General features: G+C 38.1%; 1 long non-coding RNA gene across 1 annotated transcript; it reads right to left on the reverse strand.

Moving 5' to 3' along the window:
• Nucleotides 1-13800: 13800 nt before the first annotated feature.
• Nucleotides 13801-56569, reverse strand: LOC122803278. The gene is made up of 2 exons (XR_006365089.1): nucleotides 56486-56569; nucleotides 13801-14175 (listed from the first exon to the last, which is right to left on the reverse strand). It is a non-coding gene; the product is annotated as an uncharacterized LOC122803278 (long non-coding RNA).
• Between the last annotated feature and the right edge of the window lie 15520 nt (nucleotides 56570-72089).

Consider the following 72089-nt stretch of genomic DNA (forward strand, 5'->3'; position numbering starts at 1 on the left):
GGGATATACCTTGGCATCAGGCCACATGACAATGGTCTACAGTGTGGCTCAGCTGTGCAGTATCTGGATTGGCCCACACAGGTGGGTATTGTATTTACCATCCAGTCACCTGGGTAACTATTGTGTGTGGCCTTTGCTGTGCAGTGCCTGCTATGTATTTGTTCTTTAGTCCATGACATAGACGCTGTCTGGGATGTGCGCACATCCCACATGCATGTACAGTGATATATGAAACTGTACCTGGGGTATCTGGCCCATGTTGTGTACACAGATTATTATCATCAGATGTGCCAGTCCTGGCCTCATGTGGTGGGAGCTGGTAATGGACAGCAGGTTGACCCTGCACCTACATTGATAGCATGATACAGTTATTCCCTGGTGTCAGTGGCATCTGTCCATAAAGGCATGTGTTTAAGGCATGGTATGTCCTCTGTGGGTCACATTTGATGGCACTACAGGTGTTGCAGGCATCCAGTGGGGAACATAGTGAAGGCACACTGTCTGCATGTACGTGCCAATTGTGCTGATGGACAGGGTGCCATGCCCTCTGTAGTCCACTGCAATCACACCCTGGTTACTATCTGTGGGCAATATGCAGGGTAATACCAACATAGCAGTTGTTGCCTAGGCAAGAGTGTTTGTGTATGAGATATGAGTTGAGACTGTTCCCTGAGTAATACAAGGGTTGCTAACTTTGTTCACCAGGCCTTGATTTCACATGTAGGGGTATGGATTGACACCACAGCCTGTCCGCTATTTCACATCTGTTATCATTGTAAGGTGGACATTGTGACATATAATAGGGCCACTATATATGAAATATGAAAAACCCACTCCAGAATGAGTCGAATTGTTACACACTAACAGCCACCTGCACACAGCATACGAATTACAAACACAGACACACACACACACTTTCATGTCAGGGATTAGAACTCTTATCTAACTAGTTTATTACACTACAGCATTACTCAGTTATAGGACACGCCATGGCAATTACTGGAGTACTCCTTCCCCAAAGGTGTATTTCACTGGGAATGACATCAGTAGGCTTTCCAGAGAAGGTCAATTGAGGTTACTATATCACACTACAGCATTACGCTGCTATAGGATGCAATACAGAGATTACTGGGCTACTCATTTCCCAAAGGTGTATTTCATACTGAATGACATTGGCAGGCTTGCCAAAGTAGGGCATTTGAATTGTAGTGAGTGTGACTAGCCTAAAAAGCATTGCCCCTACACAGGCATCCACACTTGCCGTGTACGGGAATACACCCCTACCAAAGTACTATATCACATTACAGCCTTATGCTGTTATAGGATGCGCCACAGAGATTACTGGGCTACTCTTTTCCCAAAGGTGTATTTCACACTGAATGAGATCAGCAGGCATGCCAAAGTAGGGCATTTGAATTGTAGTGAGTGTGTCTAGCCTAAAAAGCATTGTTCCCTACACAGACAAAAAAATCACACACACTTGCCATGTGTGGAAATAGAACCCCTACCAATTTATTAAATTACACTACAGAATTATGCTATTATAGGACACACCACAGAGAATACTGGGCTATTCTTTTCCCAAAGGTGTATTTCAAAGTGAATAACATCTACAGCCTTGCCAAAGTAGTGTATTTGAATTGTAGTGAGTGTGACTAGCCTAAAAAGCATTGCTCATCTACACAGACACACACAGTTGCCATGTCTGGGATGAGTACTACTACCTAAGCAGTTTATCACACTACAACATTACATAGTTATAGGACACGCCACTGAGATTATTGGGCTACTTCTTTCCCAAAGGTGTATTTCAAAGTGAATGACATCAGCAGCCTTGCCAAAGTAGGGCATTTGATATGTAATGAGTGTGACTAGCCTAAAAAGGAATTTCTCCCTACACAGACAGACACACACACACGAACACACAGTTGCCATGTCTGGGATTAGAACTCATACCTAACTATTTTATCACACTACAGCATTATGCAGTTATAGGATGCGCCACAGAGATTACTGGGCTACTCTTTTCCCAAAGGTGAATTTCAATGTGAATGACATCAGCAGGCTTGTCATAGTAGGGCTATGGGGAGGACAGTGTGCGCGCATGGGCCATGACCCATTCATCTACAGATAGACACACCACACTCAGGCACACGCAGGTTTATATTCTGCAGGTACGTGTATACAACTGCTAGATGACTACTGCCTTGTACAGTCATGTTGCACAGCTAGCACTTGCACCACAGAGTCTGTAATGCTGAGGGATACCAGTGGCTAATTTCTACAGTGAGTGACATTTACACATCATGTATTTGTAGCCATTTGGCTGTGTGCTGGGTGGGACAAGCTTCATGACGGGAGGCTCTTTGTCACTGTCACTCTCTTCCTCACATCTATGTATGTGTACTTTTGGCATATTATAGTGTCTTGGCCTTGGATATATGTGTGTATTCCTATCCAATGTGTGTGCAAAGCATGACTGGTGAATACTGAGGATTGTATGCACTAACATCTATTCCTCAGAAAATGGCACTAATCTCTGGGGACATACACCCCAACCCAGGACCAAGCAACCCAATTCTATCCCAGAAATACAAGTTAGACCTACTTATTATCAGTATAAACACACATAGTGTATCCAACAAACTACATGACTTTCACAAATGTATATCCAACTACTCCCCAGACATACTAACCGTTACAGTGACCTGGCTAAAACCTGCCACACAAAATGTACACATTCTTCCCCCAGGCTATAACATCCTAAGGCAAGATAGAGGTACCAAAAAGGGAGCTGGAGTTGCAATCTTATTTAAAAATATACTCAACCTCCAACCACTAACAACCCCACTTCCCAAATTCCCAAATGCAGCGACATTAGGATGCATTATGTCCCTTAAAAAAAGAGAATTAACATCCTCTGTAGTAATATTCTCCAGGAAATAACTCACCTATAATAGAAGAAATACTACAATGGATCACAATCAACCTACTCCAAGAAACCATTCTGCTAGGCAACCTAAACTTAGACTGGTTAGCCTGCAACTCCAACAACCCCTCAAACCATATTAACTTATTTGGATTCTCACAACTAATCCAAGAACCCACCCGAGTTGACAAAAAATCAAATAGAACCTCCATTCTAGATTGGACACTAGTTAATATCCCCACAGAAAATTATCATGTCGGCTGCTTACCTGATACATTGAGTGACCACTGCCCCACATTCCTCCTTCATAAACAGGCAAAAATACCCAAACCCATGCTATTCAAGGAGACTAGGGATGAGCACAAAGTCAATCCACAAACTCTTAACAGTATGCTCCAGCAACAGCACTGGAACCCACTAAAACTCTACCTTTAGACCAGGCAGTTGATTATTTTAATACTATTTTTAGGAATGTACTAAATATACTAGCTCCCATCAGGAAACTCAGGATTAAAGTTAACTATGCCCCATGGATAAATAAGACAACAAAAGAATTAATAAAAGCCAGAGACAATGCCTGGAAAAACTGGAAAAAGAATAACACTATCCAAGACAGACAGAAATATCATGAACTATGAAATAAGGACAAAACCCAAACAAAAGTAGATAAAAAGAACTACTTCTTAGACATCCAAAACAAGCACTCTAGAAACCCCAAAAAGTTCTGGCAGGCCATCAGTACCCTTCTAAAACTGGGCAAAACCACCACCCCATCTTTCAACAACAATTCTGATAATGATAGCATAGCTTCAGAATTCAACCATCACTTCATAGAATCTATCCTCGCACTATCTGTCCAACTATCCAACAAGAACACTAAAACCACCCCAACTGTAGAACAAAGTAACATACCCACCTTCACACTCTCACCTGTACCAATCTCTTCAGTTAAAAAAGCTGCTCTCTAAACTAAAACCCACCACACTCACAGTAGATGGTTTACTCACAAATTTTCTAAAATTACTTACAGAATCACTAACCTACCCTGTCTCAATTCTTATAAACTGCTCTATACAAGAAACCTACATACCCCATCTATGGAAAGTGTCACATATAATTCCCCATTCACAAAGGCGGAAACTCCTATGAACTATCAAACTACTGGCCAATTGCTATCTTGTCCCCCCTTTCCAAGCTTCTGGAGAAATGTATTCACTCCCACGTAATGCACTTCCTATCCTCACATAACCTCCTATCCCCCACACAGCATGGTTTCCACCCAAACCATAGCACAACCACTGCTCTACTCTCATTTACCAATCAGATTAACCATCTAAGAAACAACAACAAATCTGTCTCAGCCATATTCCTAGATCTATCAAAAGCATTTGATATGGTCTCTCATAACCTACTCTTAGACACTCCATCAACCATATCCTTCACCCCTTCTACTACTTCATGGTTTAGAAGCTATCTCTCTGACAGAAAACAATCAGTTAAATGGCAAAATACTCTATCACCTCTATTACCAACTACTGTAGGAGTCCCTCAAGGAACAATACTGGTTCCTCTACTATTCACCATTTTCACTAACAAACTACATACTTTCACCCTGCATGCATCACTTATATAGTACGCAAATGACTCCACCCTAATCTGCTCAGCCCCATCCATAACCACTCTTCAAAAGCTTACCCAAGAATCCTTTTGCTCCATGGAACAATGGATTACTGATATCCAACTCATTCTAAACCTCAACAAGACCAACTTACTCCTTTTTACCCCAAATAAATCCAAATCCACACCTCCTACCTTCAATATCACCCCCAAAAATGTGACCACAATCTCCCCCTCTCCTCACACTAAGCTGCTCGGGGTTGAAAAAGATAATCTAAACTGTAATGTCCATAGCTCACAAACCATCACAAAGGTACATAAGAAACTAGGAACCCTATACAAACACAAACAGTTCCTGTTGGACCAAGCTAGAATCTCCTTAGCCCAAACCCACCTCTTGTCTACCCTAATGTATGCATTACCAATCCTAATTCATATCAGGGAAACAGACCTAAACAAACTATAATCATGTTACAATAAAATTGCAAAATTCGCTAACAACTCCACTTTTAGAAGTCATCACTGCCTTGCCCTGAAACAGCTACAAGTGGTTAGAACTCCCTCAGCTAATTAGCTATCACCAAATAGTCCACACCTTCAACATAATAAGGAACCCTCAGAAAATCACAGCCCTAGACCAACTTCGAAAACAATATTCTGCAAATCGCCCTCTACGCTCATTCAACAAAACTTTGCTCTGCATAACCAAAGCCAATAACACTGCAGGGAAAAATCTGTTCTCCCACACCATTGCTAGGGAATGGAATAACCTCCCCCAAAATATCTCCTCTGCACCATCCATTTCACTTTTCAAGACATCACTAAAGTCACACTCTTGCAATCATGGCTCTGTCCCTGTATCATATAAAATCTTTTTTGGTCTCCTCCTAACTTGCCACATCTCATCTCCTCACTGCTTACCACAGCTATCCTGTACTACTCAAATACTTTTTATCAGGAACTACTATCCTACAAACTATTCTTCACGCTATGACATATCTCCCGAACAGCATTATTTTCCATTCCTTCATTTTTATGCTTTGTACTACCAATAGGGAATTCATAGTTTTTGCTATCTATATACCAAGCTTGCTCAAACCAAACTAAGGTACAAAAAATCTCCTTGATTGTATATATGCCACTTTATAGAAATGTTCTGTCATTCGTGGATTATGTGTTGTCATATAAAGAGATGGAGCTCTGATTGTATATATGCCTCTGTACAGAAATTTTTTTGTCATTTGTTGTATTTGTGCTGTTATGTTATGGAGCTTTTCTCCTCGGGCCTCCGCTGTAAATGGACCTTGTTCCAGTAGGACTTTCCTGGTAAACAAATGTAAAATAAAATAAATAAAATATAAAATCTGCAACTGTCAGATATGTATGATCCATTGTTGTTGGCAGACATGGGCTTCATTTGTTAGTGTGTGAGCATGCCCAGTATGCTCTTCAGTATTGAATACGTAGATCCATTCCAGGTAGTTTGTACTCCAGTGCAGACCATTGTATTCTGCACCTACAGGTAGCAAAATGTTTCTGCAGGATATCTGTAGATCAGTTGGCAATATGGGGTCAAACTGTGCAAGGGATAGTGTGTACCGTAGGTGATTGTGTCTGTGCTGCTTCTGCTGTGTGGTACTGGTGTTAACAGAGATATTCAGACAAGTGTACTGTTATACATAGTGATGTTTTATGTCCTCATGTACTGTCAGGTGGACATTTTTGCTCACAGTGATGTCCTGCAGAACACAGGGTAAATGCAGCTATGTCCAGTATTGTGGTCAAACGTCTACATATTCATGGAAAGCTATGCCATTATGGGGGGGGGCTGCAAACACTTGCTGCTGGGTCTATGTATCCAGTTTAGCACCTTGGTACAGTGCTGGCAGAGGATCCCATACTTGTACATCTATCCACATGACAGTATGGCCTTATCCTGCTGTGTCAATACCTCACAGCTGTACAGATTCACACAGGTTACTCAGAGGCATGAGTCATAAGTCAGGACATTGCCCCTATTGTGGTGGATGGGCGGGTTTGTAGCCAACCATTTGTGTGTTTGCAGCCAGGGATAGTATGTGCACCTGGCTGTGTGTCGGACCTTGCACATTCCATGCTTCCTATGCTCCCACCCCCCTCTATTATTCTGTCCTCTTCCATACATTATGCATACATTCTCTGATATTTTCCCTATAGTTATCACCTCATCACACCTGTGTTTTGCTGTTGGTCCAAAGTTCATGCAGTGGGACATGGTGGACATGTTACTGTGGTTTGTCCACATGGCCTTGCATATGGCTTATGTGGAGTATTTTATGTTGTTATTTGGGTGTTGATGACATAACATACATTGGCAGTATGGGTGAGACACGGGCCTTTCACAGAGGCCTGTAGGACATTTGGTGGTGATGCAGGCCAGCTGTAGCAGGCCGTTGCATTCTTTCAGTCCTACAGTCTCAGACTGCCATACAGTATATTCCCCTGGGGTGACAGGATAGGTGTGCTAGGTGTTCATGCCAATACTTTCTATCAGTATTGATCAGGTGCTGTGGATGCTGGCAGGGTGCTACTTACAGCTATGGACACACCTGCATGGGACACCTGCACTGCATGCTGCATTCTTTCGCTGTTGCCATACACAGGTGGGGGCTCATATTGTACCCATTCCCAAGAGGAGGGATACGACCAGTTTGTGTGAGCTGGGTGCATGTGTGCTATGGACACTACTTGCATCTGATTCACAGATATGCATGGGACATTCCAGATATGCTGGCCTGTGCAGGGACATCAGGATTGATGTATTGGGGAATGCCTATCACCTTTGTGATCTGCAAGTGTTCGGCCAGACGACATCAGTATTCCCTACTACAAGCCCAGATAATGTGAAGCATACCTGTATGTACAATTCCATGGGTGTATCCATTTCACAGTTACACATTATATACTGTATGTCTGGGGTAATATTCCCTGTGTACTGCTTGTATATGTAGCCCAACAGTCATACCATGTCCATCTTTCAGATGGTGACACATATTACTACCATACATTTACAATGGCTTACTGCTAGAATGTGTTATACTGGGGAAAATTGTCTTTGGCACTGCAGTTGTGAGGACTTGGCCCTGTCATCGGCAGTAGTGGGCAATGGCCACCAGGTCAAACCTCAAAATCCATACATACTGACCACTCTCACACAATATGTAACACACACCAACCTAGCACACACATACCTGCATATTGTACAAATGCTACAATCTATCCTGCTACCTTGGCCACCTCTGGTCATCTGTGCTCCTGTGGTATTATACCTACACATACATGTTACTACATGTCTGCATTGGATTGGATTGGGGGGCACAACAGACTGCTACTACATTTCTAAATAGGATTGGGGAGCACACCTGACTGTTTCTACATTTCTACACAGGACTGGGAGGGCACACCTGACTATTTCAACATTTCTACACAGGATTGGGGGGCACACCTGACTGTTTCTACATTTATACACAGGATTGGGGGGCACACCTGACTGTTTCTACCTTTCTGCATAGGATTGGGGGGCACACCTGACTGTTTCTACATTTCTACACGGGATTGAGGGGGCAAATCTGACTGTTTCTATATTTCTACACAGGGTTGGGGGGGGAAACCTGACTGTTTCTACATTTCTACACAGGATTGGGGAGGGGGCACACCTGCCTGCCTCTACATTTATACACAGGATTGTGGGGGCACACCTGACTGTTTCTACCTCTCTATATAGGATTGGGGGGGGGAGGCACACCTGACTGTTACTACATGTCTGCATAGGATGGGGGGGGCACACCTGACTGCTTCTACATTTCTACACAGGATTGGGGGCATACCTGACAGTTTCTACATGTCTACACAGGATTGGGGGGCCCACCTGACTGTTTCTACATTTCTACATAGGATTGGGGGGGGTCACACATGACACTTGTACACATTTGCTATGACTGTATTGGTATGTCAGGTACTCCATTTCATTCTGTATTCTAACCTATCATGCTGACTAGAGGTATATCAGTGTACTGCAAGTCTTAGGTTTGACTGACCTACATATTAGTTTCTGACTTCCTACCCTTCCTAACTAACATACCACTGCCTGACCTGATGTAGTCTGTCTGTGTAGGCCTGGGGGGTTTACCCATAGGCATCATTCAGAGGCCTTAGCACAGCCTTTGTTTGTGTTTGTCTACACCTGTCCTGCTTGCTGAGACTGTTGTTGGGTATGTGAACCTCCCTGACTGGCATGTGTGTGTCATATGGACACACATGTGGCCCAGCACATTTTCTGCAGTGGGTTTGCCACCAGGTGTAGTACTGGCTACTATGGTGACACCAGTATTTTTTACAGATCTCATGCTGCCTCTATAGGTGTCTACTATCTGCTGACATCCCATTCAGCCACCCGATTCCCTTGCATGCTCACATTAATATCATAGATACAAGTAACAACACATACTACTTCATTCGGCAATTGGTAAGAGGAGTGATTTACCTTGTGGGTGTGCCAGTATTGAGGATGGTGCTGGGGGCTGCCTATGTCGGATGCACATAGTACACTCCCTATACATGGTTGAGCACAAGTAGTGTCATGTTTGGCATCCCTTTTACGGGATGTGCGAGTCAGAGAAAGGTGTCATTCCCTGGGTCCCTACTGTGTCAGTGTATGTGTTATGCGTTGCCTCTTTGCCAAGGCCAGGGTATACTGGGCATGCCTCCATCTGCCTACTGGGGCAGGCTCAGGTTGCTCCTCCTCTGAGTCACTCTGTGCCTGTGCAGGCCTTGGCATTGGTGGGGGGCTGTGTGGCCCTGCCCCATACTGTTCCTGCTGCAGCTGTTTCCACAGGATCATATTGTGTAGCATGGCACATACAATGACAATTTGAGTACATGTAGCTGGTGAGTACTGCAAGGCTCCACCTGATGTGTCCAGGCACTGGATCTGTGACTTGAGCATCCCAAACAGATGCTCTATTATAATTCTGGGTTGTGCATGGGCCTCATTATGACATTCTTGTTTGGGTGTGTGTGTGTATTTCTGATGGGTGTCATCAGCCATGGCTCCAGTGTGTAACCCGCATCCCCCACTAGGTGACCACAAGTGATGTCCCCATTGGCAAATCTCTGGTACAGCTGTGTCAGATGCCAGATGTGGGAATCATGATAGCTTCCAGGTCAGCCAGCACACACACTCATTATAATGCCCTGGGCATTGCACACAACCTGCCAGTTGATGGAGGGGAAGTCCTTGCGGTTGATGTAGACCCTACCCCGATCACCGGGTGGTGCTTTGATGCATATGTGCATGCAGTCTATAGCACCCACTACCTCAGGGTATTCTGCTATTTGGTGGAAGAGACGCATATTGCTGGCCAACACCTCATGGGTGTTGAGGAAATATGCGTGCTCACCGGCATGTGCTGACATGGCATTCAGGAACTGGCGGAATACGCTGGATGCAGATGCCTGTGAGATCCCATTGATATCCCCAGTTGGGCTTTGGGAGGTACCTGTGGCTAGTATTCCTAGGCCTACATATACCTTGGTATCCACTGGGATGGGTTCCCCTCTGTTAGTTCTGTGTCTCAGGTGTGGCCAGCACAGCTCAACAATTTGCTGTAGGAGGTGCCTGTCTACCATATAGGGCTCTACTATCTACAACTCTTGGAGCCCCTGGTAGGTTGCCCTGCATCTGTGCACCCTTCTCTGGCTCCTCACTGTGGGTTGGTCGACGGCATTCTCATCCTCACCACCCTCAGCCTCTTCCACATGTTGATGTCTGATAGCTGCTGCAGCCCCTATCATTTTGTTGTTTTTGTTTGTTTAAAGTTCCCCACTTGTATACAGCGGTGGTGTAAAGTATGTGGGAAAAAAGAGGAAAAAGTGTTTGCGTAGTTTATAGTAATGTTCTGGGCTGGGCTGGTCTGCTGCCTGTGTAATTAGCTGATTCTGATACATTTCACCTGCCAGCTATGCTAGTTGTCCTACATTAACTTCCTACTGCTGTTTTCCCTTCCCATTGACTTCCTGTTTAAGCCTGGGGGCATGCTGCACAACGACATTGCTCAAATGTGCACAGAGCTGCTATTTTTTGGTTTACTTTTTTTTCCTTTAAAACATGGTGAGCGGTGCACACACCCGCTTAGGCAATACAACAAGTGCTAAGCAGCCTCAGACACACCCCCTTGCTTAGCTCTGCTAAGATAAGGGCAAACCTGAGCCACAGGGCTCCAATCCACTTACAGTATATGACTGACACCCCCCCTTTGAGGTCAGCTAACTTTTAGGCTTGCACCAAGGTATTCCTGCTCTTACACTGTTGGGTGCCGACTAGCATGCAGAGGAAATCTAGGATTCAGTATCATTCCCCTCATTTGCATAGGCTTGCCTGCTGATACATAGTTACAGGTCCCACACTGAGCCTTCCCCCTTAGCAACCACTATTCACTGGCCATGTTGTCTTCTGCCTGCCATATAATGTCAAAATAGTGATTTTGGTTATAATGCTTATTTTAGGGATTTTATTTTATTTTTCGTCCGATCCCATTTGTGCACCACTGCCCTATGCTTATACAGCCGAGATTAGCTAAAAAAAAGTTGATTTTTTTTTTATTTTTGCAACTGTTTTACATGCCAATGGCCATATATATGGCCATTAGCATGCTTTCTACATAATATCCACCCTTTATTTGGAGCTGTCATGGCTCCATTTTGTAGTTTGCAGAAACGTATTCGGTTACTGGTCGAGTACATTTCTGCAGATTACACTAGTCCTGCACGGCCGGCATCCAGCTTCCTGGATCACAAATTCACCTCATTTGCATGGTTCTCACCTGTAAATTAAGTGATTTGCATACAGGGGCTGAGTCCATGCAGGACTATTGTAGGAGCGCTCGTGCACGTCCCTACAGCTTATTCCTGGATCTCACGGCAGACATATTGCCTGCTGGAGCTCCTGCACTAGTCCTGCACACTGTAGTGCTTGCTGAAAGCCTTCTTGCACCCCCAATGAGGGGCTGAAGCTCCCAAGCCTCCTTCTAATTATACATACATTAACTCTGAGATTCTGAACCTGTTGACCAAATGTGATCGACTAAACACGTTGACCAAAAGCACTTTAGACAAAGAGCAGCACATCCATATATGTGTACCTATTAGTTTAAAATATTTTAGTATATTTTGCAAGTGTTAAATGGAATAGTCTAACTGGGCATGAGAACTTATTTTCTTTGGAAGCTCAGAGAGAAAATCTCCCCATAGCAGTAACAATATACAGTTGAAGTTTAAATTATTTGAACTAGAAGAGACTTTGCTAATATAGTTATATTAGATAGTCACTGGTGATAGACAATAAAACATGTACATCTTTACAAACATCTAATCAGAGCTGAGGTATAGTACAAATTTCAGGAGTTAATAAGAAATGGAGAAAGTGGAAGTCGGTGGACATGGATAGGGAGACAGAAGTTTACTATGACTATGACTAGATACTGTATTAAATAACTTATCATTCATACACACATAAAGTAAGCTATCACCCTAGCACCATTGAGACAGGCTCATATAACTCTAAGGTCAAAATCCATAAAATTGTGAGTAGTGAGATAAGCTATACTCCAGCAAATCTATGTGGCATTAACTGTGATTATACTTTCAGATATATGACAAATGGGACAAAACAAGTCACAACAAAATTAAATCTGTGGGTAGGAAAGTAATCTACTAGTAGATAATGATTTAGAATTTATTACAACAGCAATTTAGAGAGACTGTGAATTAAAACAATGAGGTTGGAGGAAGAAAGAGAAAGAGTACAGACTGATTAAGAAGTAGTGATTCAAATTTAGGACAAAGGTTAGGTACTAGAAGGATAAAGAGAAAGATGTATAATTAGCTGGATACAAATACAAAGAGGTTTGAAAGGGAGAGCACAATGTATTCAAAGGTAAAAATTTGGTTGGCAGGAATTATTATAAAATGCACAGACATGCAGGAGTAGTGCATTGACAAAGCCATGATAGACTCAGATGCTCATTGAGATATGATTTAAATGATTTGGGCTTATTATTCTGCTTGGGATAGAAGAGTTTTTCAAATTTTAGCAACATAGTTGGAAGTCAGTGTATCACCTGCTGTATTTAGAGATTTAATTATGGCGAGTTGCATTTTATCTCTGCAGCAAAGAGTTCTCTTGGAATCCTAGAGCTGAATCTTATCTTTTAGAACTGGGCTTTTGTCTAGATTATGTATTATACTGTGTAGAAAACAAGCTGCTGACTGAATAACAGTGCAAGCACAACATTCATCAGAAACTCACAACCTAGGACCTTTAGTTACCTGAAGGGAAAACACAAATAATTCAGAAAAATGCTATAGTTAGAAGCTGAAAGGAACTGGAAGAATGCATGTTACCAATGTGAAAATATAATAATTTACATAATCTGATATAGTTTGCATCAACATTAACACAAGTAATTAACCAAAGAAGAGCACTGTTCTTTAAGTGACAAGTTCATAAAGTTATAAATTCAAGCAGAGAATGTGTGTAACAATGTAAAGCTTCTGGGAATGAATTACATTCATCTGTACAGCTTAGTTCTATTATTTATAGAAGAAGAATGAATATGTATGTTTTGGCAAATATCTCTTTTTTCGTTCCCTCTCTCTTTCTCTACATATAAGTATATGCATAATTAGAAAAAGAAGGGGAAGGAAAGAAACAAAAAACTTTGTGAATCAGATTTCATATACAATTATTCATCAGGCAGAAGCTTTTGGAAAGACAAGTCCTAGTCAACATATGGGACAAGAGCATCAAAAGACTGTGTGCTTCAACTACAAGTCTTCTTTTCTGATATGTGTCCCAGGAGGTCTGGATACAGCCGGTGTAGACTTCATGCTAACACATTATCCTAACATGCTGATAATGGGTATACTAAAAATTAATATATAGTACACTGTACACATATTTTCACTTATCTTCACTCTGTGTGTCATCAAAGTTTGTTCCTGCTCTTGAAACAAGTTTATGTACAAATTCCTCTAACTCTGCCCTACATACTGTACTTACTTAGCAGTAGTAAAAGTAATTTACTACACCTGTAAAATATACACACATACAACAGAAACACACCTCACATACATTATCTAAAACATGTTTCCAAAATCCAAATTCAGACATATTTTAAAGAAAAAAAAAGAAATAAAAGGAAAGAAGAAAACATAACTAAAACATGGATGCTGTTTTTATTCATTGCATTGTGAAAAAAAAACTTCAGATATTTCTTTACATACCCTCTTTTTGCTTTTTTTTGTTTAAAGTCCATAGGATTTTCTGTTAAATTTACTTGTAGTGGTAAATTCTTCAAGTTCTGTTGGAGATAGTCTGAGGAAAGCTTTTCTTCTGATATTTTGAGGTGGTCTGACAAAGTAGGTTTCCATTTGATTTTCTTGGCATGTTCTTTGATGTTCTTTGTCAAAGGAGTTTTTTTTTTTTTTATTTAGTTATTTTTTTATTTGGCATTTGGTTATTGGGAAAGTCCATCTGGGTCATGAGGTACTCAATTTCAGCAGAGGCCTGGGGAAACATCTCCAGATACATACTGTTTACAGAATGAAAAAAATAGACAGACATAATAAAGTCATAATGTTCAAGCACAAATATGAAAATAACACATTAGTTTGTCAGACTGAAAACTTAACAGACATAATAAAGTCATAACATTCAAGCACAAAATTTCAAAAACTACACATTATTTTGTCAGAAAAAAACTCAAAAGACATAATAAAGTCTTAGTGTTCCAGCATAAATTATATGAAAAGCCAGATAATATGAAGATGCAGCATTATTTACTTAATAGATGATTATCATAATGATTATTAACATTTTAGAGGTCATGAAATATGGTAGCAGATTATATTAGTGAAAGCATAGGACAGTACGAGTAAAGAAGGGTAGTGGGTGATAAAGGGGATGGTAGGAATAGATGTTTCAAAGGTGTGAGTGTAACCTCAGACGAGTATGTATAGAGGAAGGGATGGTAAGGTAAGTTAGTAGTGGGGATAAAGAGAGTAGAGGGAGAAAAAGATATGAGTACCTCTACCTGGGCTCATACAGGAGCAAATCCAAGCTTTGATGAAGTATTATTTTATAGAGGTTTTGAAGAAATGCAAGTTTGTACCAGTTTTGATAGTTAAAGGAAGGAGTAAAGGCTTAGGCCTGAGGTTTTCTTAGGTTTATAGGTTTTGCAGTGAAGGACAATATTGGTCATTTAATAGTCTGAATGCTAGAATGTAAAGGAGGAAAGTGTCTCTCCTTTCCACTGGAAGCAAGTTATATTTGTTTATTATATCATTATATATTATTATCAGAGAATAATGGTTGTGTAAAGAGCCAAGATGAATGAAATGCAGAATTGTTATTCTCTGCCTATGGTAAGATGTGTATGGTTTGAGAAAAATGTAAGGCTTTGACTGGGAGTGAGTATTCCAGCATTCACTAGTTTGACTGTCATAGCTTCTATAATTAAAATGCATGAAACTCTGAGGTCTACTATAAGCTAAATGGGCATCTTTTTGGGACTGGCATTCAATGTAGGGTACAGTATTTCTGCTACATGACAAATGATGCTTGTTGGGATGGGTCAAAGAAATGAAGAGACTGAAATGATGTATCCTTTTTCTTCCAAAGATCATCAGTGTATACTTTTTGGTACTCAATGTTAACTTGATATTCTGCCTCAAATTCCACAGTAGTGCAAAGCCATTTTGCAATAGTTAGAAAACTCCATCTGTGCTTAGGAAAAATGTTGTCTACATGCAAGATTTTATTTAAGTTTGGCATTTTCCAAGGGAGGCAATCATTTAATAAAGACAAGAGTAGTGGCTTAAGTGCTTATCTTTTTGGAATGCCCTTCATGTTGGGTATGTGGTTTGGATAGATAATATTTTTGATGCTGAATTTCTATTTTGTAGACATTTTCTAAACCACTTACACACTTCATCTGTGAAATGGCTTTTCTTTAGTTTCTATAGTAGAATCGTATGATAAAAACTCTCAAGAGACGATTTGGATCTATAAACATTGCACCTGTTTATTTACTATCATCAACATTGTTGTAGAAGGTATTACTGTATAGATAGTGGAAATATTGCATTTGGGTATAAAGATATATTGCTAATTGATAAGGACAAAAAATAGGTGATGTCAAATATTTGTTTATAGATATTTTTTCTTATAGATTGGCTGTTGGATCCACAGTTTTCATAAATGTCAGAGGAGTAGTTATTTCTTCACTTCTTAGACTAAGAAGGAATGGTTGTATTGCGTAATAAATAGGTTTGAGGTTGTGAGGAATATTATTCAGTTCCTATTTTACTTTTTAATGTGGTAGCACTGAGCTAAAAATATGGGGTTGTTAAAGAATTTATATAAAACTATTACTGGTGTGAGAAAAGGTGCATTACTGAATGTGATGCTGTATTTTATTTCTTGAATAGTCTTATCGTGAACACCCAGTGTATTTATTTTTATTTTACATATTTTGTAGCTGCATAGGTTTTTCTCAGTGCACCAGAATTGTTTGGTATTATGCATGTGGGTTTTGTTGGAGTTCCTAGTATTAGAATGAGTTTGCTTTATCTGTGGTGGTTTTAGATGATTTTCAAAGACTTAGATAGCTCACTTCCTAGTTTGGGTTGTCAAGGTCTTGTTTCCATGCTTTCCTTGCCTAGTCCTAGCTCATTAACATTTATGAAATTAGTGAGGTTAGCCAGGGAACTTTGTTTGCTTAATGTGTTCTTCTTCTTTTTAGAGGGTATACATTATTTTGAATAAGGAGTAACCAACTGAAAATATGGACACTGACTCATCTGGGACAAGTGGTTATATGAAGTATTGATGTCTTAAATTATAATTACTTAATTTTGCTTCACCTGTGAAGAGATGTCTAAAATGCTTTTAAATTGACAGATACATGAAGAAAGTGGCATTATACATTGGGACAATATATCGTTTAGTGTGCCTAGCCAGGGTCATAACTTGCAACCTCTTAGAGCAAGAAATCTGGACAAATGCCCCCAAATAGGGACAATTTTTAAATATTGCTCTTACAAACTAAGAAATTTGATAGAATAACAGGCTTTGCATTAACATATATTTTCTGAAGGATATGACTTCTGAAACACAAGTGTCTGTAATTATTTTCTGGCTTCAGTCTTCAATGATTTGCCTATAATTTCTCAGAAAACCACAATTTTATGAGAAATCAACCATAAATTTGAGGCATAAATCTGGACATTTTGCAAAAATCTGTACGGTTGAGAGATATGGGCAGGATACAATGAATAAGAGCTAAACTGTGTATCATTTTTGGCATTACTGCATTGGATCAGCTTGCATTTTAAATTGCCATCCACACTGATGATGGTTAATATCACCCCTATCATGGTCTAGTTCCAAATCCATCCATAGAAAGTGTTCTAGTTTGGAGTGATAGCTGGAGGAAATTAGAAGTCATATTTTAACTAGGATTCTGTTATACCTATAAACATATGATTGTATATCTCCAACTAAGACTTAAACTGTGGTCATTTCTTGGAAATGCTGCAAGTTTTAAGGTTGCAAATGTAATTTGTTTAGATCCAATATTTAACTGAACATCTCCAGCTAGCAGGCAAGTGTCTGAAGTATGTTTGGCAATGAGAATATAGATTTGCATGCAATGAACATACTTGTGGTTTTCATGATTACTGTAATGCATGTATCCTTCAATATATGGGTGCATGTTGTATCGTTAACCCAACCCAAGGGTATGAAGAGGAATAAAATATGTGTTAATCAGGGTCATGATGAGAGCGATATGCTGGAAATTATCAAGAGTGTGATAGGAAATATGGCCATATTATATGTGGTGTAGCAGTACGTATTACAACAGTGTTAAGAAAATGCTGGTGGTGTGGTTTCAGAACTTAAGCGAGAAGGTTACCTGGGTTTATCAGGTGGTAGTAATAGTTATATTTGAGAGAAGTGGGAGGATGGTTTCTAATGACAGTCTAGCTAAAAAGGAGGTTTAGTACATTGGTACAATGCAGTGATAGTGTGACAAATGCAAATATGAATAAGATGAGCAAGTATATTTACATGAGCATTATGGAAATGTGTAAAGCATATGTTACAGCATCATACTAAATGTGAGGATATGGGGACTGTTGTGGAATTGGGGTCAGAATCCATGGCTGTGGATAACAACTTCCATCCATGTAAGATAAAACCAGCCAGGTTGCACAGGCACAGCACAGCAGTACGTGTCTGAAAAACAACATCTCCCAAAGATTGAAGCAAACCAGAAAGAGCAGGAAAAGGTAAGTCCACTAGCACCCCTGTGCTTGTACAGGCACATTATAACTGTGACAATCAAGTAGAGGATCCCAAAAGACTACACAAAAGAGCTCCTTACATAATTTGATGCAGAGGACTGAAATGCAGTTATATAATCTTGGATGGACCACAGTGATCTAATAGGTACAATTAGCACTAGTAACTAATTAATACAAAACAATTGCTGCTCATTACATGGGGTCTATATTATATCCTCGAAGAGGCATTCCATTGAATGCCTCTTCATCGACACTTAAACAGGGACAGCAGAAAACACAGAACATTCACATCAGTGATTTCTTTCCCTGGGACGATTTATTTACCTGGGAAAGACATCTCTTGGCCATCCCTGTTAGTTTGCTGTTTTCCCCACTGTAGTGTGATCTTGGAGTTGGTATATTTAGTTGGGGGGGTGAAGCCCCCCACTTTATTATGTTTGCTGTGATGTGTTTTTGTTTTGAGGGTAAGCAATTTCTTTTCCAGGGAAAGAAATCACTGATGTGAATGTTCGGTGTTTTCTGCTTTCGTTGTTTAAGTGTTGATGAAGAGGCGTTCAATGGAATGCCTCTTCGAGGATATAATATATACCCCATTACATGCACCACTCAATTGAAATTATACCTGCATCAGGTTGTAGTGCTATTTAAATTACTTTTTTGTCTCTCTGGCGCTAATTCTGGAAATATTTTATAAGCGTTACAGGAGAAAGTTGTTTTGTTTTTTCTATTAATGCAGACACATACCCCTGGAATAAACGAATAGTGAGTTACTCCACCTAAAATTCAGTCACAGAAAATAGTGAGAGAATATGTGGCAGAAAGAAACAGTGACTGTAGTTAAAATTTCAAAAAAAAGGTGTTGTAAATTTTGCTTGAAAGATGCATGTGTTAGAAAAGACTATTGAACATAGTGAGAAGAAAATAAGGAAATGTACAAGAGTTTGTGACTAGCTTGCTGCCAGTTTAAAAAAAAAAATCATAAGCACATTATTCTATTATAATGCAAACAGGAGAATGATGGTTTGTAACCCTTTACAATTACAAATAAATGCTTTCAAACTGTGTGGTTAACACGTCAATATTTATAATGTAAAAAACATGAGAAGAATAGTCTAGTAGCAGAGATCAAACTCAAACAATTGCATTCAAGCTTTCTGTCTAGTCTGTTTAAATACTTTACTGCTAAGTAGCTAATGATGGATTTCTAATTTACCATAAAAATATCCAATATAAGTCATGCTAAAACATTAATCAAGTAGATTCATAGTTTTAAATCTCTGTGTTATCATTAAATTACTAATTTACAGCAAAATATCTGATTAAGTAGCCATTTAACATAAATAATCAGACTATCATAATTCAGGATTATGACATGGTCCATTTGTTTTCAAAAATTACACATTTACTGTAATAATTTAAATCAGCACCCTTACAAATATATAGGTTAATGGCTGATCTTATCATTTTGATCAAAAAGCAACGGAGTTGCTGTCATACTGCCAGTCCAGCTATCTGGAATTTTGTAAATAATTCTGTGTCATTTGTGAATATTGATATGCTCTATTCAGAATTGTATGTTATGTATTGAGCTAAAATGTAACCACAGCATGCCCTTCTGGCTTAGAATAGAAATGTATCTAAACTATTGTAATTGTGTAACTGTATATGGTTTAACAGTAGAAACTGGGACATAAAAGGTTAACTTGCAAAACTTCAAGGAAATAAGTTGAAATTAAATTGTTTTATGATTGTGCTACAAAAGATATCTCTCAGTTTCAGTCTAGCAGATACAGTGTCTAGATCTAGATGTTTTTTGTATTGTCTTGGAAGAGAAGTAATTACTAGGTTTGAAATGCAGAAGTGCTTTATTGTTTTATGACTTTCAGGATCTGAAAACATTTGAGAGATATGTATTTTTTACAGAAAGATGCTAAAAATGCTTGTACTATCTGACAATGGGGGTAGCTTGGGAACTAAAGTCAGGTGACAAAAAGTGATGTGATACAAGCTAACCCAGCAGTAATATTTGGTATTAACTTAAGAAGTCTCAGAGATAGATGGGCCAGTTTGTATTTTGTCTTGAACCTAACAAGAACATCCACTCATCATCACATCTGCACTTGCCTTGCTCTGTAAGTTAGTTTTTAGGGCATAGTAACTCTTTTATATATAGTTAGGAATATAATAAAGATTAGTTTAGATGTTTTCTGTATTTATCTAAGACTGTCCTGCAATGTTGTTTTAAATATTTCCTGTGATTTTTGAACACTGATGTAACTGATTACTTACTGAGTACTGTTGTGTTCTTTTATTATTTATTATTAAATATATTAAAACCTTTTAATTGTGGCTGGTCTGTTAGAGATATTTAAGCTCTTAGTGTACTTGCATATCTATTTGATGACACTGTACAGGTCACTCCTAAATAGCCTTGCTCTTGGTCAGATTGCCATTTGGATTACTAGTGACATTACACAGTAGGATTGGACACCCTTTGTTAAGGTCCTTAGAGTAGCTGATAAAGACTTGGCTGGTGGCAGTTGGAACTACCTTATAGTCTTTGCAGAAGGGGGCATAGCTAGTAAACTTGTGCCAGTCTTTCCCAGGTGTGTGAGTGTGTATGTGTGTGATTGTATAAAAATCAAATCTCAAAGTGTGTGTGTATGTCAGCTACTTGGGCAGGGGCATGAATCACTGGTTGCACAGAGAGGGAGCTGGAGGTTTTGGCTTGGTCACTCAGCTGAGATCTCAACCTTATAGTTGTGCTAGTGGCAAGTCTTATTGGGGATCTGGAGAAAGAGGGAGAAACCAGACCCAGACTGACTGTGATCTCTGTATGCCCTTAAGGGAAATTGCACGTTACTGTGTGTGTACTTGTCAATCCCCCCAGTGTGTATGTTCCCCACTAATTCCAGTGGTGAGGATTGAGGCTGCTTCATTACTGGGCCAGTGCTGGGACATCACACTTGCATTCAGAATCATTCTTATATATTTTTTCCCATAGTAAACTGCTGTGAACCCCATCCAAACAATAGAAATAATTGCTAAATCTAAATAAACAGGCAAATGTTTCAAGAGGGTGGAGATTATTCTATTAAAAACTAGTAATTACTATGTCACTGTCAACTCAAATACATAATCATCTCTTTGATGAGGAGGAGTAACTGTATTATAATGCTAGTGCTTCCTATTTAACTGAGAAAAGAGAAACACCTAATTCAATGGATCACAGATCACAGGACACTAGGATCAACTGGCTTACTGTAAAAGCCCTCATACAAGCATGAGCTTATCCATCTGCAGAGGCACACCTCAGCAGCACCTGTCTGAAAAACATCCATATCTGTTGAGAGACCAGCACTAGTAACTACATAGGAGTCAATATGTAAACCATCACTATGCATCATGTCTGGAAGTAGTCATTCTTTCTTTTCAATAACTAGTGCTAGACTGGCTATCATGTCACTTAAATGAAACAGTCAAAATACTTCATATATCTTCAGGGTCTACTATCAAAGTCTCCTTCCAACCTTTAAGTACTGTGACAAGCTCACCATCCTTTGCTATGTCTCAACAATCTGCTTTCACATCATTTGTGGCCAGTCTAATTGCATTAAGTGTTCTAATGTAATGTGGGATCTGCCTCTATAAGTTGATAGCACAGCCTATGAGAGATGTAAATAGTCAAGAAACGTGGAAGCAAACCTGTTGCATTAGGCCACTATACTATTCTAGCATACTATACCACTATACTATTCTAACATGTCCAAAGGTCACTTGTCAATCTCCTCTCCGGTCCAGCTGGTGAATCTGGGAATCTTGAGGCAATGTTACAACTGCCTCATGTACACAGACAACCCTCTCCTCCTCCCAACAAATTCCAACACGTGATTGATGCAACCATATAGCCAAACTGGAGGCTAAGCTCTCTCAACTCAGTACTGGCGTAACCAGTCAGGAGGAGAAGGAAACCACACTCACTACAATTCCAGTCTCACATAGACCTACCACAACACCAGACCAAACACATAAGCACACAAAAACATACTCAGAGGCTCTAAATAAAAATCTGCCTAAGCAGCAGAGACCTCCAAAGCAGACACCCAAGCGACCGCTACCCCAAAACAAAACACGTGCAACACATAGCTCACAAAGCCAGTGTGCCGAACAGTCACAGCCCTTAAGGCTAAACAACACACCTGATACACTTGTAATAGGTGACTATCGTCAAGCACACTGACGCCCCGCCACCAGGCTGAACAAGGAGAAGGTCACAGTGAGCTGCCTGTCGGGCGCTAGGATCCGCCACATAACACAAACACTCATGTCACTCCAAGGCAAGTACAAATATGACTCAGTCATTGTCCATGCTGGTGTGAATAACCTGAGACGTACCTCTCTGGACTACATGAAAAGAGACATAGAGGAGCTCTCTGAGCATGTAGCCCAGGCCGGTATGACCCTGACCTTGAGTAGCATCTTACCCTCACCAAGAATGATGCCACAATATGAAGACAAGATGATCAATTTCAACAATTGGCTTAAGTACTGGTGTCATTCAAAGGGGATCCAATGCCTGTCAGCCTGGGATGACATGCTCGACAAGCCACGATGCTTCGCTAGGGATGGCTTGTACCTCTCACCCCTGGGCTTTCGGATATTGGCAAATGCTCTTGCTACCACCATAGTGCCTTTTTTAGGCAAGGCTCAAAAGACAAACCCACCTCCATAGGTATCACAAGGGATAAGAAACTAAGAGTAATGCTACTCAATGCCAGAAGTCTAAACCTCAAGATGCACGCACTCGAAACTCTCCTTAGCATGGAGAACATCGATATCTGTGCAGTAACAGAAACCTGGTTCAAGGCTCCCGAGAGCACCCCAGCACTACCAGGTTATAACTCATACCATGCTTTTTGGCCCCAAAACTTGGACCGAACCACAAAAGGAGGGGGAGTATCAATATTCGTCAAAGATACCCACACCAGGTTGGTGGTACAGCAGGAAGCATCAGAGACTATCCATGTGCAACTAACAGTGGGTAAAACTGCCTTCCAGTTTATAGCCTGCTACAGACCACCTTCCCAAACCCAGGAACCCCAATTGGCCTTCCTGAGAACACTGGAAAATATGAAGGTATCTCCAAACACCATTATATTGGGCAACATCAACTACCCAAACATAGACTGGGAGCATTACTCTAGCTCCAACACCCTAGCCCAAAGCTTCCTAGAATTTATAAACTCAAATGCTATGGAACAACTTGTTACCACTTCCACAAGAGGGGAAAACATACTGGACCTGATCATCACCAACATGGGGACTATATGCTCCAGACCAGAAGTGTATCCCTCACTGGTAAGATCAGGCCATAAACTAATCTCACTGGATATTCACATCCCGACCCCACCCTCTGCCCAGAAAACCACAGTCAAAAACTTATCTAAAGCAAATTTCACACTCCTCAAAACCAAGGTGGAATCCTTCAAAGCCCCCAGGATTGTGGAAAATATGGCTCAGACCGCAGAATCCTTTTTATAAATCTATGAATGAACACTTCAGGAATGCATAGATCATGCAATCCCAAATAAAACCAAGACCCAATCCTCCAAAGGCAGACGTCCTCCAGCCATAAACGAACTATACAATAGAAGGAGGAAGCTACTACATGATAGAGCAAAATCCCAAAAAGGGAAGGCATCTCTGATCAGTATTAGCAAAAAACTACGGGCACTCATAAAATCGTCAAAGGCCAGCTTCGAGAGAAAAATTGCACAGGACACTAAGGATAATCACAAGGCTTTGGAGGATTGGGTCTGAGCCATATTTTCCACAGGCCCGGGGTTAGGAAGACCTTCTATATTGCCCACCTTATCATGAAGGGTTTCACATCTAGATCAAGAGAGGTCATTGTGCCCCTGTACTCTTCTCTTATCAGGCCAATGATTGAGTACAATGCCCCATTTGGGATGTATCTCACCCAACACCTGCAGCAGTTGGAAAGACCCCAAAAGTTCCTCACCAAGAGGATAAAGGGTCTTAAACATATGTCATATGCTGCCCGACTGAAAAAACTCCAGCTCTATTCAGTCGCATACCGCCTACTCAGAGGTGATCTGTGCCTGACGTAAAGGCCATGTCCAATCCAGAATTAATGGACATGCTACACCTCAAAAAATCCAAATCCATCAGAGCCACGAGAACAAGAGACTTAAACCTCAACACAGAAATAAATAGGACGTGCTGGAGGGACAGATTCATAACCCAGAGGCTGCCTACACTCTGGAACAGAATCCCAGTCCATGTTAGGCAGAGCCCCTCACTGACTCTATTCAAGAGAATCTCGACGAGTGGATGGGAGATCGTAGGTTTACCCCGGTAGTCATCTCTGTGTCACTACTAGACAGAGGCACAGTAAACTAAACCCTAACAGGGCTTAGTATACTCATCCTAAGGGGTGGTGAAAGCCACACACACACTCTGGCTAAGCTTATAAATGCCCTAGGGCAGATAGCCTAGTATGAACCCATGAACCTATGTTAGGAACCTGGGTAGGAATTCCCAGATATGCTCAGAATTAGTCCAAAATGACAAAAAATTCACCGAACCCACAGACATTGCCAACATCCTAGCTGACAGGTTCAGCGCAAACTTCTCCCCCTCCCCACCAAAAGGGCAAATATCTATCCCAGCAGAGTGTTGCCCCCCTGACATCTCAGATGCTCAGGTAAGAGCCGCCCTCTCCAAAGCAAAAAACACAGCATCAATGGGACCAGACGGTGTCCCGGGCTGCATCCTACATGAACTCCAAGAAGAGCTAAACCCAAACATAAAACTACTGTTCAATCTCAGCCTTACTACAGGATATGTACCCAAAGAGTGGCGTACAGCAACAGTGGTCCCTCTCCACAAAGGTGGTGCCTCAACAGATCGTGGAAACCATTGCCCCATAAGCCTGACTAGCTTGGTCTACAAAGCTATGGAAAGGATCATCATGGACCTCATAAATAAAGATATTGTGGACCTACAGACACTGAATCCTACCCAGTTCAGCTTTGTTAAGGGCAGATCCTACCTCTTAAACCTGGTCGATTTCTTTGAAACAGTCACCAATGCCATTGACAAGATGAAGGTGGTCCACACAGCCTACCTGGACCTCACAAAAGCCTTCGATACAATACCCCACTCAGGCATTATACACAAGCTCACCAGCCTATGTCACTAGATGGGTTGCAAACTGGCTCAAGGACAGAACCCACATGGTTAGCATTGCTGGAGCCATGTCAGACTCCAAACCAGTTACAAGTGGCATCCCACAAGGCTCAGTCCTGGGACCTCTCTTGTTCGGTATATATTTCTCAGAGGTACAGGCCAACACGGAAGGACTGTGGCTGACTAAGTTTGCAGATTACTGCAAACTGGGCGCCATAATCGACTCTCCAGCCGACACAAGCATACTCCAAAAAGGCCTCATAAAACAGACAACTGGTGCCAGAGCCATGGCCTCAAGCTAAACGCCAAAAAGTGCATAGTCATCCCCTTTGGCAAAAACAAAGTGCCCATAAATTACCACATAGGTTGTAATCCATTAAGTACAGAAGAAGTAATTAGGGACCTGGGGACCCAAGTTGATAGCAATCTCTCATTTGACAACCACGTGGCCAAAGTGTCTAGAAAAACATTTTATATAGCCCATGTAATCATGAAGGGATTCACATCTAGATCAGAGGAGGTCATCGTGCCTTTTTACTCATCCCTCACCAGGCCCATAATTTAGTACAATGCCCCTTTTGGGATGTACCTTACCAGACACCTGCAGCAACTGGAAAGACCCCAAAAGTACCTCACCAAGAGGATCAAAGGGCTCAAACAGTTGCCATATGCTGCCCGGTTAAAGAAACTCCAGCTCTACTCAGTGGCATACCGCCTGCTCAGAGGCGATCTGTGCCTGACGTATAAAGCCATGTCCAATCTGGAATTAATGGACATGCTGCACCTCAGAAAATCCAAATCCCATCGAGCTATGCGCTCGAGAGACTTGAACCTCAGCACTGAAATAAATAGGACATGCTGGAGGGACAGATTCATAACCCAGAGGTTCCCTTCACTCTGGAATAAAATCCCAGTCCAGGTTAGGTGGAGTCCCTCATTGACTCTCTTCAAGAGGAATCTTGATGAGTGGATGGGAGATCATAGGTTTACCCCGGGTATCACTTCTGTGTCACTGTTAGACAGAGGCACAGTATACTAACCTCGAAAAAGGGCATAGCAAAATTAATTTAAAATGGGTGGCGAAAGCCAAACAAACTCTGGCTAGGCTTATAAATGCCCTAGGGCAGATAGCCTAGTATGAACCTATGAACCTATGAATCTGTAAACGTCATATCTCCACAATACTACATAAAGGCAGAAAAGGAAAGTTTGCCAAAGCCTTCAAGAGTATATTCTAAAAGAGCTCTGCCTGCAGCACATATGGTAATGCCTACTTCTTCTCCATGGACATAATGCAAATCCACACTACTTTGACAAGAAACACCAGATAAACAACTCAAAGACCATAAGGTCCAATAAGTCTGCTCCTGCACAGCAAAATGTCTCAGGTTTAGGTAACTCCACAGTTAGGCATGTAGATTCCATTCTTATCTGATTAAACAGGAAAATAGACACTGGAAGCTATTTGTCTGATGCCAGTATCAATGATGTCACAAGTGTCCTAGGGGCCATTGACTCAGACAAATATGACTGTAACCTTTTGATTGCCCATGTGGGACTGAATGACTTCAGGAGCAACATCCACAGTGATATGTTGAGAGATAAGGCAGAAATTATTATGCATGAGATAGGAGTAGGGAAGATACTAGTTTTATTAGTTGATCACATTTGTTTTCATTATGGACTCTTAAGCCATTTTTAACTGATTGTTTTCTGCTTTTTATAACTTGGGTGAGGGGGTCTACACTTGGTAAATCCTGTTTAATGGTCACAAGATCCCAGATGTACACTAGCTTTCTCATGAATCCTCCTATCTTCTGTACCCTCCCCCACTCCTCCCATCTTCCTGTATCCTCTGCTACTTTTTCCCTTTCTGTTCTGTAAGTCTACAGAGTGGAAAATATGGTGCTAGTTAGTAAGTCGTCTCAAACAGAACATGTTACTGGAAAACGAAGGGGCTTGTAAGTTGTGCCATAAATAGAAAGTTTCTTATGCATATCTGCTATATATGTGTTCACCTTGTTAACTGCACTTTCATGTGTTACTCTTAGCTCTGTTTTGTTTAACTACATTAAAGGTACACTTTACAGATTGTTCCATTCAGCCACACTACTGCTCAGGCTCATTTTATTCTCCTACCCTAACTTGAATTCCTTCCCACTCCTACTCTACATGTAAACTCTCCAATCTGCAATCTAACCGAAATTATCCAATCCCTGCATTTATCTATGTGATCACTTGAGCACTCTAAAACAGCATTCCAAACCAAATTATCCAATTCCCACATTTATCTAATTGATCACTCCACTAAATAAGCATCTTTCCCTTCTTTGCCTATAACCACTTCTACTATATTCTTTCGGTTTACACAATATACTACTAACTCCTACCTTTAAAATAACAATTCTCACCTGTGACATAATAAACCCCAAAGATGCATAAAATGAGCCTCACTCAGATTTTATTTCTCTGTCTCCTTACCATTTTTACGCCAAATAGTGGCTCTACACAGATATGTAAATGTAGTCAGTGTTGAAGAATCATGCTGACTACAAAAACATGAAGGTGTTTTGGTAAACATGCCTCCTTATGGCAATAGCATAACATACATAAGGCATAAACCTTAGGAGTAGAGTTACAGCAAGGATTAGGTGTCTTATACATGGGCATATTGCTCTGATTCATAGAGATAAACATAAAAGGGCCCAATCTGCATACAAAACACATACAGGACCCTGACTGTATGAATGTAATGTGTAACACCTCCATGGATTCACATGGAGCTCAGATGAGGCTGAAGTACTTCTTTTTATTCTTATTTCAGTGCATGTGCATATGTGGACAAAATGCTGAAAGGGTTGCTTTGTAAATAATTCATTTTGGTGTCATCGAAGTGCTTTATATACATGGACAAACTACAGAAGAGGGTTTTGTGGAAATTAATTCATTTTGTTGCCAGTTGAGTGCTTGTGCATAAATGGACAAACTACATAAGGGGTCCATGTGGGAAATACTTAATTTTGGTTGTCTTCTGCATCCATGGTAAATTACTGAAATGGTAGCTGGGGAAATATTTATTTTTGTTGTCAGCTGAGTACTAGTGCTTACATGGGCAAACTATTAAAGGGGCTGCTAGGGGAAATGCTTCATTTTATTGTCAGTTGAGTGCTTGTGCAAACTTGGATATACTAATGAAGGGGTCACTGGGAAAAATACTTCATTTTGTTGTCAGCTGAATGTTTTTCCATACTTGGACAAAGTACTGAAGGGTTCACTGTAGGAAATAATTTGTTTTGTTGTTAATTGAGTGCTTGGACATACAATGACAAACTACTGAAGGGGTCACTGGGAAAATAATTAATGTTGTGTTATATAAGTTCTTGTTCATACATGGACAAACTATTGAAGGGATTGTTGGGGAAAATAATTAATTTTGTGATATGTAAGTGCTTGTGAATACATGGTTTGTGGATTGCACAGTAGATAAAAAACAAGTGGCAATGGTTTTAAGAATAGATTTTTATACAGTGCACATATTGGACTATAAATCACAAGAACACTTCATTACCATATGCAGCTTTACACAATTTCTCATTTATGTATCATTATACTTAATTTTTTTACACTCATTCACAGGCATCGAGCATTACCATAAATGGCCTCTATGAATCACTAGCTATTTTCACTGGCAAACATGGAAAATATCCCTACAGCATTTATGCAATGACATGAAAGTATACCCCTAGAAGTAAAACTTCAATGCATCTGACTATATTTTTTTTCATAATATGTCTGCCAGGAAAATCAGTGAATACATTCACCCATGCCCTGGCCTTACAAAACATGAAAACCATCTCTATTAGTAGACCACTTCAAAATACCACAACTACTTTCATCCATGCATCAATCACATTAAGTGAGGTACAAACGGTCGCAGGTTAAGATAAGATATCCATGCCACACAGCCTCCTGATAGTCTCAGAAAATGGGTTAAAAAGAATATAGCTAACACTGAAATTGCTTCACTTGGATTTAATATATTTTGATTTGGATGGAAAATATAAACAAGCAGGTGGTGTTGCAATCACCTGCAAAAACTCCCTTAACATAAGCACTTTCTCATAAGAAAAAAAAAGACTTGGACAAGTTAAACCATGAGAAATGGGGTCCAAATGAAGAGATGGAGATATGAATGGAGAGATGATTAAATCTGCAAGAAAAGGTTAGTAGTATTGCTAGAACTAAATTCATGCTTAAGAGAGTACCTTCATGTAGCAGACCTTGTTTTCACAGACTCTCACCAACATGACACTGAAATATAGACTATATTTGATATAGCATGTATCATGGGAAGAGGTAGGGTAAAAAATTAAAAAGGCAGCTGGGTGCACAAGTCCCAGGATAAAAAGGTGCCTAATCTTGGTACGCACACTGGTGTCAGGTCTAGAAAAAAATGACAGTATAGAGTTTTCAAGACACAGAAACATTCCTACAGAAAGGCCTCACTGAGACCAACCACTGGTGCCAGAACCATGGCCTTAAGCTCAATGCCAAAAAATGTGTCATCATCCCCTTTGGGAAAAAACGGTTCCCATGAATTACCACATCAATGGTAATCCACTGAACACAGAAGGCGTTATAAGAGATCTTGGAACACAGGTTGACAGCAACCTCTCTTTTGACCAGCAAATTGCCACTGTTGTCAGAAAGTCCTTCTATGTGCACATCTCATTACTAAGGGTTTTGCATCCAAGAAAGTGGTCATCATCTCTTTCTCTCTACTCTTCCCTCATTAGGCCAATCATCGAGTACAAAGCCACATTAGCATGTACCTCACTAGACACCTGTAACAATTGGAGAAGCCACAAAAGTACCTGACAAAGAGGATCCTGGGCCTTAAACACTTGTCCTGTATGGACAGACTCAAAAAAACTCCAACTATTCTCTGTTTTATATAGCCTACTTAGAGGCGATCTCTATTTGACTTAAAAGCCATGTCTAACCCAGCTCTGTTAGAAATGCTTCATCTAAAGAAATCCCAATCCCTCCACACTACATTCTCCAGAGATCTCAACCTCATTACCACAATCAACAGAACAAGCTGGAAGGACAGGTTCATAACCCAAAGACTGCCCATGCTATGGAATAGACTTCCCATACATGTCAAGCAGAGTGCCTCACTGGCCCTCTTCAAGAGAAATCTTGATGTGTGGATGGGAAATATGAAATTCACCCCGAAAATCACTCCAGTGGCTCTACTCGACAGAGGCACTGGGAACTAAGGCCAGGTGGTACAAAGACAGGGTAATCCTATAGGCTAGGCAGGTAAAGGCTCCAGGTCCATTAGCCAAGTACACACCTAAGAACCTATGAACCAATGGGGTTAGTCCAGGCTCAGGGCAAGGATGGCCTTCTGTTGTAGAAGGAAGTAGTATGCCACAAAAACACAAACTGACAGGCAAAAAAAAATAGCCATAGAGATGATAGAGTAGACTATTGAGGATAAGGAAGAAATTAAGTATTGTTATTATTATGCAAGATTTCCAGACTGAAGATATTCAAAAAAATATTAAAAGATATATTAGAGGGGGAAAAAAACTTACACAAAAAAAACCTGTCAAAATCTTCAAATGCAATTTTATGTTAATTAATACAACAGATCCACGAGAAACAAAAACATTACGTAGAAAAATACATTTCTGTGGTGCTTGGAAAAAGAAGTAACTGAAGGAATGCAAAAATATAAAGAGCAAAACTTGAGATTTGGAAAGGTGTAATAACAGAAACATGGATATGGGAAAGAAAAAAGATCTGATATGGTGCAATATTTATGCAAAGGAGAAAGCCAAACCTATCAATAAAAAACAGCTCCAAATATATTTGAAGAGAAATACAATCAAATGCACAAAGAAATTGATACTTTCACAATACAAAAGATAAGATCAGAATGGGGGAGCATAGAATGGCAGATCAGTAAAGTAGAAGTTAAACAAACTGAAGCTGAAGTTATGAATACCTGCTAAGTGAAGGATTTAGTAAAGAAAGTCTAACACAGGTTATGTCACAGCATGATAGAACAATGAGTGCCCAAATTAATAAGAAACAAGTGGAGCAGGACACATATGAAGAAGAAATGTTGACATGGAAAAGAAAAGAAAAGAAAAAGAGATTCCATATGGTGCAATATTTATGCAAAGGAGAAATCAAAATTAATCAAAATGAAAAAGGAGCACCAAAGATATTTGAAGAGAAATACAGGCAAAGGCATCTAGATAAGAACAATTTCACAATACAAAAATTAAGGAAATAAAAGGGGAAGTAGAAAAGAGGATTAGTAATTAAGAATTTAAAGAAATTGAAACTGAAGTGTTGGTTTACCTGTGAAGTGAAGAATTTAGTGTATAAAATCCAACTTGGGTAACAGGACAGCATGCTGGAAGAATGAGTCCCCAAATTAAGGTGAAACAGGTGGAAGAGGAACCATTTAGTCACTTACCACATGAAAATAGTGTGAAGCCTTCAGTAGGAAACCAGTACATAAGTTTAATTGGAGTTGCACTGCAAGGGAAGGAGCAGGAAACAGTGGCAACTGCAGAACATTCAATGTTGTACAATGATAGGCCAATATGATTGCAAATGTAAGAGAAATAGATGACAAATGATGCAGCTGAAAAGAATATGTCACAGCAGGATGTTCTGGAACTTTCTGCAGAATTCGTGCAGGAAACTGGCAGCAAAGAATGTGCCCTCAGTTTGGAAGAAAATTATCAAGGGAAGAGTTGCTTGATTTAATACAGATGACTAGACATATTAAGATTGATTAAAGAAATAGATTACAGAAAATAAATATGATCAAAAATGATAGAAGCATGATAAAACTGATGAACACAGTAATCAAGACTATTAAATAAAATGCATGTGATATAATAGAAGTAAATAAAATATATTGTTGTGCAGCTAAATATATAATAGATAAAGTCTTACCACAATAATGCAGAACAATAAGGGAAAGGACGAGAAGAAATAAAATGCCATCAAGGAAACATCAAATACCTAAAACTGTGATAGACTGAAGTGACAAGAAGTGCCACTGTTAGACAAGAATAGAAGATGTAACAGATCAAGCAAAATATATAGAAAGATAGGCATGATAAAAGCAATGTGCAGTATCAGAACAGAAAAAAGATCTATAATGTACTATTGCAAATCCAAAACTAAGGATATCAGCACATGCAGAAAAACTTAGAACTCATGCAGACAAACATAAAGGAAAAGTATGAGATAAGCAATTCATTGATGACCCAAAATATTTTATCGATAATTGGGAAACAAAGCAAAATTAATAGAAAGGATACCAAAAAGAAGAAGAAATATTAAAAAAAAAACAATTTGGATAAATATTTATGACGACTCTGTGGAACGTAACACAGATGTTGAATGAATAGCAAGTAAAAGAAACAGTAAGAAGTTAAAATCCATAGGATATTAAATGGGATGAAGTAATGGCCAGAGAAATTGAAACAAAATTAAGAAAAGTTCCTAAATGGAAAACTTCAGGCCCAGATACAGTACCTAATTTCTGGCTTAAAGTATAAAATCTTCACATGAAAACTTAACACTGAATAAGAACTACTTATATGTGCATCATGTTCAGACACCAACATGGTTAACATCAGGAACAATGATGTTCCTCCTTAATAGTGAACATACAAGCCATCTTAAAAACTATAGACCAATAACTTGCCTACAGACAATGTACACAATATATACTGGAACTGATGCTGACAGAGATTATAGTCATTTAGAGGAAAACTCACAACAATAAAGCAAATGGGTAACAGAAGAAAGTCATGTGGAACAAAGGATCATTTGTTGCTAAATAAATTCATAAAGGAGATTTATAAAAAGGGAAAAAATGGAAAGATTCTAAGTATTGTATCAATAGATTACAAAAAAGTATTTGTCAGCATCCCACATACATGGATAAAGAAGTGCTTACAGATATATGAGATACATCCTACATTAATCAATTACATTACAGTGACAGTGAAACAGTGGCAAACCACTTCGTAATTAAGTCAAGACAAAATGCAAATTTCTATCACAGGAATAAAAATTCAAAGGGGGATATTCCATGATGATTCTTTGTTACCACTGTTGTTCCTTCCTGCTCCTAACCCATTAGATGGTGTACTTAACAGACTAGGTCTTGGTTATAATTTGGCCCCTGGAAAACATCCAAGCCTAAACACCTATCGTCTACTTTTTGTGGGTGATTTAAAACAGCATAATTCATCAGATTAGGAGTTGAAAGTACAACTGCAAGTGGTTAAAACTTTCCCAGATGATATAAGAATGTCATTTGGTCTTGACAAATGTGTGAAAGCAACATTTAAAGCAGGACAAAAATCAATCTGTTACAGGAATGTGATATAAGGGAACTTTAGCAGGAAGGAGTGTATAAACAATAGGGAATTGATATAGGGTCATCACTAAATCATAAACAAATGTGAATAAAACTCAGTGAAAGAATACTAAAACTAATATTGAAATCAGCCTTGAAATCTTGGAATAAAGTCCAAGCTTTAAACCAATTTGCTGTTTTGGATCATTTTGACAGAAAAACAATATAAATGCTTCCCACTTATCAAATGATATACAAAAATCAATGTATGCCAAGATTATATATCCCTCTTTCTGAAGGCGATATCAGCCTCCTCAAAATTGATTGCATGTATAGATCTGCAATCATGGCACTACATACATATCTGCTGACTTCACCAGCACCAAACTTAGTGAAAGTTTTAAAACATGAGGAGAAGAAGCCTAAGATGACTTCCCTGCATATCTCAGCAGATGCATATCTATGGCAAACAGGAATGGAAATCATCTATAAGTAGAAAAAAATCAGCCAGCAACTGAATGTGCCAAAAGACAAATGAAAGAATATAAGGTGAATAATCAGATGAAAATGCAAGAAATTTGAAAAAGGAATAAACATGTGGCAAGTACAGAAAATTTCTGTAACACCTTCATGTTGATTAGGATTTGATGCAGAAATGGTTAAGGAAAGGTCAATTTAAACCAAAAGATGAAAAGATAATATTGGTGGCCCACGATAGTGGACTTTATACATATTGGTCTATTGAGCTAGTAGGAGAAACAGACAAATGCAAGTTCTGTAGAGCTGGAAACAGTCACATATTTTGTAGCTGGGTATGATACACTAATGGAAGATGTCCTGTAGACTGAAAGGCATAATAATGTAGCAAGAGTGTTGCATTGGAAATTGTGCAACCATTACAATACTGAAGTAGCTGAGAAACGCTGGAAACAGGAGCCACAAAACATTACAGAGAATAATGAAGTTTATATCACATGGTATCAACTATTACCAAAAGTTCTGAAAATAGAGGTGAGACAACCAGATATAGTTGTACATGAAAAGAAGACAAGAGAAGCATTGATCATTGAAATTTCTTCATCAAGTGAATATAGTGTCTTATGGACCAAGAGACACAAAGCCATAAAAATCAGGATTTTCAGACAGAAACAAGAGCAATGTGTAATAAAGATGCTCAGACAATTCCAACAGTAGTAGAAACATAATTTATGGTTGTATATAGATATGCTTACAATATTTTATATAATTCCATAAAAGTTGCAGAAAGAGTCAGTTCTGGGCACAGTGTGGGTGCTGAGAAGGGCACCTTTTGTCTAACATCAACGACTGAAACAGTACTAATTTCATAAAGTTTTACCATACCCTGACTTAGGAAAGGGGTCCATTCTCATCATGGTATTAGAAACCAAAAAGATTAACCCAAGTGAAATACAACAGTGTAATAGTGCAGAGATGTTGATATCTCTCCTCAAAATTAGCAATTGAAAAGCAATTCCCATTCAGTCATTTATATCCCTCCTGCTAAAACATTATACAACTGTAGTTTTCTGCACTGGATATCCCAACAGGTCCACCATAAAAAACATAATACTATTGACTAAAACAAAGGCTGGCAGCTTATAACTGGTAACCCCCCACTAGAGTCTATAAACCTATATGGAGTTACAAAATTAATCATATCTGCAACTTGAATTCATAAAAGAACAGGCCACTAATCACCTTAGACTGGACACTAACTAACAAAGCTAACAAAATAAAAATAACAGGACATCTTCCACTTAGCCTTGGTGAACACTTGCCAACTTACACAATTAGAAGTTATAACATTCAAGGTAGGCAAATCATATACAACCTTATTTGTAACTCAAATAAATGTAATAAATATACCTCTATCAAATCATTATCACAGTATAACTATAGAATATTAAAGTCCATGGCCATAGATGCTGCTGCTGTGTCTCATTTCAATTACATTTTTTCTAAAAAAAATTTAACATACTTGACCCTGCACATAAGAGGATGGTCAAATCCAACCCCACACAATGGTTAACAAAGGAAACTAAAAAGACTAATGTTACAATGAGATAAGGCTTGACAAGAGTGGCACACAAATAGACCACAGAATTAATATTAACTATTTAGGCAGCTTTGAAACCTCACATAATTCCATATCAAAAACATCAAGCAAACATATTACACTAATCTAAAACGCAAACATCAAAATAACCCAAAAGCTGTTTGTTCATCTTTAAATAAAGTATTACACCCAGGCCAAACTACCATCCCCTCCACACAACTACTAACTATACTGATTCAATTCTCACTCAATTCATGTTCTACTTCTTACAGGCAATACAATCTCTCTTAAACAATGCCTACAACCACCCTTTTATTCTCCTTTCATCCTGCCCTAACTGCCAGCATTCCTTTAAATTAAACACTGTACCTAACTCCACTATCAGAAAGCTCCTAACATTAATAACTGCTCTCAATAGTAAGAAAGATTGAATAAATAAGGTATATAAAGTAGCCAATGCAGTGAATCTAACTATTAAGATATATACATAGTAAATAAAAAAAATCCTTAACTTCAAAATTTTCCTAGAATATGGACTAGCCCACCACACATGCATGCATGCTATCAGTATTCTGCTATCTGCCATTAATGGTCTGCATTGCATAGAACAGCAATGTAACCATATACTTTGTAATATATGTTACGAACTGCAGGCAGGATGTTAAATGTTAAAGTGTGACAAAAATCCCACTGCATGTTCTAATTTCAGTGAAGTAAGCAAAAATATTTTTTTCCAAAGAAAAATTTGCTGGTTTGCAGGATGCTTCAAACACTTCTAGCGCATTAGATACATGGTGCAAAATGGCACACACCCAACATTGATCTAAACTCACTGTGCATCAGATTTTTTTGATAACACAAAACTGTAAACTATGACCAGTTTGGGGCTCACCACATGCCATTCTTAGTTTATAGGATAGAGCCTTCAAGTGTTAACTCCAGGAAGAAAAAAAAATCTACTGTTCTCTAACAAGTGTAGTAGTTTTCTTATAAATGATTTATACATATACAATTAAGGGATCTTGGATACCTTATTAACCAGCTACTGATCAATGGAGACTTACCAGTAAACAATAATTGAAAGCTTGCACATATGCAGACATTTCCTGACTATTTTAAAATATAATGTAATAGTAAAATTAAGGCAAGATTAGAGGAACAAATTTATATGCCGAATCAAAGTAAAACAGATGCAGGGGGTAAGCCCTCAGCACTAAAATGCTTAGAAATCCTAAATTTGACTGGCCATGATGTTTGCCCAATGTAGAATGCTGAACAATTACAAATGGCTAAGAAAATCACCAAATCTGTTTGGCAATTGACAAAAAAGGAAATATTATATACCTGGCTAGTGTTTTTACTACTAAAACACTTGGTCTTCATAACCCTTGGACAGTATGTGCAATGACCACAAGGAAAACAACCTATGACTGGATTTTTGAGCACTTTTGTGACATAAAACATCAAAAAATCACTAATGCCCTTAATAAGCATACTATAGTACATAAAAATGCTTTTTTTAATTTTATAATTATTTTTTCACTAAATATTTTTTTTTATTATTTCAAATAAGATGTCTTAAACATTACATGAAATAAAGATAAATAACATATTTACAATTCTAAAACATTACTAACTTCAAACCATTATATAACTATTTACATTGGTGTCTATGCAAATAACATTGAAATTCTATATTATATAGAGTTAGAAACATAAGATGATATATCTTCTTCGATATTTTCAAGTATTTCCAGTACTTTTATCCAAGAGTAATAGTAAGAAGTAGATCTTTTAGTTCTGTTCTTCACTGTTAATATTTCCATGTGAGCAACTGTTGTTGTTAAAGTCTCAAATTCCTTGAACGTAGGCTAAGCCTCATTTTTCCAGTGTATAGTTATGATTTTACGTGAAATTGCCAATAGTGACCATAGGATTTTAGTGTCTTTTTTGGTACACAGTTTGGAATAGGAGAGTTGAATAAAATTAAAGACTTTGTTAATTGAAAATTATCATTATAAACAGTCTGAAAAAATAATTAATGGATTTCCAGTACATATTGAGACATATACATTCATAAAAACATGCTGCCAATCTGCTTTTATCTTGATATGGCATCTCCAACATTGATCTTCAATAGAATACATTTTGGCTAACCTATGTGGTGTATAGAAACTTCTGTGTAGATATCTCCAAGTGAATAATTGCCAGTATTTTGATAATGTAGAAAATTTGGAAGATTTTAGAATATTACTTTTTCTTCTTCAACTGGAGGATGGTTGTTTATTAAAGTATAATAATCCCAGTATGATTTTTCATGATAGTTTTTGTTTTTAACAATTTTATAGATATTAGACAAATAACCTGTACCCTGATAAGGCTGTTTTGTGATAAGAATAAGGTATTCAATGAGTTTTGGAGCTTCATGTCTAACTGAAGGTTGCATTTGTTCTATTTTATTTATAAGAAAATGCCTTAGATTTTGTAAAACAGCCAATTGTCTTTATTTATATTATAATTATAAATTATCTGTTCCTTTGTTAGAATTTTCCCTTTCTCTATAAGTTGATGCCAAAAGAGTAATGTTTCTTCTTTAAGTATATTTATTTTAGATATTTGGAATGTATCTAGAATATTTGGTGTAAAAGCTATAGGAAAATAAGAAAAATCCAAGAATTAATATTTGGTAATTTGTTTATATATGTTCTGAACACTGAAAGTGTAGAACTTACATAGTTTGATGGCAATTTATTAATATTATTCCTTTTCCTAAAAATAATCTTTTAACATCCATATAAGGGGTGATGGTATTACTGTTAAGTTGTCTTGTATGTGATTATAATTGATTTCTATGTAAATCTGCTCATGGGCTTGTTTCCATATAGGTGTGTATGAATTATTTAACCATAGTGTTATGTTTTTAATAACAGATGAGGTAATATATAAATCAATATCCGTAAATTAATTCCACCATCTTCCCAATCTGGCAAATGTTTATTTAAGGCTATAAGGTTTATTTGGAAACCATAGAAAATTTAAAATTAGTTTATTGTATCTTTGAATAATATATTTGGGAGGTGGCAATGAAAAATTTTGTATTAAGTATAATATTTTGGGAAATATGATTATTTTAATAAGATATAATCTGTCTGCTGTTGAAAAGATATATTTATTCCAGTAACCAATTGTTTGTTCTATTTTGTCTAGTATTTTATTATAGTTAAATATTAGAGAATCTGTTAATTCATTGAGTAGATTTATTCCCAGATATAATAATTTACTTTCTGTTACTATATATTTGGAAAATCTTTTGTTTATATTATTTTTTTTTTACAATTACAGGGCATAATTTTAGTTTTGTTTTCATTAAATTTTAAGCCTGAAATATTTTGAAATTTATTCATGGAGTTAAATAGAGCATTCAAAGACTCATTTGCATCTGAGAGAGTTAATAGTATGTCATCAGCAAAGAGTTGGATTTTAAGGTTTAACATTTTATTAATACAAATGCCCTTTATGTTATTGTTTGATCTGATTTGATTTGCAAAGGGTTCTATGAGTAATGCAAATAACAATGGTGATAAAGGGCAACCTTGTTTAGTTCCCTTTTTATTGTTATAGGGCCTGATCTATATGATCCCAGTTTAACATATGCAGTAGATTTTTCATATAGTATTTGGATAAGATTATTAAAATTAGAAGGAAAGTTATATTCTTTTAAAACTAGTGAAAGAAAGCTCCAATTAACCGAATCAAAAGCTTTATTAATATCTAATGAGATTACATTTAAATTTAGGACTTTATGTTTGCTATAATCTATTAATGTTAGTATTCTTTTAATATTATCTGAAGTATTTCTTCCTTTAATAAAACCTGTTTGATCTTTGTGAATTAAGAAAGGAAGAAAGTGTTTGATCCTATCTGCGTGTATAGCCATAAACATCTTGTAGTCTATATTGAGTAATGATATTGGCCTATATGAGGAACACTGTTTCTCATCTTTATCTGGTTTGATAATTGGGGATATCAATGAATATTTCCAAGAGGGTGGTATATTCAAATCTTTATTGGCTATATCATATATTTTTAATAATAAAGATATGGCTTGATTGGGTATTAATTTATACATTTCTGGTAGCATATTGTCTGGGCCAGGTGCTTTATTTGTCTTGAGCTTTTAATTTGTGATTTAAATTCTGTCATATTGATTGTTTTTTTATAATGTCTATTTGTTCTTGTGTTAATTTAATATGAATATTGTTTTCTAAGTATTTTTTATATCCTTAGTAGGTGTATCTTGAGTATTTATGGAATTATCAATGTTAAATTGGAGTCTGAATGCTTCTAAAATACCATTTAGTTCCGTAACTCTTTTGTTAGTATTGGGAATAAATATTTCTTTTATTTGCTTAGATTTAATTATTTTTTTGTTCTATTAGTTAAGTATCTCAGGTGTGCTGAATTAGTAAAGTATGAGTTTATTTTATCTTTTCTAAGTTAATCATAATCTTATGATGTAGCAATTCTGTATACTTCTTATTGATTTGTGTAAGTTCTTGAACTTGAGTAGCATTACCCTTTTGTATTTCCAGTTTCAATTTATCTGCTTTGTTTTGTAAGTCTAGCATATCTTTATTCCATAACTTCCTTTTATTTATGTACCAGGATAATATCTTCCCATATGTAACTGCTTTTAATGAATCCCAGACATATATTTCTGAAATATCTTCTGTGTAATTTATTTCTAGAAAGTTTTTGATTGTTTCTTCATAAAATTCTTTGAAATCTCTCAATTTTGTGATATAGGAAGGTATCCTAGTAATGGGATTTGAATAAAATGGTGTAAGCTCTATCTCAAAGACTATGGCATTATGATCAGATAAAGGACAATTTATGATTTTGACTTTGTCAATTTTGTTATTAGGTCATTGGCAACATATATTCTATCAATTCTAGAGTTAGTTTTATATCTATGAGAATAAAATGTGAAGATTAGTGAGTCTGGTTCTGCAAATTCATTTATATCTTTTAAATACAATGTATCTATAAATTTTGATAGTGCTTTAGAGATGGGTTGTTTTCTTCTTTTGGATTTAGAATCTGTATCTTTTTCATTCATTATACAGTTGAAGTCTCCTGCCAATATCAGGCTACCCTTAGTTAAATGAATTATCTCTTCAAAATGCTGTTTAACTGTTTTTAATCCTAGTCCTGGGATCCAATATAGATTTACTAACGTATAGATTCTCTTATTTAACTCTATTGAAACTAGACAAAACATACCTGATGTATCTTGATGAGTAGTAATTATTTTAGGTGTTATAGTTGAGTTGCAGTAGTATAGCTACTCCTCTTTTTTGTTTTGTATTGAGAGTTTATTAGTACTGTGTAATTATTAATATTTAAGTTGTTTATATCTCTATCTAATAAGTGTGTCTCTTGTAAAAAGACTATTTGTGGTTTATGTAAGTTTATATACTTGAATAGGCTTCTCCTTTTATTACTATTATTTAGACCATTAACATTTATGGATAAACATTTCATTTCCTAGTTTTGAGTTTGTTTTATGTGTAAGTTTATGTAAATATTGTTTATTCTTAGTTCCATCTTGGATACAGAATTCAAAAGTTTTTCTTGTATGATTTTTGCATGTTTCTGAGTGACACCAAAGTGATAGAATAAAAAAAACAAAGAACTTCCAAACTTGTAATTCGTAACCTTAAGAAGCATTCCCTATTGCTATGAGGTAATATACCTCTTCGTTTGGTTAGTGAATCTAACCAAACAAACTTTCTACCCTCACAAATAATATTTGGATCAGTTTCTCTTATCCTCTTAGTTTTAAATAAAGATAATTGAATAATATATTAAGATAATCTAATCAGCTAAAATATTTACATATATTCTTTACTCATCTTATTGTAATTCAATAATACTTACTTCTAAGCAGGTTTCAAACAGGTACAAATATTTAGATTAAGGTAGTATCATTTCAAAATAATTTAGGGTATTAATAAACATCATGTTAAAATCTATAACTGTATATTTCATACATCTGTTGAAAACTATTTACTGACATTACTGTATAATACAGTACCATTGTTGTGCAATTGTTTTAGACTACTCAAGTCCGAAACCAGTGTTTAAATTAATATTTGCAAAGTCATATTGGAATAAAAACATGAATAGTTCTGAAACCACATCATATTTCATGTTTAACATAAACTGAAATGTGATACAATGTATAAGTATATTAATATTTCTTTAGTAGACATTAAATATGTTCCTCTGATTGCATTTTTCAGCTTTTCAATGACAATTCCCATGGCTGGAGACAACAAGATCACAATTTAGACAGCTCCCTTATCCAAGAGACCACTCATAATGTTGTTACCTGATTGAGTGTCTTGTTGCCAACACTTCCATCAACCCTCAGAGGGACCCTGCACAATGAAAACTGACACAGTACAGAGGTAAAACTGCAGCGCACTTGCCCACACCCTCAAAGCAAACATCTATGTATATCACACATCAACTCCCACAGCTTAGACTGACACCCAACCAGTGAGTCTATCTGCTGACAACAAGTGCTGGAGATACAATCCTGACCTACTCAACACCAGTAATTCAATCCTATGACTGAACAAAAGTATACTGGAGAACACATCAAAACAATGGAAGCTGCCAAGATTCAAACCACCATGTACGAAAATATTACAGGCCAAAATTCCCAACCCATTTTGCAGCAAAGAGACAAAACGTATTCAAACCATGGGGTAACACCTTTACCACGTCAAAAGGTGTCCAAGAAGCTTGTTTTCCTCCAACATCGGAGGACAGCCACAATGATCCATGCACTGCAAGAGTACCATTTTATCCTGGCAATTGCTTCACGACTGTATATAGAAACATTTAATCCAAATCATTAACTGGCACCACAACAATATTTCTCAGAAAAGCTGTTTTACAGCCAATGACCAGACAGAACGCATCATTGAGAGGATACATTTATCAAATGTCAAGTGCCCCAGCCATAATACAAGTGTCTCCTCAAATCAATCCCCAACGAATCTACTGCCCACCAAACTTGCAGACCAATACTGGCATCCTTTCATGCAGTCACATTGAAACACAAAAATACAGGTCCGCTGATCAGGAACAACCAGGCTCTCAACTGCCAGACAACACACCCGTCTGCAGAAAGGTCCAAGAATCATAGTTGCATTGTCAAGCATCCTTGTCCACACTAACAGTAACATGATATACCCATACACTAGTATTGTGTCATTCTTGATAATGTAAAAAGCCAGACAATATTATAAGAAGGGTGAAGCCACAGCCAGGCAACATAACAAGAAGAGCACAGCCGCAGTCACCATTCAGATGAGCAAACGGAACAGCATGAGCCATCTAAGGATGGATAGCCCGTTGAGTACCTGCCACAATGCATGCCCATAATGCATGGCAACCCAGTAACAAATTAGGGTGTGGGCTAAGCCTCTCCCCTTCCACTCAAATCAGATCCAACACAATATGTGTGTAGAACACAGATGCTTCGACAAAGCCCAAAGCCACATGGGATATAAACATTGTATAATTGACACACGGGTCAAATCCACTGTTGTTATGTTACTCATTATAGTTGCCTATACAATCATTGCTTCCACTTTCTCCATCTAGTATACCATAACGCCATCTAAATGTTTGATTTGCCAAATGCACATCCAACCTTCTTGTTGCATCCCACCTGCCCACCCTAGGGCATACCTTGGCAGCAGGACATCAGTAGTATTCTGCAGGAGCACCAGCGTGGAAATGGCAACCCTCCCCAAAACAAACCTGTCAGTTGCTTGACATTTACTAGTTTCTTTAGAGAATTTGTAAAACAGCAGTGATTTTATTTGCTGATGATTAATTTCTGCTTTTTAAACTCTGCTGTATAAAACATAGTAAGGGATAGCTAAAATGTCTGGAAATCTAAACTGATAGAAAGACAAGCAGATATATGTCCTTATCTATCAAGGTGCTAGAAGACATCAGTAGCCATAAACTGAAAGTGCTTCAAAAATAAATATCTGTGTATATTTATATGAACCTTTTATATTATTTATGTTTCCTTAGAAGGAATTTAGGTTTCTGTATCTTTAAATGTGAACCTAGCTTATTTTCTGACTAGACGTCAATTAGAAAGAGTCAGGGGATGGCGTACACAAGTAAATGCGACAAGCAATAAGTAACTCAAGTTTCTAGTGATGTTTGTGGCTGTTAAATTGTCTTGAGAACCAAGCAGGAAAAGGTATGTGTTTTTCCTTTTCCCTCCTCTTATTTGGTGACAAACTCATGTAGTGTGCACGCAAGCACTCTAGTTTACGGAGTAGTGTTCACAACTGTCAAACTTTGCATTTTAAACATGCTATGCCTTATTTCTCTACAAAAGAAAAGACAACAGGATATCTAAGCTAGTCACAAGCATCTTTCAACTCCGGATGTCTGGAGCCACAACACATATGACTTATAGCCTCAAAATATCACTTAAAACATATTTTTTCACTGGACTATATCAGTATGTGCATATGGGTCAAAGGCAGAACATCTTTTAAGATTATTTAAAGTAGTCTTATGATACATCCTAACTGAAATACTTCATTTCAAAAGCAACACATTTCTGCCCAGCATTAGCGTTTATCCAAACAGGGACACTTTTAACTTATAAAAGGTAATACTATCAGGAATGTAACTAATAATAAGTTATATAGCAGCCATTACTATACCTATTAAGCAATATAACCATATACTGATTAAAGTATTATAAGTTAATGAAGATTTAATAAAAAGAAGAGAAAAATAAAAACAACAAAACACAAAGAGAGAAAATAAATAAATAAATAAATAAATAAACTATTTGGGAACATTATTATGCATTGATTACTCTGATTAAGAATATGAAAATAATAGATGGATAATAATGAAAAATAGAGTAATGTTTAAATTATGCTTAGTATATTGATGTGATTTGAGATAAATGTATTTACATTTATGCTAATTTTGACATTTAAAATATAATTGAAAACAGTACCTGTTTTGGTGTAACTTGAAGACAGTAAGAACTTTTCTTTTGTTGTTAGTATTATTATTTAGATTTTACAGAATATAACATATGTAAGATTATTTGTCCTTTAGTTTTTTTTCTTTTGCTCAACAGTTTTCCAATTATTTACTTCAGCATTTCTCTTCGTGTACTTATTGTCCAGTCCATAGATTCTTCATGTGTTAGGATGTTGTTGTTGGTAAGGTATTTTATTGCTGAATCTACTGTTTCAAAGATTTTTATTCCATTTGGTAGAAAACTTTCAGTCTTGCTGGAAATAAAAGATGGACTTTCAGTTGCTTTTTCTTCAAGGTTTTTTATTGGTAGAAATTCTTTTCTTTTGAAACCACCTTTGTAGAATAATCATTGTCAAATCTTATTAATGAATCATTGTATTTGATGGGAGAATTTGCCCAAGCATTTCTTAATATAAGATCTTTATCTTGTGTAGAAAAAGTCTCACAATTATAGATCTCGGCTTGTTCTTACCCGGAGAAGAAGCATTTCCAGAAGCTGCTAGTGATCTATGCCGTTCTATACCATATGAAAGAGCTTCAGGTATTTTTGTTACATCTGGTATCCAGGTGGTAAGAAAGTTTATCATATTGTCCCCTTCAGATTTTTCTGGTAGACCATATATTCTAATATTATTTCTTCTTGTTCGGTTTTCCATATCATCAAGCTTTTCTAGTAAATATGTATTCTGTTGAAGTAAGAATTCAGTTTGTTGTTCTTCTATTTGGACTCTAGTGTCAATGTCACTTAATGACTGTTCAATAAGTGATATCTGTCCTTTCTGCTGTGTAAACATTTCTTGAAGCTGTTCCAGTTGTTGTGAGCACTTTTCTTTAAAAGTATCTATTTTATTGTCCATCTTGTCGATTTTTATTGTAAGTTCCTGTATATTTGTAATGAGAGACTGCAGGTCTTTTTGAGAGAAGAGTCTTGTGCTGCATTCCTTAGATGACTCATGCTGTAAAGCTGATATTGGTGCTGATTTTCCAGTAATTAATTTGACAGGAATTATTCAAGTTCTGACAATAAAATTTTTCTTATAGATGCTCAGAGTTATTAGAAATAAGTTAGTAATAAAAATTTCTTCAAATTAAATATTATTTTGTAAAATTCCTGTCAGGAATTGTATTGAGGTAAGAGAGCTGAAATGAAGTGCAGCTATCAGTTCAGCATCCTAGCCACGCCCCCCAATTTTATAATTATTGATCGCATTTTGGGCATTAGATCCAACAAGACAGGCTGGCATGAAATGTTGACTAAGAAAGAGAAAAAATGGATCATTAAGCTGGGGGGGTTGTTTGCTCCTGGACTGAATGAGCACCTTTAATCAGTCACATGATTATGTTTCTTTTGACTCTTTTACCATTGACTATATAAGGAGTTTGGTTCACTCATGCTTTATACACTGATGAAGGCTATGTGATTTACTAAGCCGAAACTGGTCTGTTTCTTTCTCCTATATATTATATGTATTTTAACACCTAATAATAAATATTGGTTAACTGCCACAGTTTGCTGGTTTCATCATTTTGTTAGAATTACATTTTGTTTTGGAACCTTGCAGCTGCTGTACCTGCAGATATTCTGTTCTCACTTGGATTTGCTTCTCTTCTCTGCTGTTGGCCTGTGGCGTATGGACATTGAGCACCTTTTGGGATTGATTTTTGTCCATTTCGACTTCATTTTTCTGGCTTATATGGCTTTTTCCATGTTTATGTAAGATTTTCATCTATATGGATTATGTGTTCATTTATTACTTTGGATTAATTCCAGTTTCAAGGGGTCTGCAGCAAACGCTGCCTCAGTGTAATGGTTGGTGCCTCTATCTGATGGTGTCGAGCTCTGGTGATCGCTTATTCAGTGGAAACCTGGCTGCTTGGATTCTAAGTGCTCAGGTTTAGTTTGGAACATGGCTGGTGTTTGTTTTACTGTGTACTGATCTGTTTACTCAGCAAATTTCATCCTTTTTCATGGGATTTCTCTCCTGCTGGTGCCTTATTCATTGATTGTTGATTTGTTTTGACATTGAGGTATCTTTTGGGCTGGACTAAGCTGTTTTAGCTTTGTGGAACATTACTTCATATCCTATTGTGTACAACTCTATATACTTCAATTTGGCTTCGGCTATTCTTCTGGATTTAGGACAGATATGACCTGTTTTCTACTATTGTACATCTGAATGTAGTCCTTATTACATCCATATTTTAAAGGTTTTGGGACTAATTGGAGGTTTTCCCCATAACAATCAAATGAGCATTTTCTTATAATTGTATGGATCGTACAGCTTTTCAGTCACAAAAGAACAATAACTACTTTTTGTGACCAAGTACAAAAAAATATATCTTTTGTCCATAGTGGCCTGATTATTTGTTATACATGTTTAAATTTATCTTTTGGGGGGCCTTTTTGACCCATTTTTGAGTATATTTAATATTGTGTCCTGCATTAATTTGGGTAAGAACAATATTGGGACTCGTGAGTGTTTATGTGTTTCATGTTATCACTATATATGCTAACAAGTATGTTCCACCGATTATTTGCATTACAACACTCTGACAAGCATATAGTTTGTAGCGGTACCGGTCAATGCGACAATTTGTTTCTGGCTTTGCCCAGTCATATAGTGGCCACTAGTAACAACAATTGATAATTATTGGGTCTACAGTGACTCCTAATTGTGTCAGGGCAGCAGTTATACAATTCTTTTGAATATTTTGTCATTTTATATGGTCTCAGCACTGTTGGATGTAATTGTGTTTCCCACAAGGGCTGATATTGGCCATATGATGAATATACTTTATTTGGATACTTTTTATGGAATTGGACTCAGCACTGTAGACTGTATAGTGAGTAATATTGTTATATCTTATAATCAAAAACCTTCATTTTGGTTTATTATCATGGACTCGGCACTGTTGAATTTATTATAGTTCTTTTTTTGCAGGGGCTGATATTGTCCATACGTTAGATATATCTGGAGTTGATATTTCATTATTGGTGTTGACTCTACACTATAGATTGCCTAGCATGGGCTGACATTGTCAGGTTTCTTTTTGTGTTGTGGTTCTGTCATACTCAAATGATTTGGAGTCTATTGTATACATTTGGTTTGGGTTCTAGGTATTTATCTGAAGGTTTTGGTGGTTGGCTGAACCATTTTGGAACATATTGATAACAATTCACTTGTTGCTGAATTTCTGCCCAGTATTTTGATTATGGTGTTCCACCTTTACTAGATTGACATTTGACCTATTACTATTGTTGCATTGTTCTGGTTACCAGTATTACCATAGGGTAATTCTATCTTTTATTTTTATTTTTTGGGGCTAATTGATTTTGCTTGATTCAGAAGGTCATGGTTGATTTTTTCAATGGATATTTCTAACATATTGCGGGGGCTCATCTCCGATCATAATGATCTAGACATTTTTAGGTTGGGAACAATTAACCAGTCTGAGAATGGTACAGTGTTACCATTGATGGATGATAGTTGTGAAACACTATTTTTAAAGCTTAATAAGAGTATGAGGTTACTTTGAAGACATGTTTGGCATTGCAAGCTTTTTAGAGCATATATTACTAAGGGTATCACACCCAGGGGCCTAAGAGTCCATACACAAACTCTAGTCAACAATAAAGATGACATTCTTATGAAACAGTGGGTAGTAGCCCAAACATAAGGCTTCCATGAATTTTATTGAAATCCTTGCTGGACACTATGAAAGAACAATTGATAGCAATATTGAGAATGTTACTAAGATGTGTGAGAGCATTAGGGTTTTTAAGGGTCAACCCATATATACTTCTTGTCTTAAAAAAACTTAGGACCTATTGGGTTTTGAAGAACAGCTGAATGACAGAAAATAAAGTCCTTCATGATTTGGCTTATTATGATAGGGGGGAATCCCTTCACCAAGAAAAGGGATAAACATGTTCGGTTCTTACAACCTCACAAAAATGTCTCTAAGAGGAAACACCCTAGATCTATACTTAAGAAAGTATCAACATCCAGTTTTGACACCTCAGGGAAGGATTCATCCTCGGGTTTTGAGCCTGATATATCTGGCCCCACAAGCTCTCCAGTATTAAAGAGAAGCAATTCTGGTATCCCTTTAGATTCAAACAAAGGAGGGGGGTCAGGAAGTACAGATCAGGTAGACAATAGGAGGGGTTGTTAAGAATGTTTATACAGAAACAGTAAATCAAAATGTTTTGAATATTTCATCTTGCTCCCTTTTTTCTACAGAGATTGGTATTTTGAATAAAGATTGTCTTTTATACGTGCTATTTTTTGTGTCTGACAACAGTTTTGTAAATGATGTTATAGCATTCTGTAAAAATCTTAACTTAAAGTGATTCTTGGGAGGAGTTCAGATATCATAAGTCTACATTAATGCCACTGATGCATCACAATGTCCTTATGTTTCAAAACTCTATCTTTAAGGACTTACATTTTTACTCCAGGGAGACTAGAGCTAGATCCAGTAATGTTTCCAAGACTGATATGGATGCAATTTTAAAACTAGCTGATAAACACCAATTGGCTATATTGATTGCAGATAAGGGAGGGGCTGTGGTCATCCAAGATTGGACACAGAACAATACTGAAGTGACCATGCAGCTTTAGGATGGTCAGTACTATTTACATTTAACGGGTTCTGGTGTGTAGCTCGCAAGACATTTCCCTGCGAGCTGCATTGCTGAAACCAAATGGCTGCAGCAGCACTTTCCCATAGTGAAATATGGCTGAAAAGCATAGCCGCTGCAGCTGTAAATTATGAATGGAAATATTATACCTGGTGGTGATCCATTTGGTTTCGGCGATGTAGCTCGCAGGGAAATGTCTTGCAAGCTACATGCCGGAACCCACATTTAACACTTAATCCCACCCCCCCTTTTCAAAAAACAATTTAATGAGTTTTTAGTTTTGGCCAAGGAGGAGGGTATCATTACATATACCATTATGCACCACCTTATGTTATCTGACCCCAGCAACCAATATATTTATTTTCTTCCCAAAATCCACAAGGACCCTCAAAATCCCCCTGGTAGACCCATTGTTTCAGGGAGGAGTTCCCTAGTGGAACCATTGTCCCAATTTTTAACTAAATATCTTAAACCACTTCTTAAATGGGTACATGCCCTGTTACTGGACACCAAAGAATTTCTCCAGGTCTTCTCTGAAATGCAGTTTGAGCCGGGTTGGTTACTCTGTACTTTGAATGTTACAGTGTTATAAACCAACATCCCCCATTGGGCTGGGACTGATGCTTGAGAATATCGGTTGATTAAATCTGAGTTATACCAACCCAGTTTTAATACATTTATTATTTGTCTTGCCAAGGATGTACTTAAGAAGAATGTTTTTTCTATCATGATAAATGCTACCTCCAAATTCAAGATACGGTTATGGGTGCTTTATTTTCCCCAGTCTATGCCGACTTATTTATGGCCTTTATTGAGGAGCAAATAATTTATGATAGCTCACATAATTTGTTTCTGGAAGAGATTGACATTTGGAAAATATATTTGGATGATTGCTGAATGATATGGAGATCAGATGTGGACTATTTACAAGACTTTGTCAGTTACCTGAATGAGAACAAATGGGGGATACACTTCACGGTAAACTATGATATGGATCGGATCACTTTTCTGGATGTTTTGGTGACCAGAGGTCCTGAATTTCTTAAGTCTACCGTAAGTTCCCTGAATATAATTCCCTAATCTATGCCACCAGCTATCATCCTCCACATGTCTGTAAATACATTCCCAAGTCTCAGTTATTGAGAGTCAAATGCATTTGCTTGGACAATAGTACATAGCATTTCAGAGATGACCTTACAATCAGATTCAGGAACAGGGGGTATAAGGTGGGACATGTCCTTCAGGCCAAAAAAAGGTTGGACACCATTGACAGGGAAAGACTTCTTCAAAATAAAAACAAGGTTGTTGATGGAGAACCCACTATACGTTTTGTGACTACATTTGGCAAGAATGCTGGAGCACTTATGGATAGTGTCCAGCGTCACTGGAACATCCTGTTGACAGATAACAAGCTCTCTGAACTGTTGGAGAATAGATGCCATTTTTCCTTTAGGAAAGGTAGGAATATGGCTTCCTACTTTAATCATTATAAACATGGGTCCAGTTATAAGAAAGTTTGTTTTCAAACTACACTCTTGGGGGATCCAGTCATAGGTTGTTTTCCTTGTGGTCATTGCACATACGCTCCAAGGGTTATGAAGACCAAGTGTTTTAATAGTAAAAAATACTAGCCAGGTCCAGGTCTATATTTCCTTTTTTGCCAATTGCCAAACAGAGTGGGTGATTTACTTAGCCATTTTAATTGTTCAGCCTTCTACATTGGGCAAACATCATGACCGCACACACACACACACACACACACACACACACACACACACACACACACACACACACACACACACACACACACACCAGTAGATTTGGCCTGATTTGAACCTTACACCTGAGTATGTATAGAAGTGAATGCTATGTAATGTCACAGCAGCAACAGCACTTATGTCTGAGTGTAACACTGTCATGTTGAACTTTATGGAGTATGGTACCATCATTGTATGCTAAGGAGAACATGTTGGAAAGAGTGTCTGACATGGATGTGAAGTCACATCCCTGTGTAAAATTGTCACAAAAGTGACAGCTGTATGGATAGACATGCAAGTTGCCTGCTGTCAGATTACAACCCCTATATGTGCAGCTACAGTAGCTAAAAAAAAACAGTAGTTAATGTCACTGCCACAGCACAGGTTTGTCTTGCATATTAATATAGTGCATGTTATGCAGGATGACATTGTCATTGTATGCTACAATAAGATGTTGTGAGTAGGGTTTGACATAGCTGTGGAGTCACATATTGTTCTACAATTCACACCACAGTGATTGTTGACTGCACACTCTAAATATGTACTTACAAAGCATAATACTTACTGCAAGCACCATGGCACAAGTCTGGCTTTTAGAGTGTCAGACAATAAATTATAAGTGATGACATCATCACTGTCTGTGAGAAGAGGGAGGTGATAGCAATGTCCCACATGCAGATGTAAATTGGTCTCTTGAATGTCAACGAACTGAACAGAGACACACACACACACACACACACACACACACACACACAGACACACACACAGACACACACACAGACAGACACCAGTTCACTGCAATGAGAACAGAAACCCTACCTAAGTACATAGACTAGAAAACTCAGTATTTAACAAAAGCACCACAGCACAAGTCTAGCTTTTAGAGTGTTGGACAACATCTTATAAGTGATGACATCATCATGTATTGTAAGAAGAGGATGGTAATAACAATGTCCCCCATGCATGTGCAAAATCGTCTCTTGAATGTCAACTAACTGAACAGACATAGACACACCAACACACACCAGTTGACTGCAGTGACATTAGAACCCCTACCTAAGTACATCGACTAGAGAAGTGAACAACTGTCAAAATATTTGTACTCCATGGGATTGTACTTAGGACTGTTGGATGCATGGTTACACTCTTCTGAACAGACATGCACACACAAGTTGACCACAGTGAGATTAGAACCCCTACCTAAGTACATCAGCTACATAATTCACTACTTAATGCAATCACCATAGCACAAGTCTAACTTTTACAATCCTGTCAGACAACATAAAGTAGATGACCTCACTGAATGTTTGAGAAAAGATGTTGAGAAGCCTGTATGAAATGGATGGGTAGCCAATAGCCATGTATGACTGTCTAGATCTTACATTTCTGCATGTTACTAGATTTATGAGTGTGCAAAGTGCAGTATTTGCTGTTGTGTTTCCCATGTGCAAGTATTCTTTAAGAGACAACTTTCAAACTATGTGTAAACAGGTGTGCACATTACTACAAGTATTAGACAATCTGAATGTGTATTGGTATATAACAAATCTTTTTTTTTATTTTTGTAGTGAGGTTAATATATTTAGGAACAAGTACTGACAGGCAAGGTTTCAGGTACATGGGTGCATATAACACATGACTACACTGTAAATATGTGTTCATTCATTAAACAGTGTCTTCCATTTGATTGTCTTTTTACATGGACTTTAATGGAATGAAAACTTAAATATGCAGTGAACATAAGTAATACATTATATAATCAGTACTTTCCATAGCTCACCACTGAGCAGCTGGTTTGAGTGATTGATGGCAAAGTGTTTGTGCATGCGAGATGCACATTTAAACTGCTTTCCTCATTTGCACATAGTTAAACAATGAGCAAATCTGAGTCTATGCTTCATCGAAAAAATTATGACAGTTCAGTTGGTTTCCTTGCCTCTGTGAAAGCACATTAAGTGGAGAGATGCAGCAGTCAGCACTGTGAATAGTACTTACTGTAAGGAACACACCTGCTGCTAAGCTGACTCTGTGGCAGCAGGTGTAAGTGCAGTAAAGTATTGTCTTTGAGCTCAGATGATACTGGGTTTGAATCCAGATGTATCTAATACTTTTAAATATGTATTTAAAATGCAATTAAAAAATTGTTTATGCTACTTTCTCTGGGTATTACCTTAACACAGTGTGTTTAAGCAACATTGCACAGAGGTAACTGCATCATTGAAGAGGTGTTCATTGTTGCTTGGCATTGGTGTGTGATGCCAAACTCTGCGCAAACACAGAAGACAAAAAGTGAAGAGCTTCATTGGATTATTATCACTTATGTGTGTAGCATGTGATTCTAATTTTTTATAAGATTAAAGGTGTTAAAATGGGGTAGATAGGAAAGTTGTGAAATGGGAGGCAAGCTGGGGGAAGGAATGTGCAGGAGGGAGGTAGGAAGGAATCATAGCTATCCACTTCTTCAACAGTGCAAAATTAAAATATGTATAGAATATACAGGGGTGACAACAACGCAATCATGTTGTATAGACAATTGGACCAAATCAAATGTGTTGAGAAGACACTTGTGTGAACTGGAGAGCTATGTATATATATATATATATATATATATATATATATATATATTGTGGGACAGGTGGCCATTTTTTGATTTTTTACTTCACTAAGAGAGAAATGGTGGGTAAGGGACATAGGGACAATTCAATGAAAGCTTACAAAGCTGAATTTCAAAATATTAAATTTTAAAACATAGAGACATGCACACTTATAACAATAATGACTAACTCTTTCTAGAACTTAAAAACAACTTACTTACCCTCTTAACAGAAACCAGACAATATAAAACCAAGCTAGTTGTGAGGCTACACCCCCCCCCAACTATATATACTAACTCCAGGATTTCACTACAGTGGGGAAAAGGGCATATACCTTTTACTTGACTTACAGTACTCTACACACTGCCACTACTGCTGGGAATGCACAAAACATCCACCATATTACTTTAGATATTTCCCATGAAAATGTAAGAGATATACCCACATTTAGAAATACTGCAACACTAATTTCTACATGACTATTAGTATTCAGACAGTCAACAATTTAAGTTACAGTAATTCTTTTTATCACAAGCAAATCACAGGTAATGGGAAACCCACATCATGTCTATGGCTTAAAATTCAGTGAAATGAGATTCAGTCAAGTGAGTTTTCAGTATTTTGAAAATTAGGTATTATACATATCCATATCTGTGCATGTGTGTATTATACACATACTATAGCATACAGATCCTAACTCGACATGTGTTGCTCCTTCTGACTTTGTTGTTATCCATTGACTTACCAATGCCCAGTGATATGAACTCTGCAGTGCGAAAAAAACCTCTGAAACCCCATCACCTTCCTCTTATCTTAATATACTAGTTGCTTCCACATCCACAGCAATTAGCAACCCCCCTGTACAACATTACTGGTTTTAGCTTAAGATGCCAGTCTTAACTATACATATTCTACATACTGTTTACATTATTTTCTACCTAGCACAATAATAAAGCAATAAACTGTCTGTTTCAGTGAGACCCCAGAGTCAGAAATGTGCTCCTTTAAATACATTGATATCTAAAATTTGCCATATCTTGCTATAAGAATCCTGTTATGCTGTTATAAAATCTCTCTCACATGTATACCTGAGTATCTTAAGGAATGCAAACCTTCAACAAAAACTCATGAGTGCCAAAGTTTGGGGAAGTAAATTCAACTTAAATGCTACATATAGATCATAGCAAAAGTAGTCCTTGCATAACTGGCACACCTTAGTAATACATCTTGTATTTTGCTGCATAATAGTAATGCAGCTTGCCAAAAATACCACTTTTCTAGTGAAGTAATTCTGGACACTGCAAAAAGTAATTAGGGGGTAGGCCTCAATATCAAGGATATATATTAAATATTAATTTTATAAACTTAAGATACTTGATACAGCAGTGGACCCACGGATTTGCAGGGAGCAGTTCAGTCTGAAAAATAGACCAGAGGGGGAAGTAGAACATTTGAGGTGAGAGGGCTATAGAAAGATCACCTTTAGATGCCCTGAAAGCATGTGAAAAGATAGCACTGTACATTTAGTTACATGTTATTGTGGTGTAGCTGCAGTAGTGAAAGTAGGTAATTCTTTTCCATCACATATAGCAAATACACCTTAACTCTGCAAAGACAGAGTTACAACAACAGAGCAGCATGGTCAATCACTTCATTCTCAAGCAGCCCCAATGCCATTAACCCAGCTAAAGTATCTGGTTTGACTTTGCTAGGATTAAACTAGCAATAACTATAGTGTTTGCTATAATGCAATTTTAATGCACACAAACAGTCAGAGTTTGTTTATCATCTTGTTTCACTTAAGTACACTAAGTCCTATAATGCCAGAATTGCAACAAAGCAGCGGGGCCAATCATTTCATGCATTCCACTGCTCAAGAATGGAATCAATACATATTTTTCAAATTATAGGCCAATTGCCGTTTTATAATTTCTATCAAACATATTAGAAAAATGTATTCGCATGAACCTTCACAACTATCAAGTACATAACCAGCTTTGGGCTATAACCCAACATGGTTGCTGTCCTCATTACAGTACAACTACTGCTTTGTTGAATTTTGTTAAAACTGCCAGCATGCAGAGAAGTGCAGGAACCTTAGTCTTCACCATCTTCCTAGACTTATCAAAAGCTTTTGATACTGTGTTCCACCAGAAGCTCCTACATAAACTCTCATTCTTAGGGCTCTAAATCTCTTCACTGCAATGGTTGCAAAGCTACCTCTCAAAAAGATCACAAGCAGTGAAATGGAAACATGATTTATCCAGCGTCATGCCAGTAACTACTGATATTTCACATGCCCAGCACTTTTCAACATATTCATCAGCATCATCTACACTGCTGCAAAAAATGCTAGCTTAGTTCAATACTCTTATCTGCTCTACCAAAACTCTTTCTAAGCTGCAAGACCTTATAAAATAAACCTTTTTATGCATTGACACATGGATACATACTGCAAAACTACTTTTAATCCCTAACAACAACAACAACAACAACAAAAATAAATAAATAAATAAAAACAAATTTTAAAAAATCACTGCTCATTGCCTCAAAACACAATATCCACCAAAACAACACTATTCACCATCACCTCTGCCAATAACACCATGACAGAACAAGTAAATTACGCAAAATATCTGGGTGTCAGCACAGATGAGCAGTTGAAACTTGATTACAATGTATCACAAATGGTTAAAAAAAACATAAAAAAATCAAGTACATCATACAGAGGAACAACTTACTTCATTGACATAGCAAGGAGACCTTCATACTGCAATCTCTCTTCTGTGCTGCTGCCATCTTCACTGACCTTTACTTTTAACAGCTATCCAGACCTGAGCAATATTATAATAAAATAGCCATATTTTCTGTAAATTATAGCACTAGAACACACACTGAATATCACTCATAGAATTAAACTGGTTAGAACCATTATATGACTTAGCTCTTTCTCAGCTATACAGACTTTTCCATAAATAAGAAAATCATATAACCCTTAAAACTGTAATACAAAACTACTCCCCAGTGGAATTTAATGCTCTATAACATATCACTATAACTAAATAGTCTAACATTGCAAATTACTCTCTTCATACAAATAGTGTAGCTAAACTATAGAACCACATCCCTCTGCCATTGAAATCCATTCAGTATGTAAATTCATTTAAAGCACAACTAAAACTTCAGCTATCAAATCAGTGGGTTTGTTCCTGTATATCTTTAAGACAAATGTACAATGCAATCTTCAGCTTGTCATATTATCAAACCATTTCTTTACAGTTCAGGTCCTGTGCCTCACAACCAATTTTCACCAATGCCAGAATAGTTTTACTAGCATCTCCTAACCATATGCATCATTTTGTGACACTACTCATGACCCCATCTCTGCACTTCTAATATAAACTGTATGGCAACATGTAATTCTCTCTGAACGTGCGTAATGCCCACTTGTTAACTAGAATGTTGATGTTTTCTGTCCTGCTGAGTTCCTTCCCTCACTTCCATTTTTTTTTATTTTCTAATCAATAATCACAAGCTCTATTATCTATTTGACAAACCCACCAATACATTTAATGAAATACTCAGTGTTCAGCTTCTACTAAATGCATAGATATCTTCAATACTGAAGAATTTCCTTTATTTCACATGAATGCAATCTAATTAGCAAATGCATGTACAAATGCTAATGAATATTGCATATCGTCTGTTCATGCACATTACCGAGTGTCTATTTAAACATGTCTGTGACATGTTGGAGCTTTTCTTCCTGGGCCTCTGCTGAAAGTTTTTTTTTTTTTTGAGTAAAACCAGTAAAGCAAACACAGTAAACAACAGCAGAATAAAAGCAAAATAAAAATAAATGAAAATAAAAGTACAACTAGCCATGGTACCGATGATCTTCCTGATGCTTTTGCTTTGCCCCTGCCAGGATTAAAATAACAAAAATAATAAAGGTTACATTCATTTATTTGTGTTGCAGTGAAACAGTAATCACAGCTTTTATTCCAGCTTTCCATCATCCAAATATGCATTACTCTTGCAAAACCAGAATTACAACAGCAAACAGCAGAGCCAGTCATTTAATTCACACACAGACTACATAGTCATTGCCCATCTACAACATCTGCATTGAGAACTGCCAGGTTAAAAACAAGAAAAAAAAGGAAGTAATGTGTGCATTAATGCATTTTTTCAGTTTACTATAATTTTACTGAAGTGCACTCAGTCAAATCCACTTTGAGTGAAGTCTGAAACTCGAACATTGAAAATGTCAAACTCTGATATTTCCAACATACAAATCACACCCCTATCTTGGCCCATGTTAACGCTTGTTCCTAGGTCAAATTTGTATGTATTTCAGTTATATTGGAATTCGGCAATGCGACTTTTCATGGAAGTGAGTCAATGATACGATCATTCGATCAAGTGCACGTCAGTAAAATGATAGTAAACCATATTTTTCACATAAACAGCAGCTGGGGTTTGTACTCATTCTTACTTCATCCAAATACACCTTAGTCTTGTAAAGCAACAACTGCAGCAACAAAACAGCAGGGCCACTCATTTCACTTACAAACAAACCCCATGACAATGACCAACCTAAAAATATCTGCTTTGGCAGTCCCAGGATTAACAACAGCAAATAATAATAATCAAAATAGTAATAATGACAACAACAACAACAACAATAATAATAATAATAATAATAATAATAATAATAATAATAATAATAATAATAATAATAATAATAATAATAATAATAATAATAATAACAGTAATGTAATTTTAATGCACAAAGTCACAGCTTGTATTCTGTCTTGCTTCACACAAATGCACATTAGTCTTGAAAATATAACAACAAAAAACAGGGCCAGTTATTTCTCTCACACAGCCTCCATCCCCATTGCTGAACCACAGCATCTAATTTGACTGTGACAGGCTAATAAAGAGAAAAAAAGAAACTATTGTTACATTAATATATGTTTTCCAAATAAACTGTAGTAATTGTTATAGTAAGTCTTAGTTCTCCCAAGTCTCACAAAGCAGGAGTTAAAAAAAAACAGCAGGGCAAACATTTCATCCAGAAACAGCCTTCTTGCTTATTACTTACCTAGAGTATCTGATCTGATAATGCAAGTATTAAAGAAATAATAATAATCATCCTGAGGATTCATGAATAGGTCTCTCTCAACATATACTGCTTGCAATGAATATGTTCCCATTCCCCTCATACATATTCTAAGATTCACAGACATGTTTGCTGCAATGAGGAAAGACCTAATTATTTGCAAATTAGCATGCCTCTGAATTGTAGTTAACTATCATAACATGCACATCAGCACTTCCAGTGGTAGTTAAGTATGGTGCAACATTTTGTTATCAAATAATATTAGCCTTATATCTACTGCCATCCCACCCCCCACATACCGATTCATGTAGTCCTGTAAGTACTGTTATGGCACATAAAAGGTATCCTTTGTGTCTAGTGATTCCTTCCACCCAGATCCCTCTGATGCTGTAAGTAGCAATACAGTTCATAAGTAGTATCCCTGGGGTATACTGATTCACCCTTCACAAACCCTGTAGTACTGTAATACTGTTAAGGCACATAAGTATTAGCCCTGGAGCCTATTCATTTCCCTACTCCCATCTCCCATAGTACTATAAATGCCATTATGTCACATTAATAGTATCCCTGGTATATAGTGATACCCCCCACCCACAGTCCCTATATTGATTTAAGAGTATTAAGGCAATAGTCTTATGAAATAAACCTTAGTGGCTACTGGTCCACCTGTCCCTTGTAGTACATTAATTAAAAATGTCCAGGGGTCCCCCCATCCAAATAGTACATTAATTCTTGGTGGCTAGTGGTTCCACCCCCCACAGTTGTAGATTATGCTTGTTTGTCTACATGTGTGTGCAGGTATGATAGCCACCCAGACCCACACTCATGCAAATGTACAAATTAATCATATACAGAAATACTTACATGCATAACCACCCCCCACAGCTTTCCTTTCAGCAGATCACAGTCACACAGTCATCTTTTCATTCATATGCATGCAAATACACACACACACACACACACACACACACACACACACACACACATCTTCCACAATCCATCACTATTAACCCTTGCACTATCTTGCAGGCAGACATACACACTAGTACTAGCAACACACATGCGCTGATTTTAAACTCTATCATTTCTGAAATAATGTCCTTTTATGAAGATCTACAAGTATGTAGATGATATTCTAAAAATGAAACCACAAAAAAAATCCAAGGACTGGAGTTTTTCTACCACTTTCCAAAAAGAGAAGTAAACATTACCAAAAAAAGAAACTTTGGTGATGGAACCAGAAGTTTAGAATGTACTAGGGAAAAAGATATAGCCTGTGCAGCAAACTGCCAGTAGTATGGTTCAGATTGCTACCCAAGAAATCATTCTGTTATGGAAATTACTGGAAATTATGCTCAAGTTGGGACTGCCAGGATACATAGTGTCTTCTTCACTGAGAACATCTGAGGAAACTTTGGAGTGTGCTCATTGTGAATGAACAGTGGGCAGTTTTGTTTATTTTATCTTCCCTTCTCTGCTGTATAAAGTTATCATATGTTAGCACCACTTAGCTTAGCAGAAACCTGCGCAAACCCACTTAAAGCTGCTCAAAACTGCCTTAATCACTCTGTATCCAACAACCCTTGTTCTGCCCAGTAAGAAAATAAACAGACCTTGCAGGTCTTGAACACATGACCCTGTGCATTATAGTCACAGAACCTAACCACTAAGCTATCACAGCTGTGAAGAGAGTTGTTGTATTTCTAATATATCTGTCAGTACACATACTGAATAGTATTGAACAGTTGCTATGACTTCTACAATGGCATAGTAATTATTAGCAATAATACTATTGAATCACATATGTTGTTTTATCTAAATGTACACATATCAGATAAATATGATGTGATACATTTGGGAAGGTATACACAACAGTAATGTTTACACATAAGGATATGGATATATATATATATATATATATATATATATATACATATATACATACATGTACATACACATATATCTATATGTATACACATCTGTATATTGCATTTTATATGTGTATATATATCTATATATATATATATATATATATATATACATACATATATATATATATATATATATATATATATATATATATATATATATATATATATATATATATATATATATATATATATATATATATATATCTGTATACATGTAGATATATATAACTATATGTGCAGCATATATATATATATGTATATATATATATCTGTATATGTGTGTATATATATCTGTATATGTGTATATATATATCTGTATATGTGTATATATATATATATATATATATATATATATATATGTGTGTGTGTGTGTATATATATATATATATATATATATATATATATATATATATATATATATATATCCATATATGTATGTAGATAATATGTGTATATATAAATATATATATATATATATATATATATATGTATATATATAAATATGTATATATATATATATATATATATATATATATATATATATATATATATATATATATATATATATATATATATATATATATATATATATACACACACATATATATATATATATATATATATATATATATATATATATATATATATATATATATATATATATATATATATATATATATATATATATATATATATATATATATATATATATACACATATATATATATACACACACACATATATATATATATATATATATATATATATATATATATATATATATACACACATATATATATATATACACACACATATATATATATATATATATATATATATATATACACACACACATATATATATATATATATATATATATATATATATATATATATATATATGTGTGTGTGTGTGTGTGTGTGTGTGTATATGTATGCATATACATATATGTTTAACATATGTCCAGAACATGGAGTGTAGTCATACATCAGCACCAATCGTTGCAACCTCTTAGTGCAAGGGGATGTCATGTAAGTATTGCAGGTATAAATGTAGACTGTTGCTACTGTAATTGTCCTTACAGAAATGCTGTGTGTGGGAGGTCACATCTGCTACTGACATGTACACCATCAGTTACAGACATCCTAAGATCATCATAGTACAGTACCACAGATATCACAGTAATGGTCCTGTGGAATACAGCAGAGGTGTGACCAATAAATGTGGACAGTCTGACATACTCTGGTCAGTCCAGAGGTATACACAGAACCCCTTAGTGTAAGATGTGTGGACCAAACCTGTCAATGTGGATGTTAACAGCCATATAAATGGTTATATCACATAAATACTGGAATACATATACTAACACAGTATATGCATTCACACACTCCTGTCTGTCCTGACACATAATAACCAGTGGAGCAGAGGCCACATGCCCACATACAACCCACTAGTTAATGACATGGGCAATATGCAGGGAACTACCAACATTGTGGTTGTTGCCTAGCCAAGTGTGTTGCCTAGCCAAGTGTGTTTGTGTATGAGACATGGATGGAGAGTGTTCTCTGGGTAATACAAGGGTTGCCTGTATTGTTCCCAAATCCATAATGTCACATGTAGGGATATGGATTGTCTCTACCAGCCTCTTTGCTTTTTGGCATCTGCTGTCCTTGTAAGGTGGACATTGTGACATACAATAGACCCATCATATAAGAAACTTGCAAAACCTGGTCAACAATGAGTCCTGTTATTACACACTCAAAGCTTCTTACATACCAGACACTGATGAAAACACACACACACACACACACACACACACACACACACACACACACACACACACACACACACACACACACACACACACACACACACAGAGTCTCATAGTTGCCATGTCTGGGATTAGAACTCCTACCTAATTAGTACATCACACTAAGGCATGACGTATTTATAGCACATACCACTGGGCTTATTTGGCTACTTTTTCCCCAAAGGTGTATTTCAAGGTGAATGACATCAGTAGGCGTGCCATAATAGAGGAATGGAAATTGTAGTGACAGTGAATGGCCTCAAAAGCATTGATCCCTACACATACAAGCAAACACACATAGTCTTACAGTTGCTTTGTCTGGGATTAGAACTTCTACCTAAGTAGTACATCACACTATAGCATTACACAGTTAGATTTTCCCAAAGGTGTATTTCAAAGTGAATGATATCAGCAGGTCTGCCAAAGTAGGGAAATGGAGATTGTAGTGATTGTGAATGTCCTCAAAAGCATTGATCCCTACACAGACAAACACACACAGTTTTACAGTTACCATATCTGGGATTAATACTCCTACCTTACTAATACATCACACTACAGCATTATTCAGTTATCGCACACACCATGGAATTTACTAGTCTGCGTTTTCCCAAAAGGTGTATTTCACAGTGAATGACATCAGCAGGCCTGCCAAAGGAGGGCAATGGAATGTGTAATGAATGTGAATGGCCTCAAAAGCATTGATCCTCACACATACAAACAAGCACACAGACAGAGTTTTACAGTTGCCATGTCTGGAATTAGAACTCCTATCTAACTAGTGCATCACACTACAGCATTACACATTTATAGCACATGCCACAGAGCTTACTTGGTAATCTTTCCCCAAAGGTGTATTTCAAGTGCATGACATCAGCAAGCTTGCCAAAGTAGGGCAATGGAAATTCTACTGACCGAATGGCCTCAAAAACATTTATTCCTACACATACAAACAAAAACACACACAAAGACTCACAGTCGCTATGTCTGGGATTAGAAATCCTACCTAAGTAGGACATCACACTATAGCATGATGCAGTTATAGCACACACCATGGAACTTGCTGGGTTACTCCTTCCCCAAAGGTGTATTTCAAAGTGAATGACATCAGCATGTCTGCCAAAGTGGGGCAATAGAGATTATAGTGACTGTGAATGGCCTCAAAAACATTGATCCCTACACAGAAAAACAAACACACACACACAGAGTTTCATGATTGCCATGTCTGGGATCAGAACTCCTACCTCACTAGTACATCACACTACAGCATTATGAAGTTATAGCACACGCCACAGAGCTTAATGGGCTACTTGTTACCCAAATGTGTATTTCAAAGTGAATAACTTCAGTAGGCCTGCCAAAGTAGGGCATTGGAAATTGTAGTGACTGTGAATGGCCTCAAAAGCATTGATCCCTACAGAGGCAAACACACACACACACACACACACACACACACACACACACACAGTGCTTCACAGTTGTCATGTGTGGGATTAAAGCTCTTACCTAACTAGTACATCACACTACAGCATTACACAGTTATAGCATGCACCACTGATCTTACTGAGCTACTCTTTCCCCAAAGGTGCATTTCAAAGTGAATGACTTCAGCAGGCTTGCCAATGTAGGGCAATAGAAAGTGTAGTTCATAGGTTCATAGGTTCATTGGTTGGTACTAGGCTATCAGTCGTAGGGCCTGTACAAGCCTAGCTATGACAATTCCCTGGTTATTTATTCCCACAGTATTTACTTCCTTGGAACCCTGTCTAGCACGGTGACTGATGTGAATCCCCTGGGTTAATTTCCTATCTTCCATCCAATCATCAATGTTCCTTTTGAAGAGGGCCAAAGAGGCACTCTGCTTGACATGTATGTGCATTCATTTCCAGAGTTTGGGGAGTCCCTGGGTCAGGAACCCATCTCTCCAGCATGTTGTGTTCATTGTGATGACAAGGTTTGCATCTCTGGAGCCTGTGGCTCTGAGGGATTGTTTTTTCTTTAAGTGTAGCATGTCCAACAGCTCTGGGTTTGACATGGCCTTGTATGTTAAGTAGAGGTTGTCTCTGAGTAGATGGTATGCAACAGAGTATACCTGGATGATTTTTAGATGGTCAGCATAGGGCATCTGCTTTAGGCTTGTGATACTTTTACTGAGGTATTGCTGCAGCTTTTCTAGTTGTTGCAGATGTCTTGAGAGGTAAATACCAAATGGGGCATTGCATTCTATACTGGGTCTACTGAGAGATGACTACAGTGGGACAATGACCTCCTTTTTTCTAGAGTAAAAGCCCTTAGTGATGAGGTGTGCCACATAGGTGGATTTTCTGACTATTGTGGCAATGTGGTTATTGAAGGTGAGACCATTGTCCACCTGTGTCCCTAAGTCTCTTATCATACTTTCAGTGTTTAGTGTACTGCCACCTATGTGGTACTTCATGGGTACATGTTTCTTCCCAAAGGGGATAACTATACATTTCTTGGCATTGAGCTTGATCCCATGGCTCTGGTACCAAGCATCTGTTTCTGTAAGGCCCTTTTGTATAATATCCACATAATTTGGGGATTCAATAATGGCTCCCAGTTTGCAGTCACCTGTGACCTTTGTTAGCCAGAGTCCTTTAGTGGTGGCTTGTACTTCAGAGCAGTAGATGCCAAACAAGAGCAGTCCGGACTGAACCCTGAGGTACTACAATTGTCACTTGTCTGGAGCTGGATTTGGAGTTGGCTACTTTTACTGTGTGGGTTCTGTCAGTAAGCCAGTTGGCAACCCATCGAGTGATGTAGGGATTAATGGCCAGCTTAGTACATTTATCTATGATTCCAGAATCAGGGATGATGTCGAAGGCCTTGACGAGGTCTGGATAGGCTGTGTGGACTGCCTTACCCTTGTCTACACCTCTGGAGACTGATTCAGAGATGTTGATCAGGTTCAGGAGACATGATCGGCCCTTCACAAACCCAACCTGAGTGGGATCCCGTGTTTGCAGGTTGCCAATGACTTTATTTATAAGTTCCATGATAACACGTTCCATGGCCTTGCAGATCAGGTTTGTCAGACTGATGGGGCAGTAGTTGCCAGGATCCAAGGTGCATCCCCCCTTGTTGGAGTGGGATAACTGTAGCTGTGCACCACTCAGTGGGCATGAAGCCTGAGGTGTGGCTATGATTAAACATGACACGTAGGTGAGGTGCCAGTTTATTTTGTAGTTCATGTAGTACACAGCCTGGGATGTTGTCTGGTCCCATGCATGCTGTAATCTTAGCTCTGGAGAGTGTATTGTTTACCTGTGTGGCCATTACTACCAGAATCTGGCAATCTTTCGTTATTGAGATGGGCCCTTTAGGGGGTGGGAGGGGGGTACGGTTAGCACTGAATCGATCTGCCAGGGTATTGGCAATATCCTTGGGATCAGTATATTTAATGACATTCTGTTTTTGCTCAGAGCAGATCTGAGCATTGCCATTTAGATTCCTGACATAGTTATAGAATGGCTTGCAGTTGTCTTTGGAATCTTTGGCTATATTATTTTTGTAACTAGCTTTGGAGGATTTCATGAGGAATCTCAGCTTCTTACTGAGGCTGGTAAGGGAGTTTTTTTGCATCCTGGGATTTTCTCTTTTCTGCAAGAGTATCTTCCTTTTGTTGTAAATTTTATTTATGGCAGGGGACAACCACATTGGCTTCCTTTTCTTGGAGGAGAGCGTCTTGGTTCTATTTGTGATGGCACGATTCATGCATGAGTGGATGTGCTTGTACAGTGTCTTTGTGTAAGATTCAGCAGTTGATCTTTCAGTTCCTGTCTGCATGGGTGTCATGAAGTTTGTCACGTCTGACTTGTGTAGCATGAAGTTGGCTTTGGAGATGTTTTTTATGGAGGTTTCCTTACTGGGGTGTGCGGAGGGATGTGGATGTCAAGGGTGATTAGCCTATGGTCAAACCTGACCACTGATGGGGTGACCATAGGTGTGAAGCATTGATTTCCCATGTTGGTAATGACCAGGTCTAAGATATTAGAGCCACTGATAGGACTATGGGTTAGTTAATCTAGGGCATTGGAATTATGACTTCCAAGAACCATTGGGCAAAGGTGCTGGTACACGAGTAGTTTTCCCAGTTAATGGCAGGGTATTTGAAATCACACAGTATTAGGGTGTTTGGTTGAATCTTAATATTCTCCAGTATGTTTAGAAAGGTGTAGTGCGAATCTTGGGGCATGGTGGAGAATCTGTAGCAAGCTATACAATTTGGATTGAAGTCTTACCTAGTGTTAGTTGCACCCAGAGAATTTCAGATGCATTGTGCTGGGCAAGTAGCCTGGTGGTGTGAATATCCTTGGTGAATATGGACACTCCTCCACCTTTAGTGTTTCGGTCCTTGTTTGGTGGCTGACAGGTGTGGTAAGAGCTGCACCTGATATTGCAGGGGTGCTCTCTGGAGCCTTGTACCAGGTTTCTGTTACTGAACAGATATCAATGTTCTCCATTTTCAGGAGTGCCTAGTGACTGTGAATGGTCACAAAAGTATTGATCCACACACACACACACACACACACACACAAACACACACACACACAAACACACACACACACACACACAAACACACACACACACACACACACACTTGCCATGTTTGGGATTAGAAAGCCTACCTAACTAGAACATTACACTATAGTATTATGCAGTTACAGCACACACCACAGGGCTTATAGGGCTATGTTTTTACCAAAGGTGTATTTCAAGGTGAATTTCAAGGTGAATGACATCATCGGGCTTGCAAAGTAGGGCAATGGGGAGTGTAGTGACTGTGAATGGCCACAAAAGCATTGATACACACACACACACACACACACACACACACACACACACACACACACACACATATGGTTTTCATGTCTGGGATTAGAGCTTCTAACTAATACATCACACTATAGCATTACACAGTTATAGCATGCACCATGGAGCTTTCAGGCTACTCATTCATCAAAGGAGTATTTCAAGGTGAATTACATCAGCAGGCTTGCCAATGTAGAGCAATGGGGATTGCAGTGTGTGTGCATGGGCCATAAACCATTCATCTGTAAGCAGACACAACAATCAGTCACACACAGGTTTAAATTTAGCATGTACATGTATACAACTGCTAGATGAACAATGACTTGTACAGTCATGTTACACAGTTATAACAAGCACCACAGACACTATAGTACTGAGGGATACCAGAGGGAAATGTCTACAGTGATTGACATTTGCACATCATGTGGTATTAGCCAATTGGATGTGTGCTGGATGGGATAGGCCTCATGATGGGAGGCTCTTTTTCACTGTCTGTCACTCTCTTCCATACATCTAAGTATGTGTACATTTGGCCTATTATAGTGTGTTGTCCTTGGATATATGTGTGCATTCCTTTCCAATGTGTGTGCAATGCATTTCTGGTGTGCAATGTGGAGTGTGTGCACAAACATCTGCGACTTTCAGATATGTATAGTCCACTGTTGTTGCCAGACATGGGATTAATTTCTCTAAGTGTGGGAGCATGCCTAGTATGACCTTCTGTATTGAATGTGTGAATCCATTCCAGGTAGGTTGTACTCCAGTGCAGGCTTTTGTGTTCTACACCTACATCTAGCAACCTGTTTCTGTGGAATATCTGTAGATTGGTTGACAATATGGGGTCACAATGGACAAAGGATAATGGGTTACTGGAGGTAATTGAGTCTGTGCTGCTTCTGCTACATGGTTTTGGTGTTAGCAGAGATATTCAGACATATGTACTGTTTTACACTGTGATGTTTTATGTCATCAACTACTGTCAGGTATGCATATTTGCTTGCAGTAATTTCCTGGGGAACACAGGGAGAATGAAGCTGTGTCCAGTATTGTGGCCTGCAGCCTACATATTCTTGCACAATCATGCCATTCTGGAGGGGAATCTTCAGACACTTGCTGATGGGTCTGTGTAAATGGTTCAGGACCTTGGTACAGTGGAGGCTGAGGATCCCATGCTTGTACATCCATTGATATGACAGTATGGCCATATCCTGCTGAGGTTACTTCACAGCTGTACAGATTCACACAGGTTACCCACAGGCAAGGCTTGTATTTCTGATAATTACCCCTTCACATTGTGGTTTACAAGCAGATTTGTAGCCACCCATTCCTGTGTTTGCAGCCAGGGTTAATATGTGCACACAGCTGAGTTTCATACTTCACACACTACATGGCGTCCATGCTCTTTCCGAACATTATGCAAGCATTATCTGATAAGTTTCCTATAGTTAGCACTTCATCCCAGCAGTATTTTGGCGTTGGTCCACAGTTCATGCAGTAGGACATGGGTATCATGCTACTGGGATTTGTCAAAATGGCCTTGCATTTTGGTTCTGTGGACTGTGTTATTTTGTTATTTGGGAGTCCATGAGATAACATACATTGACAGTATGGGTGAGACATAGGCCTTTGACAGAGGACTGTAAACCATTTGGAAGTGATGCAGGCCATCTGTAGCAGGCCGTTGCATTGTGTCAATCCTACAGTCCTAGGCTGCAAGCCACTTTATTCTCTTTGGGTGGCAGGGTAGGTGTGCAAGGTGTTAATGTCAATAGTTTCTGTCCTTATTGATCCAGTGGTGTGGATGCTGGCAGGGTGCTCTTTACAGCTAGGGACACACCTGCATGGGACACCTCTTCAGCATGCTGCATTCTGTGGCTATTTCCATACAGAGGTGGGGGTCATATTATACTCATTCCCAACAGCAGGGATAAAACTTGTGAGGTACCTGTGGCTGATGGTGGGGTGAGCTGGGTGCATGTGTGCTATGGAAGCTACTTACAGCTAACTTACAGATATACATGGGACATTCCACTTATGCTGGCTTGTGCAGGGACATAAGCAGTTATTCAGTACTTCATGCCTGTGACTTTTGTGGTCTGCCTGTGTTTGGCCAGACGACATCAGTATTCCATACTACAAACCCAACTAATGTGCTGCTAACCTGTCTGTACAATTCCAAAGGTGTGTCCATTTGACAGTAACATTTTATACACTCTCTGTCTAGGGTACTTCCACCTGTGTAGTGTTTATATGTCTGGACCCACATTCATGCCATGTCCATCTTTCAGATGGTGACAGATATTACATCCAAACAATTAGTATGCCTTACTGCTGAAATGTGTCTTGCTGGGATGCATTGTGTTTGGCACTACAGTTGTGAGAACTTGGCCCTTTCATCGGCAGTACTGGCAACTGGCCACCAGGACACAACCCACCATGCCTACATGCTGACCAATCTCACACAATATAAAACACACACCAACCTAACACAAACAGCCCTGCATATTGTACACATGCTACAATCTATCCTGCTACTTTGGCTGGCTCAGGTAATCTGTGCTCCACTGTTATTATACCTACAAATACATGTTACTACATTTATACATAGGATAGTGGGGGCACACCTGACAACTGTACACATTTGCTATGACAGTACTGGAATTCCAGGTACTCCATTTCATTCTGTATTCTGACCTATCATGTAGACTAGAGGCATATCAGTGAACTACAGTTCTTAGGTTTTATTGACCTACATTTCAGTTTCAGACTTCTTACCCTTCAGAACTAACATCCCACTGCCTGACCTGCTGTAGTCTGTCTGTGTAGGTCTGGTGGGGGGCTGTTCTCCATAGCCATCAATCAGAGGCCTTAGCACAGCCTTCATTTGTGTTTGTCTACTCCTGTCCTGCTGGCTGAGACTGTTGTTGGGTATGTGTCACTCACTAACTTGCATGTGTGTGTCCTATGGACACACATTTGGCCCACCACATTTCCTGCAGTGGGTTTTGTCACCTTGTCTAGTACTGGGTACTGTGGTGACACCAGTATTTGTCACAGAATTAATGCTGCCGATATAGGTGTCTACTATCTGCTGGTATCCCATTCAGCCACCCGATTCCCTTGCATGCTCACATCCATACCATAGATACAAGTAACAGAATATACTACTACATTCAGCAATTGATAGGTAGAGTGACATACCTTGTGGCTGTGCCAGTACTGAGGATGGCACTGGAGGTCTGACTATGTTAGATGCACATAGTACACTCCCTATACATGGTTAAGCACAGGTAGTGTCATGTTTAGCTTCCCTTTTACTGTATGTGCAAGTCAGAGAGAGGTGTCATTCCCTGGGTTCCTACCATGTCAGTGTATGTGCTATGGGTAGCATCTTTGCCAAGGCCTGGGCATACTGGGCACACCTCTTTCTGCCTACTGGGCCAGGCTCAGGCTGTCCCTCCTCCCAGTCACTTTGTGCATGTGCAGGCCTTGGCAATGGTGGGAGGGGGGGGGTTGTGTGGCCTTGCCCCATGCTGTTCCTGCTGTAGCTGTTTCCACAGGATCATATTGTGTAGCATGGCACATACAATGGCAATTTGGGTACATATAGCTGGTGAGTACTGCAAGGCTCCACCCAATATGTCCAAGCACCGAAACGTGACTTGAGCATCCCAAACACATGCTCTATTATGATTCTGGTCTGTGCATGCACCTCATTATGGAGTTCTTGTTCAGGTGTGTGTGCATTTCTGATGGGTGTCATCAGCCATGGCTCCAGTGTGGAACCAGCATCCCCACTAGGTGGCCATATGGGATGTCCAAATTGGCAAATCTCTGGTACAGCTGCATCATATGCTAGATGTGGAAGTCATGATAGCTTCCATGGCTGCCAGCACACACATTCATTATAACACCCAGGGCTTTACTCATGACCTGGCAGTTGATGGAGGGGAAGCCCTTGTGGTTTATGTAGACTCTACTCCGCTCGCCGGGAGGTGCTTTGATGTGTATGTGTGTGCAGTCTATAGCACCCACTACCTCAGGCTATTCTGCTATTTGGTGGAAGAGACAAATATTGCTGGTCAATGCCTCATGGGTGCTGAGGAAATATATGTGCTCGCCAGCATGTGCTGACATGGCATCCAGGAACTGGTGGAGTTCCCTGGATACTTATGCCTGTGAGATCCCCATGATATCCCCAATTGGACTTTGGAAGGTACCTGTGGCTAGTATTCCTAAGCCTACACATACCTTGGTATCCACTGGGATGGGTTCCCCTCTGTTGGTTCTGTGTGCGAGATGTTGCTGGCACAGCTCAACAATTTGCTGTACGAGGTCCCTGTCCACCTTATAGTGCTCCACTGTCTCCATCTCATGTAGCCCCTGGTAGGTTACCTTGAGTCTATACACTCTTCTCCTTCTCCTCACTGTGGGTTGGACATCAGCATTCTCATCCTCACCACTCTCAGCCTCTTCCACATGTTGATCTATGAGAGCAAATGCAGCCCCTGTCATTTTGTTGCTTTTGTTAGGTAAAATTTCCCCATTTGTGTACACCAGTGGTGTACAGTTTGTGGGAAAAAACAGAGGGAAAGATGTTTGCATAGTTTATAGTAGTGTTCTGGGCTGGGCTGTTGCCTTTGTAA

Source organism: Protopterus annectens, chromosome 5.part1, assembly GCF_019279795.1.
Source record: "Protopterus annectens isolate FY-2018-M chromosome 5.part1, PAN1.0, whole genome shotgun sequence".
NCBI classification, from domain to species: domain Eukaryota; kingdom Metazoa; phylum Chordata; order Ceratodontiformes; family Protopteridae; genus Protopterus; species Protopterus annectens.